This window comes from Zeus faber, assembly GCF_960531495.2.
Source record: "Zeus faber genome assembly, chromosome: 4".
In the NCBI taxonomy this organism is placed as follows: Eukaryota; Metazoa; Chordata; class Actinopteri; order Zeiformes; family Zeidae; genus Zeus; species Zeus faber.
The window spans coordinates 37,519,560-37,578,164 of record NC_137191.1 but is presented as its reverse complement, the minus strand read 5'-3'; the positions used below and the strand labels follow the sequence as shown (position 1 = coordinate 37,578,164).

The 58,605-nt window shown below is 43.8% G+C and overlaps 1 protein-coding gene across 1 annotated transcript; it reads left to right on the top strand.

Moving 5' to 3' along the window:
• Positions 1–8,802: 8,802 nt before the first annotated feature.
• ttbk1a (tau tubulin kinase 1a) lies at positions 8,803–52,240 on the top strand. The gene is made up of 15 exons (XM_079999601.1): positions 8,803–8,925; positions 12,749–12,896; positions 13,312–13,385; positions 15,560–15,700; positions 19,790–19,894; positions 26,527–26,592; positions 26,827–26,919; positions 27,207–27,332; positions 27,840–27,994; positions 29,438–29,657; positions 34,774–34,907; positions 37,811–38,154; positions 39,262–39,437; positions 49,887–51,334; positions 51,428–52,240. The coding sequence occupies exons 1-15, from the start codon at positions 8,818–8,820 to the stop codon at positions 51,774–51,776; spliced, it is 3,687 nt and encodes a 1,228-aa protein (XP_079855727.1). The 5' UTR covers positions 8,803–8,817; the 3' UTR covers positions 51,777–52,240.
• The last annotated feature ends 6,365 nt before the right edge of the window (positions 52,241–58,605 follow it).

Genomic DNA, 58,605 nt, shown 5'->3' with positions numbered 1-58,605 from the left:
ATCTTATCTCATATTACCTCATCTTAATTCATCTTATCTCATCTCATCTGATCTCATTTTTATCTCATCTGATCTCATTTTATCTCATCTGATCTCATCTGATCTCACCTTATCTAATCTTATCTCATCTGATCTCATCTTATCTCATCCTGATCTCATCTTATGTCATTTTATTTCATCTTATCTCATCTCATCTTATCTCGTCCTGATCTCATCTTATGTCATTTTATTTCATCTTCTCATGATCTTATCTCATCTTGTCTCATCCTGATCTCATCTTATCTCATCTCATCTCATGTTTATCTTATCCTGGTCTCATCTTATCTCACCTTGTCTCATCCTGATATCATATTATCTTATATTATCTCATCCTGGTCTTACTTTATCGTATCTCACCTTATCCTGATCTTATCTCATCTTTTCTCATCTTATTTCATCCTGATCTTATCTCATCTTATCTCATCCTGATCTTATCTTATCTCATCTTATCTCTGGCAGTAACCTGACTGACTTGTAGCTTCAGGAGGAACATGGTGAGCTGCTGGAAATCCACACCCTGAACATTTAACATGAAATAAACATGAAACTAAAACCAAGATTTGTGGCTTCACTGCAGAGAAAAGACAAATCATCTTTCAGATCCTTCCAAAAGTAACAGGAAGTGGAAGCACCTTCCACAGCACACTTCCTCTCTTCTTTCTGGAAGAACCTGATCCCAATCAAATACTCATCAGCCATTAATCCTTTATCCCTATTAAAGAGCGGGCGTAAACAACCCCCCGTTTAAATAACTATACTCTACCCTACTCTACCATACCTTACTATACTGTACTATACTGTACTATACCTTACTATACTGTACTATACAACACTATACTGTACCATACCGTACTATACGTACTATACCATACTATACTGTACTATACTTTACTATACCGTACTTTACATACTATACCATATTATACTGTACTATACCGTACTATACCCTACAATACTTACTATACCATATTATACCATAATATACATACTATACCATACTATACTGTACTAATCATGCTATACCGTACTATACTGTACTATATTTTACTAAACCGTACTTAATATACTACACCGTACTATACCGTACTATACGTACTATACCATACTATACCATAATATACATACTATACCATACTGTACTAATCGTGCTATTCCGTCAGGCTATACTGTACTATACTTTACTATACCGTAATTTATATACTATACCGTACTATACTGTACTATACCTTACAATACCGTACTATATCATGCTATACCGTATTATACTGTACTATGCCCCACTATACCATACTATACTGTACTATAACGTACTATACCATGCTATACTGTACTGTACTATACTGTACTATACCGTACTATGCTTTACTATAGTGTACTGTACTATACTGTGCTATAGTGTATGACACTGTAGTAGAATAAATACTATTCTATATTAGTCAATAATAAAACACGTGATCTATCGTTTTCTACAGATGAATTCAGCTTCTAAAGCTCGTTCAGCGTCTTTTTATCTTTTTTATCATCGAACGCTTTGAAATTAATTCAGAATATTCTATAGTCTTTCTGAAAAAAATACATAATTTACAAATGTATTATATATATATAATACCACATATGTACAGTATATGTACTGTATTATTAGTATTCTAGAAACAGAATGTTTTACTGGAACTTCAGAATGTTTTCCTTCTGAAAGTGAAAGAATATCAAAAGAAAGATTCAACCTCAAACAGGACAGTTTGCTACTAGTTAATAGGACAAGTATTAACTAATACTACTAGTCAATACTACTGGTATTGACTAGTAGTACTGGTACTACTAGCAATAGTAGCAGTAATAGTTAATACTACTAGTATGAGTTGATGCATAACAGTTCTTTCAGTACTAGACTGCTCAAGTGCTTTCGGACCTGACCTGAAAAAACATGAACAACCTGCTCTTTTCTAGTCCAGACTAAACAACCAGACTAAACAAGACTAAACTAGACTATCAACCTGCTCTTTACTAGTCCAGACTAAACAACCAGACTAAACCAGACTAAACTAGACTAAAACAGATGAAACTAGACTTAACTAGACTAAACTGGAATAAACCAGACTAAGCCAGACTAAACTAGACTAAACTAGACTAAACCAGACTAATCCAGACTAAACCAGACTAAGCCGGACTAAACAAGACTAAACTAGACCAAACTAGGTCAAACTAGAACAAACCAGACTAAGCCAGGCTAAACTAGACTAAACTAGACTAAACCAGACTAATCCAGACTAAACCAGACTAAGCCGGACTAAACCAGACTAAACCAGACTAACCCAGACTACATTAGACTAAACCAGACTACACTAGACCACACTAAACTAAACTAGACTCAACCAGACTCAACCAGACTAATCCACACAAAAAATAGACTAAACCAGACTAATCCACCCCAAACTAATAGTCCAGACTAAACAACCAGACTAAACCAGACTAAAACAGATGAAACTAGAATAAACTAGACTCAACTAGAATAAACCAGACTAAGCTAGACTAAACTAGACTAAACCAGACTAATTCACACTAAACTAGACTCAACGAGACTAAACTGGACTAAACCGGACTAAACTAGACTAAACTAAACTAGACTAAACCAGACTAAATTAGACTAAAATAGACTTGACTAGACTAAACCAGACTAAACTAGACTACACTATACCAAACGAGGTCAAACTAGAATAAACCAGACTAAGCCAGACTAAACTAGACTCAATCAGACTCAACCAGACTAATCCACACAAAAAAATAGACTAAACCAGACTAATCCACCCCAAACTCCTAGTCCAGACTAAACAACCAGACTAAACCAGACTACAATAGACTAAACCAGATGACACTAGACTACACTAGACCACACTAGACTAAATTAGACTCAACCAGACTCAACCAGACTAATCCACACAAAAAATAGACTAAACCAGACTAATCCACCCCAAACTAGACTTAACTAGACTAAACCAGGCTAACCGACACCTAACTAGACTGAACCAGACTAAACTAGACCAAACCAGATGAAACTAGACTAGATTAGACTAAACTAGAATAAATCAGATTCAACTAGACTAGATTTGACTAAACCCGACTAATCCATACTAAACTAGACTACACTAGACTAAACTAGACTCAACCAGACTCAACCAGACTAATCCACACAAAAAATAGACTAAACCAGACTAATCCACCCCAAACTACTAGTCCAGACTAAACAACCAGACTAAACCAGACTAAACTAGACTAAAACAGATGAAACCAGAATAAACTAGACTCAACTAGAATAAACCAGACTAAGCTAGACTAAACTAGACTAAACCAGACTAATTCACACTAAACTAGACTCAACGAGACTAAACAAGACTAAACTGGACTAACCGGACTAAACTAGACTAAACTAAACTAGATTAAATTAGACTAAAATAGATTTAACTAGACTAAACTGAAATAAACCAGACTAAGCCAGACTAAAACTAGAGTAAACCAGACAAATCCACACTAAACTAGATTAAACTAGACTAAACCAGACTAAACTAGACTACACTATACCAAACTAGGTCAAACTAGAATAACCCAGACTAAGCCAGACTAAACTAGACTAAACTAGACTCAACCAGACTCAACCAGACTAATTCACACAAAAAATAGACTAAACCAGACTAATCCACCCCAAACTACTAGTCCAGACTAAACAACCAGACTTAACCAGACTACATTAGACTAAACCAGACTACACTAGACTACACTAGGCCACACTAGACTAAACTAAACTAGACTCAACCAGACTCAACCAGACTAATCCACACAAAAAATAGACTAAACCAGACTAATCCACCCCAAACTAGACTTAACTAGACTAAACCAGGCTAACACACACCTAACTAGACTGAATCAGACTAAACTAGACTAAACCTGATTAAACTAAACTAAACCAGATTAAACTAGACTAGATTAGACTAAACTAGACTAAACTAGAATAAACCAGATTCAACTAGACTAGATTTGACTAAACCAGACGTAAACTAGACTACACTAGACTCAACAAGACTGCACTAGACTGCACTAGACTAAACCAGACTAAACAAGACTAAACAAGACTAAACGAGACTAAACTAGACTAAACCAGACTAAACCTGTCTAAATCAGACTAATCCACACAAAACTAAACTAAACTAGACTAAGCCAGACTAAACCAGACTGAACCAGACTACACTAGACTAAACCAGACTACACTAGACTAAACTAGACTCAACCATACTCAACCAGAATAATCCACACTAAACTAGACTAGACCAGACTAATCCACACTAAACTAGACTTAACTAGACTTAACCAGACTAAACTAAACTAAATCAGATTAGACTAGACTAGATTTGACTAAACTAGACTAAACTAGAATAAACCAGATTGAACTAGAATAGATTTGACTCAACCAGACTAATCCACACTAAATTAGACTAAACTAGCCTAAACCAGAGTACACCAGACTAAACCAGACCAAACAAGACTACACTAGATTAAACCAGACTAAACCAGACTAATCCATACTAAACTAGACTAAACTAAACTAAGCCAGACTAAACCAGACTGAACCAGACTACACTAGACTAAACCAGACTAAACCAGACTAATCCATACTAAACTAGACTAAACTAGACTAAACTAAACTAAACTAGACTAAACCAGACTAAACCAGACTAAACTAGACTACACCTAGACTAAACCAGACTAAACCAGGCTAAACTAGAGTAAGGATTGTTCCTCTGCAGTGAACAGAGACTTTACCTCCACTGGGTCCTGGCCTAGGCTGCAACCACCTGGTTGAACCAGGCGGAACCAGGCGGACCCGCGCAGATCCTTGTTGAACTGGGTGGAACTGTGTTGAACCTGGTGGGACCAGGTGGAACCGGTTGGAACCGCAACCGGGTTGAACCGCGTAGAGCTGGTGGAACCCGGTTGAACCGGGTAGGACCCGGATGAAGCGGGTTAAAGCCGCGGTCCCTCTGCCGGAGCTGTCGTCCACTTCCGTTGTCCTCGAGCTCCTTTCCCGCTGAAGCTGCACCCATTGGCTGCTGCACCGTCCCGGTCCGGACTGGTTTGGGGTGGGGGCATGACGGCACTTCCCGGTCCGCTGAGCTCTGCATGCACAGCACCACCTGCAGTCCTGCATGCGGCTGTGCATGCAGGACCTCCATGCACATTGATCTCAAGTCCATTGAATCATCGTTGTCAAGCTCCAGATTGATATTGATCCAAAAGATAAAGATGGCTCTTCAGTCCTGCCGGCGGCGTCTCTCTGCTCCTTGACGTGGATTGAAGCTCAGAAACGGGTGGAGCTCCCTGCATCGTCATACATTTATGATCTTTCATATTTCTATTTATTTAAGGATCAACTGGATAAAAATCTGATGAAATGCAATCAAACACGAGCTGAGAAGTGGGAGATCGATGGATGAAGCTTCCTGTTTGTGTCGCTATTCGCCCGTTTCATGATCAGACAGACAGTCGGGCCGACAGGCAGACAGAAAGACAGACAGGCGGGCATTCAGAACGAAAGGCAGGCAAACAGATGGACAGACAGAAAGACAGGCAGACAAAAAGAAAGACAAAAAGGATGGAGGTCAAACTCTATGTTACGCTGAAGCCCACCTGACCTCTGACCTCTGACCTCAGGTCATCAGGTCAACATTTAAAGCAGATTAGTCCCTGAGGTACAGTTTGGGAACCTCCATCCTTCTACACCCTCCCTCCTCACCGACCGGTTAATACTGACGGGTCAGTACTAACTAACTGACGGGTCAGTTTTTAATTTAACTGTTGAAAGAAGGAATTTGGATGGATGCAGGTCAGAGGTCAGAGGTCAGCTCTTCAGTGTCGTCCACTTTGACCTGCAGGAGGCACATTTCTGGTTCCTCTGAATCTGCTGCAGCCCTCGCTACCCCCCCCCCCCCCCGAGGCAGATTTCTATCCAAATATATACATAAAAACATGAAAATAAGATAAAACTAAATCCCCAAATATTTGTACATTTCCATTAAAACTGCCAAATTATATTCACAAATAAATGAAACAAATTAAAGATGAACCAAGAAAATACAGCCTTGGTTTCTCATGTTTCAATGGTAGAAATGATTGAAGGTGTTTCTATGTACTGGGAGTATCTGCTGGGAGAGTACTGTAGTACTGGGAGTATCTGCTGGGAGAGTACTGTAGTACTGTGAGCATCTGCTGGGAGAGTACTGTAGTACTGGGAGTATCTGCTGGGAGGGTACTGTAGTACTGGGAGTATCTGTTGGGATAGTACTGTAATACTGGGAGTGTCTGCTGGGATAGTACTGTAATACTGGGAGTATCTGCTGGGATAGTACTGTAGTACTAGGAGTATCTGTTGGGATAGTACTGTAGTAGTGGAAGTATCTGTTGGGATAATACTGTAGTAGTGGGAGTATCTGTTGGGATAATACTGTAGTAGTGGGAGTATCTGTTGGGCTAGTACTGTAGTAGTGGAAGTATCTGTTGGGCTAGTACTGTAGTAGTGGAAGTATCTGTTGAGATAATACTGTAGTAGTGGGAGTATCTGTTGGGATAGTACTGTCGGAGTGGAAATATCTGTTGGGCTAGTACTGTAGTAGTGGAAGTATCTGTTGGGCTAGTACTGGACTAGTGGAAGTATCTGTTGAGATAATACTGTAGTAGTGGGGAGTATCTGTCGGGCTAGTACTGTAGTAGTCAGAGTATCTGTTGGGCTAGTACTGTAGTAGTGGAAGTATTTGTTGGGCTAGTACTGTAGTAGTGGGAGAACAGGAGCAGAATTCACCTTTTAAGAGAAAACACCTTCATTAATTTCTAACGCTGAAGAGATTTATCTCAAATATTCATCTGTTGATGCCAGTTTGCATTGATTTCCATTGTGATTAACAAATCATAAGTTGAGGGGTTTATGTAATGTAAATCATATATATACATTACATATATATATATATATATATATATATATATATATATATATACGTATATGGTTCATGATGTTGTTTCTGATTTGATTGACAAGTTAAATATAGTTAAATTGATTTTGATAGAATTCTGCCTATATCTCCTTGGGGGCTCCCAGTGGACCCAGTAGCATACTGGTTTTACTGGGGGGCTCCCAGTGTTCCCAATAGCAAACTGGTTGTACCGGGGGGCTCCCAGTGTTTCCAGTAAAAGACTGGTTGTACTGGGGGGCTACCAGTGTTCCCAGTACAGACTGGTTGTACTGGGGGGCTCCCAGTGTTCCCGGTAATAGACTGGTTGTACTTGGAGGCTCCCAGTGTTCCTAATAGCAGACTGGTTGTACCGGGGTGCTCCCTGTGTTTCCAGTAACAGACTGGTCATACTGGGCGACTCCCAGTGTTCCCAGTAACAGACTGGTTGTACCGGGGGACTCCCAGTGTTCCCACAAGCAGACTGGTCGTACTGGGAGGCTCCCAGTGTTCCCAGTAAAAGACTGGTTGTACTGGGGGGCTCCCAGTGTTCGCAGTAACAGACTGGTTTTACTGGGAGGCTCCCATTGTTCCCAGTAGCAGACTGGTCGTACTGGGAGGCTTCCAGGATTCCCAGTCGCAGACTGGTTGTACTGGGTGGCTCCCAGTGTTCCCAGTAGCAGACTGGTTGTACCAGGGGGCTCCCAGTGTTCCCAGTAGCAGACTAGTTGTACCGGGGGCTCCCAGTGTTCCCAGTAGCACATTGGTTGTACTGGGAGGCTCCAAGTGTTCCCAGTAGCAGACTGGACGTACCGGGGGGCTCCCAGTGTTCCCAGTAGCAGACTGGTTTTACCAGGAGGCTCTTAGTGTTTCCAGTAGCACACTGGTTGTACTGGGAGGCTCTCAGTGTTCCCAGTAGCAGACTGGTTGTACAGGGGGGCTCCCAGTGTTCCAAGTAGCAGACTGGTTTTACTGGGAGGCTCCTAGTGTTCCCAGTAGCAGACTGGTTGTACTGGGGGGCTCCCAGTGTTCCCAGTACAGACAGGTTGTACTGGGAGGCTCCCAGTATTCCCAGTTGCAGACTGATCGCACTGGGGGGCTCCCAGTGTTCCCGGTAACAGACTGGTTGTACTGGGGGGCTCCCAGTGTTCCCAGTATGGACTGGTTGTACTGGGGGGCTCCCAGTGTTCCCAGTAGTAGACTGGTCGTACTGGGAGGCTCCCAGTGTTCCTGGTAACAGACTGGTTGTACTGGGAGGCTCCCAGTGTCCCCAGTAGCAGACTGGTTGAACTGGGGGGCTCCCAATATTCCAGTAGCAGACTGGTTGTACTGAGGGGCTCTCCGTTTTCCGAGTAGCAGACTGGTGTACTGGGGGGCTCCAAGTGTTCCAGGGGCTCCAAGTGTTCCAGGGGCTCCAAGTCTCCCAGTGTTCCCAGTAACAAATTGGTTGTACTGGGGGGCTCCCAGTGTTCCCAGTTGCAGACTGGTCATACACGGGGGCTTCCAGTGTTCCCAGTACAGACTGGTTGTACTGGGGGGCTCCCAGTGTTCCCACTACAGGCTGGTTGTACTGGGGGGCTCCCAGTGTCCCCAGTAGCAGACTGGTTGACCTGGGGGGCTCCTAGTATTCCAGTAGCAGACTGGTTGTACTGGGGGGCTCTCAGTGTTGCCAGTAGCAGACTGGTTGTACTGGGGGGATCCCAGTGTCCCAGTAGCTGACTGTGGTTTCTCTCTCCAGATAAATGGCTCCTTCAGACTGGGAGCTGCACGCGTGCTGTCCGGCTGGCAGATGCAGTGTCTAGTCCCTGGACTTCAGGATCAAGCCAACATGAACGGGGGCTCAGAGCAGGCGGACATCTTGCCCCCCAACTGCATGGTCAAGGACCGCTGGAAGGTGGTGAGTCTGGATGTATACTTTGAAACGAGAATGTTCTGAGTCTGGATGTGTACTATATAACTAGAAGGTTCTGAGTCTGGAATTGTACTTTGTAACTAGAAGGTTCTGAGTCTGGATGTGTACTTCGTAACTAGAATGTTCTGAGTCTGGATGTGTACTTGTAACTTGATGATTCTGAGTCTGGATGTGTAATTTGTAACTAGAAGGTTCTCAATCTGGATGTGTACTTTGTAACTTGATGATTCTGAGTCTGGATGTGTACTTTTAATAGAAGGTTCTGAGTCTGGATGTGTATTTTGTAACTAGAAGGTTCTGAGTTGGGATGGGTACTTTTTAACTAGAAGATTCTGTGTCTGGATGTGTAATTTGTAACTAGATGGTTCTGTGTCTGGATGTGTACTTTGTAACTAGAAGGTTCTCAATCTGGATGTGTACTTTGTAACTTGATGATTCTGAGTCTGGATGTGTACTTTTAATAGAAGGTTCTGAGTCTGGATCTGTACTTTGTAACTAGAAGGTTCTGAGTCTGGGTGTGTATTTTGTAACTAGAAGGTTCTGAGTCTAGGTGTGTACTTTGTAACCAAGAGGTTCTGAGTCTGGATGTGTATTTTGTAACTAGAAGGTTCTGAGTCTGGATGTGTACTTTGTAACTAGAAGGTTCTGAGTCTGGATGTGTACTTTGTAACTAGAAGGTTCTGAGTCTGGATGTGTACTTTGTAACTAGAATGTTCTGAGTCTGGATGTGTACTTTGCAACAAGAAGGTTCTGAGTCTGGATGTTTACTTTGTAACTAGAAGGTTCTGAGTCTGCATGTGTAATTTTTAACTAGAAGGTTCTCAATCTGGATGTGTACTTTGTAACTTGAGGATTCTGAGTCTGGATGTGTACTTTTAATAGAAGGTTCTGAGTCTGGCTCTGTACTTTGTAACTAGAAGGTTCTGAGTCTGCATGTGCACTTTGTAACTTGATGATTCTGAGTCTGGATGTGTAATTTATAACTAGAAGGTTCTGAGTCTGGATCTGTACTTTGTAACTAGAAGGTTCTCAGTCTGGATGTGTACTTTGTAACTTGAAGGTTCTGAGTCTGGATGTGTACTTTGTTACTTGAAGTTTCTGAGTCTGAATGTGTACTTTGTAACTAGAAGGTTCTGAGTCTGCATGTGCACTTTGTAACTTGATGATTCTGAGTCTGGATGTGTAATTTATAACTAGAAGGTTCTGAGTCTGGATCTGTACTTTGTAACTAGAAGGTTCTCAGTCTGGATGTGTACTTTGTAACTTGAAGGTTCTGAGTCTGGATGTGTACTTTGTTACTTGAAGTTTCTGAGTCTGAATGTGTACTTTGTAACTAGAAGGTTCTGAGTCTGGATGTGTACTTTGTAACTAGAAGGTTCTGAGTCTGGATGTGTATTTTGTAATTAGAAGGTTCTCGGTCTGGATAGGTACTTTTTAACTAGAAGATTCTGTGTCTGGATGTGTAATTTGTAACTAGAAGGTTCTGAGTCTGGATGTGTACTTTGTAACTAGAATGTTCTGAGTCTGGATGTGTACTTTGCAACAAGAAGGTTCTGAGTCTGGATGTTTACTTTGTAACTAGAAGGTTCTGAGTCTGCATGTGTAATTTTTAACTAGAAGGTTCTCAATCTGGATGTGTACTTTGTAACTTGACGATTCTGAGTATGGATGTGTACTTTTAATAGAAGGTTCTGAGTCTGGATCTGTACTTTGTAACTAGAAGGTTCTGATTCTGGATGTGTACTTTGTAACTAGAAGTTTCTGAGTCTGGCTCTGTACTTTGTAACTAGAAGGTTCTGAGTCTGCATGTGCACTTTGTAACTTTATGATTCTGAGTCTGGATGTGTAATTTATAACTAGAAGGTTCTGAGTCTGGATCTGTACTTTGTAACTAGAAGGTTCTCAGTCTGGATGTGTACTTTGTAACTTGAAGGTTCTGAGTCTGGATGTGTAGTTTGTTACTTGAAGTTTCTGAGTCTGAATGTGTACTTTGTAACTAGAAGGTTCTGAGTCTGGATGTGTACTTTGTAACTAGAAGGTTCTGAGTCTGGATGTGTATTTTGTAATTAGAAGGTTCTCGGTCTGGATGGGTACTTTTTAACTAGAAGATTCTGTGTCTGGATGTGTAATTTGTAACTAGAAGGTTCTGTGTCTGGATGTGTACTTTGAGACTAGAATGTTTCTAGTTTGGATGTGTAATTTGTAACTAGAATGTTCTGAGTCTTGATGTGTATTTTGTAACTAGAAGGTGCTGAGTCTGGATGTGTACTTTGTAACTAGAAGGTTCTGAGTCTGCATGTGTATTTTGTAATTAGAAGGTTCTGAGTCTGGATGTGTACTTTGTAACTGGAAGGTTTTGAGTCTGGATCTGTACCTTGTTACTAGAATGTTCTGAGTCTGCATGTGTCCTTTGTCACTGAAAGGTCCTGGGTTTTGATGTGCACTTTTTACCTTGAAGGTTCTGAGTCTGGGTGTGTACTTTGTAACTAGATGGTTCTGAGTCTGGATGTGTAATTTGTAACTAGAAGGTTCTGTGTCTGGATGTATACTTTGTAACTAGAAGGTTCTGTGTCTGGATGTGTTCTTTGAGACTAGAATGTTTCTAGTTTGGATGTGTAATTTGTAACTAGAATGTTCTGATCTTGACGTGTATTTTGTAACTAGAAGGTTCTGAGTCTGGATGTGTATTTTGTAATTAGAAGGTTCTGAGTCTGGATGTGTACTTTGTAACTGGAAGGTTTTGAGTCTGGATCTGTACCTTGTTACTAGAATGTTCTGAGTCTGGATGTGTCCTTTGTCACTGAAAGGTCCTGGGTTTTGAAGTGTACTTTGTAACTAGATGGTTCTGAGTCTGGATGTGTACTTTGTAACTAGAAGGTTCTGGGTCTGGATGTGTACTTTGTAACTAGAAGGTTCTGAATCTGGATATGTACATTGTCACTGAAAGGTCCTGGGTTTTGAAGTGTACTTTTTACCTAGAAGGTTTTGAGTCTGGATGCGTACTTTGTATCTAGATGGTTCTGGGTCTGGATGTGTACTTTGTAACTAGAAGGTCCTCGGTCTGGATGTGTACTTTTAACTAGAAGGTTCTGAGTCTGGATGTGTACTTTGTAACTAGAATCAGGTGATTAGACTTCTTCTCTGTCCGGTGATCAGACTTCTTGGTGGTGGATGAACATGGTAGAAGTTACGGTGGTAGAACACGGTAGAAAACTCTTGGAACATGGTAGAAGTTATGGTGGTAGAACATGGTGGAACTCATGGTGGTAGAACATGGTGGACGTTATGGTGGTAGAACATGGTAGAAATTAAGGTGGTAGAACATGGTAGAAGTTATGTTGGTAGTACATGGTGGAACGTATGGTGGTAGAACATGGTGGACGTTATGGTGGTAGAACATAGTAGAAGTTATGGTGGTAGAACATGGTAAAGGTTATGGTGGTAGAACATGGTGGAACTTATTGTGGTAGAAGTAATGGTGGGAGAACATGGTGGACGTTATGGTGGTAGAACATGGTAAAAAATGAAGGTGGTTGAACATGGTGGAACTCATGGTGGTAGAACATGGTGGAAGTTATGGTGGTAGAACATGGTAGAAACTAAGGTGGTAGAACATGGTGGAAATCATGGTGCTAGAACATGGTAGAACAGACTGGAAGTCTAAAACTAATATTAAAAACTCATGAATTGCACAGAGCAGTCCAGACATTTTGTGGTGGACTCCACCCCCTCTACCTGATTGGTCCACCAACCCCTGGCCTTGTTGGGCATGTCCTCACTAACTGCTCTTTCTGATTTTCTCCACCAGCTGAAGAAGATTGGGGGGGGGGGGTTCGGGGAGATCTACGAGGCTCTGGACCTGATGACCAGGGAGAATGTGGCGCTGAAGGTGGAGTCGGCCCAGCAGCCCAAGCAGGTGCTCAAGATGGAGGTGGCGGTCCTTAAAAAGCTACAGGGTCAGTTTGTCCGTTGGTCTGAACTCACAATACTAGATAAACTGTTACAGTACTGACAAACCAACACTACTAGTTAGTCTGTTACAGTACTGACACATCAGCACTACTAGTTAGACTTTTACAGTACTGACACACCAACACTACTAGTTAGTCTGTTACAGTACTGACACATCAACACTACTAGTTAGACTTTTACAGTACTGACACAGCAACACTACTAGTTAGTCTGTTACAGTACTGACACATCAGCAATACTAGTTAAACTTTTACAGTACTGACACACCAACAATACTTGTTAGACCATTACATTACTGATACATCAACACTACTAGTTAGACTGTTACAGTACTGACACATCAACACTACTACTTAGTGGCAGTACTTGTGTTCACTCAAATCATTTGCATCTTTTCAGGCAAGAACCATGTCTGTAAGTTCATCGGCTGTGGTAGAAACGACAAGTTCAACTATGTTGTCATGCAGCTCCAGGTAAGAACCCTAACTAATCCTAACCTAACCTACTTAACCTAACACTAACCTACCTAACTCGAAGAACCCTTTTGATTGGATCAGAGTCTCTGTAAAACCCTCATGTCAGGCTCAGACCACATGACTTCTGCCTCGATCTGGATTACAAACACATTGTTGAGGTCGGACAAAAAGCCTTGTACATTCTGACTTGTTCGGTCTGAGTCATTCTGTTTGAGTCATTCAGCATCGTTTGGTCTGAGTCTTTCAGTCTGAGCTGTTCAGTCTGAGTCATTCAGTCTGTGTGGTTCTGTCTGAGTCATTTAGGGTCGTTTGGTCTGAGTTGTTCAAACTGAGTCATTCACTCTGAATCGTTCAGTCTGACTCATTCAATCAGAGTCGTTCGGTCGGAGTCGTTCTGTCTGAGTCTTTCGTCTGAGTCGTTCAGGGTCGTTCAGTCGGACTTGTTCAGTCTATGTTGTTTGGTCTGACTCATTCCGTTTGACTCATTCAGGGTTGTTTGGTCTGAGTCATTCTGTCTGAGTCGGTGGGCTGAGTTGTTCAATGTGAATCGTTCAATCTGACTTGTCTAGTCAGAATCGTTTGTCTGAGTCATTCAGGGTCATTCATTCTAAATAGTTCCGTCTGAGTTGTTCTGTTTGGGTCGTTCGGTCTGAGTCATTCAGGGTTGTTCGATCTGAGTCATTTGTTTATTCAGGGTCATTCATCTGAGTCGTTTGGTCTGAGTAATTCAGGGTCGTTCAATCAGAGTCGTTCAGGGTCATTCCGTTTCGTTCGGTCTGAACTGTTTGGTTTGAGTTGTCCGGTCTTAGTCGTTCGGTCTGAGTCGTTCGGTCTGAGTCGTTCGGTCTGAGTCGTTCGGTCTGAGTCGTTCGGTCTGAGTCTTTTGGTCTGAGTTGTTTGGTCTGAGTTGTTCGGTCTTAGTTGTTCATCTGACTTGTTCAGTCTGAGTCGTTCAGTCGAAGTCGTTCAGGGTCGTTTGGTCTGAGTGGTTCGCTCTGTGTCGTTGGGTCTGCATCGATTTATCTGAGTACTTCAGGGTCGTTCGGTCTGAGTCATTCAGGGTCATTCCATCTGAGTCGTTCGGTCTGAACTGTTCGGTCTGAACTGTTTGGTTTGAGTTGTCCGGTCTTAGTAGTTCAGTCTGACTTGTTCAGTCTGACTCGTTCAGTCTGACTCGTTCAGTCTGAATTGTTCAGTCTGAGTCGTTCAGTCTGAGTCTTTCAATCTGAGTCTTCCGGTCTGAGTCGTTCAGTCTGACTTTTCCAGTCTGAGTCGTTCAGTCTGTGTCATTCAGGGTCGTTCAATCTGAATTGTTTGGTCTGAGTCGTTTGGTTTCAGTCATTCAGTCTGAGTCAGAGTTGTTCAGGGCTGTTTGGTCTGAGTTGGTCCTTCTGAGTTGCTCGGTCTGCGTTGTTCGGTCTGCGCTGTTCTGTCTGAGTCCTTCAGGGTGGTTCAGTCTGAGTCGTTTGGTCTGCGTCCGTAAGGGTCATTCAGTCTGAATCCTACTGTTTGAGTCATTCGGTGTGAGCCATTGGGTTTGAGTGGTTCAGTCTGAGTTGTTCAATTTGAGTCATTTAGGGTTGTTCAGTCTGAGTCGTTCAGCCTGAGTCCTTTAGTCTGAGTCACTCAGGGTCGTTCGGCCTGATTTTTTTTTTTTTGTTCGGTCCGAATCAGTTCTGTCTGAGTCGTTTGGTCTGAGTTGTTCAGTCTTAGTCATTGAGGGTCGTTTGGTCTTAGTCGTTCAGTCTGATTGAACTGTTAATTTGGTCATTCATGTATTGCTGAGTACATGTGTCTCGAAGTAAATATAATTAGAAATTCCCCAAATCTTTGTTAAGCCTAGATCCATTTTCCATCAACTTGGTGACAATTTCTTCAGAAAACTCTACCAAGGGAAGCAAATGGAATGGATCATTTAGTTGAGAACAGTCCAGCCTAACGTCATCAATTATGCGTTTGATTTTCAGGCTTCTGTGGCTTCTTTAATATTTAGAGTATTTTTTTAAAGCAATAAATTGTTGAAAATCGTAATAATTCATTAGCATAATGTGACTTCAATTAGTCAGAATGAATGAATCCAAGCAACATTGCTGGAACCCATCCTGGATGCTCGCTGCTCATGTCGATCTGGACCAATGTGGTACCAGAAGTGACCTGCTCTTCGTATCCAGGGGCGGAACCTGGCAGACCTGAGACGGAGCCAGCCAAGAGGGACCTTTACCATGAGCACTACCCTGCGCCTGGGGAAGCAGATCCTGGAGTCCATAGAAGCCATTCACTCCGTGGGCTTCCTACACCGGGACATCAAACCGGTAACCTCAAACACCTTCACCCAGTGGGACACGAGGGTGTCAGGTTCAGGGTTTTCCTGTAGTGAGTACAGTACTGTATATGAACCCATCTTTTAAATGACTCAGGAGTTTGGAGCCACTCAGGGGGGAGAGAGAGGGGGGAGAGAGAGAGGAAGGGGGGGAGAGAGAGGGAGAGAAAGGGGAGAGGGCAGAGGGGGAGGGAGAGAGAGAGCGAAAGGGGGGGTGAGAGAGGGTGGGCAGGGGGAGAGAGAAGAGGGGAGGGAGAGAGAGAGATGGAGGGATGGGGGAGAGAGAGCGAGGGGGAGAGGGAGGGGGAGAGAGAGAGAAGAAGGGGGGGGAGAGGGAGATAAGGGGGGGAGAGAGGGAGAGAAAGGGGAGAGGGGGGGGGAGAGAAGAAGGGGGGGAGAGAGAGAGAGAGAGAGAGAGAGAGAGAGAGAGAGAGAGAGAGAGAGAGAGAGAGAGAGAGAGAGAGAGAATCTTCTACTCGGAAACAGAAAAGGATCAGTTAGTATCAAATAGACCCTCAGAGCAGCTTCAAAGGAGACTTCTAATGAAAAAGTGCTTGTTCGAAGCTTGTGCACATCTGGGTCTCGGATGGTTCTACTAACACACACTGTGGAATAAGATAACCCAGTCAGTTTGCTGTGAGCATGTGATTCAAGGGGCATCATGTAGGTTCATCATTTCATTCTCACTGACCACCAGCAGCAGTGTTTCACACTGGACTTATCCAACTTGCGCATGCGCAGTCGAGAATTTTATATGAACAAAGTCACATGTGACCCCCGGTGCCCAGGTGCGGCCCCTATTTAACCACAATGGACCTGGAACTCTCTCCGTTCAGATCTACTCGCATAGCACGAAGAAACGCAGGTTGAAAAAAAATTCTGATCAAGTCACTCCTCCTCTCGCTCCAGCCAGGGGACATCCCAGCTGGACCGGTGGGTTATACCGTTATACCACCACAGTCCAGGGGGTTCCAGGAGGAGCATGCGGTTTCCATCGCTGCCTCCGGCAACCTGTTTGGTGAGGTGGGGGGGGATCCTTAATCCACACCCTTGCATTGAACTTAGGATCTGACCGTGGCTCAGAGGCTGGTTCCGAGAGTGATCAGAAGGGCCTGAAGTCAGCCATTCGGATGGTGTTTGCACACCTAGGGCTGGACGAAGCCGCGGTTGTATCCACCACCACCAGTACATTCTTCAGGCATTCCCTTCAGACGGCCACTTGTAGTGTTCCCTCATCTCCAGACTACATTGGGGAGCTACAAAGATGTTGGGCAGACCCCAGGTCCCTTTCCCACCATTCTAGTGGTAGCAGGGCCTTGGCAGACATGTAGGATGACAGCGCCTATGGCCTGGTTCACATGCCGACGGTAGAGCCCACCGTAGCCCCACTGATTGTCTCCGCTGACGGCATTGAGGCCTAAAGCCCATCGCCTTTGGGCACAGTGCCGCATCACTGATGAACTTATCACCAGGTCATATGACCCAGCTGCCTGCATGGGCCGCATTGGGAACTCCCTGTCTCACCTCATGTTTGCCATGTCCCAGATGCTACAGACGTCAGGCGAGGATGCCGCAGCAATGAGCCTCAGTAATGCATCACTGCAGGTCTTTGCCTTCATGTGGAGGGAGCTTGGCAGGCTCACGTCTACACTAACCCTGGCTTGCCGACAGGTCCGGCTCACTCAATCCCCTCTTTCGGAGGGTTGTAGGCAAACACTCCGCACACTCCCAGTGGTCCCGGGCCAGCTGTTTGGGCAGGCAGCACAGCAGGCCCTGGAACGTACTGTGCAGGCGAGCCGGACCAGATATCAGTTTGCAGGCTAGAGGGGCCTGCCGCAAGGTGGCATAGAACTCCCAGGGGGCGTGACCCCAGCCACCCCAAGCCAGTAGCTTGCCCTGGTGACTACCAAGGTGTCCAACCGCGCCTGTCTGAGTGGCCTGACAAGAGTCCCAACACCCCGGAGCACCAATCCTTTCAGGCTCCTAGGAGCCAGGGAACTGGTCGACCCCACAGAGGCTCTAGAGGCTGAGGGAACAGGGCCTAAGGGCCTGGGTCCGACCATTGGTAGACTATCTTAGTACTGCATCAATTACTGGAGGGATTATACGATGGAAATGTAAGTGGCACGGTGGTGCAGTGCATTGCACTGCTGCCTCACAGCAAGAAGGTCCTGGGTTCGATTCCCGCCTGGGGCGCTGTTGGCACGGTGCTCCGGCGGGTTGTCTCCCAAATAGGAGCCTTTCTGTGTGGAGTTTGCATGTTCTCCCCGTGCTCACATGGGGTTTCCTCCACCTCACGTCAGTAAGGACCCCCACCAAAAACATGCACCCATCATGGTCTGACCAGCGATGGACACTTATCACCTGGTCCCCGGGCACGTCCACGTACGCTGCCCACTGCTCCTGGCTGTGCCCCTGGAGGAAGGACAAGCCAGGATGGGTCAAAAGCAGAGAATCCATTTCACCGGCCACCATCAAAGCATGTGCATGTGTGTGTGTGTGTGCAAGCATGTGTTGTAGTGTGGTGTGTTGCGTGACTAATAAAGACTGTTTAAGTTTAAAGGAATTTTAAAAATAATTCTGCTGTGTGTTTCTTTTGCCGTTTAGTACAAGCTAGCGCTAATAGCTGAGGTATACCTGTCAGCCCTCCCCTTTTTCTCGGGATTCTCCCGTATTTTACCTATCCCTCCCATTGTCCTCCCGTTGAAATATTTTCCCCTAAATCTCCTCCGCAGGGTTCCTCCACATCGTTCCTACACAGGATTCCTATGCAAGGCTCCTTCGCAGGGTTCTTACGGAGGGTTCCTCCGCAGGGTTCCTCCGCAGGGTTCCTACGCAGTTCCTCCGCAGGGTTCCTCCGCAGGGTTCCTCTGTAGGGTTCCTACTCAGGGTTCCTCTGCAGGGTTCCTACACAGGGTTCCTTCCTCTGCAGGGTTCCTACACAGGGTTCCGTCTGATGCAGGATTCCTTCCTCCACAGGGTTCCTATGCAGGGTTCCTTCCTCTGCAGGGTTCAGACGCAGGATTCCTCCGTAGGGTTCCTCTGCAGGGTTCCTATGCATCGTTCCACTGCAAGTTCCTCCGCAGGTTTCCTACGCAGGGTTTACATTTACATTTACATTACATTTAGTCATTTAGCAGACGCTTTTATCCAAAGCAACTTACAAGGGGGAATAACATTCAAGCTACATTGCGACAGAGACATTAGTATAACAATAAATACTGCTAGGTAGTGCTAAGTAATTGTAGGTTAGGAGAGGAGGTACTCACTGAAGAGCTGGGTCTTCAGGTGCTTCTTAAAGACAGAGAGGGAGGTCCCTGCTCTGGTCATTTTTTGCAGCTCGTTCCACCAACGTGGAACTACAAATGAGAATAGCCTGGATTGCCGTGGCTGTACGGCCGGCAGAGCCAGGCAACGCTCATTTGACGAGCGCAGCATCCGGGGGGCAACATGTGCTCTTACAAGAGCATTTAAGTAGGCGGGAGCATTCCCAGAAATCACTTTGTAGGCCAGCATAAGAGACTTGAACTTGATGCGAGCGGCTACAGGTAACCAGTGGAGCTCGATGAGCAGCGGAGGGACATGTGCCCTCTTTGGCTGGTTGAACACCAGACGCGCCGCCGCATTCTGTATCATCTGCAGTGGCCTCACCGCACAGGCCGGCAAGCCTGTTAAGAGGGCGTTGCAGTAGTCGAGACGGGACATCACCAAGGTTTGTACCAGCAGTTGAGTGGCATATTGGGTCAGGTACGGCCTGACTTTTCGGATGTTGAATAGTGCGAAGCGGCAGGACCGGGAGACGGCGGCAACATGGTCCGAGAATGTCAGTTGGTCATCAATAATGACACCAAGATTCCTTGCAGCCTTGCAGAGTTTCTACGCATGGTTCCTCTGCAGGATTCCTACACACGGTTCCTCTGCAGGGTTCCTTCGCAGGGTTCTTATGCAGGGTTCCTTCCTCTGCAGGGTTCCTATGCAGGGTTCATTCAATCACAGGGTTCCTTCCTCTGCAGGGTTCCTAGACAGGGTTCCTAAATCATCTCACTTCTTTTAACTGTTTGTTTTGCTGTTCTTCCTACAGTCTAACTTTGCAATGGGGCGACTTCCTTCGACCTACAGGAAGTGCTTCATGCTGGACTTCGGCCTTGCTCGTCAGTACACCAACACTTCTGGAGACGTTCGACCGGTTAGTCGCCATAGAAACTGACTGGAAAGATCAAGCTGAGCCACTCTTGTTCTCCTTCTCTTCTCCTCTCTTCCCCTCTCCTCTCCTTCCTTCTAGTTTCCTCTCCTGCCCTCTCCTTTCCCCTCTCTCATCCCCTACTCTACTCTTTTACTCTCCCCTCCCTGAGTTTCTTTCTGGCTGTAGATCTGGGTCCAAAAATAAAAAGCTCAACATGAAACATCATCAGCTCTAAGAAACTTGAAAAGCTGTTTGCTTGGCAATTGGACCAGCTGTTCTCACAGAGGAAAAAGTCTCTAGAAAGTCATTAAAAAACAGAGGTTCTTCAAAATGACACATACATGGTGTCTGTGTACACCAGGTACACGGATGGCCTTGAGGATCTGCCACGCCCGTTACAGGGATTCATTAAAAAGTGTTTCCTCAGTCCACTCACTCACTCTACTTCCTGGATGAAAGGCAGCTCTGATCGTGTGCTCACCAGACCAGAACTCCACTAGTGCCCTCTGCAGGACATGGAGTTTATGCCACAAACCTCAACAGAACTCATTCCTTGTATATGTAAATGTACCTGGAGAATGAAACCGATTCTGATTTTGAGGCAACCGGATGATTCGCAACTAGGACCCTTTCCCTAGATCAGTGGTTCTCAAACATTTTTTAGTTGTGGACCCCCTCTAAGATATTCTTTCAGCTGAGTACCCCCTTCACTGGCATTGGGAGAAAAAAAAGAAAATTTACATAAATCATGTACTGTATGTGCGTTGTATGTGTTTTAAAAAATATATATATAACCAATATTTTTTAAATTTCAGTGTACCCCCTGCAGTACCCCTCGGGGTACAAGTACCCCCATTTGAGAATTGCTCCCCAATAGAATGAGAATCAGAATCGTCTTTATTGCCAAGTAAGTTGACACGTACAAGGAATTTGTCTCGGTGTTTGGTGCGTACAGGAAACATAAATGTAAAATAGAAAATAGGACAACTGAAGTAGCAGCCATTTCCATTTTGACATTCTGGCACACATGTTCTCCGCTACACCTTCCCAGTTCTTCTTCTGGAAATCATGGAACCTAAAAACACCCTTAAAACCTTGAATCCATCCCTCCCCCACCTGACAGCCCCTGGTAGACTAAGTCTCCTCGTCAAGTTTATTTATACATCCCTTTATCACAGTAGAGCCTCAAAGGGCTTCACACGCTTCACAATTCGTAAAGAAATCAACAGTGCGCCCTAGTCCAAACCCCCACCCGGACAAGGAAAAACTCCCAGAAACCACTGGGGGGCAAAAAGGAAGGAACCTTGAAAAGGGGCCACAGAAGGAGGAATCCCTCTTCCAGGATGACCAGGATGTGCTACATTGTGTATATACAGTATACAGTATATGTATATATACAGTATGTGTATATATAAATATGTGTGTGTGTGTGTGTGTGTGTGTATATATATATATGTGTGTGTGTGTGTGTGTGTGTGTATATGTGTATATATATATATGTGTGTGTCTGTGTGTGTGTGTGTGTATATATGTATGTATGTATGTGTATATATATATATATATATATGTGTGTGTGTGTGTGTGTGTGTGTGTGTGTGTGTGTGTGTGTGTGTGTGTGTGTGTGTGTGTGTGTGTGTGTGTGTGTGTGTGTGTGTGTGTGTGTGTGTGTGTGTGTGTGTATATATATATATGTGTGTGTATATGTGTATGTATATGTGTATGTATATGTGTGTGAGCATGGTGAAGTAGCCGATGGAGCAGTAGAGGAGGATGGACTCTATGACCCTCGTGTACAGGAGGAGCAGGAGGTTAGGTTTGACTTGGAGTGCCCTGAGTTTGCGGATGGTGAAGAGCTTATGTTGGCAGGGTTTTTGGGTGTTGGTGGTGTGCTGGTCGAAGTTGATTTTATTGTCAAGCATGATTCCAAGCATTTTGAAGATCTCCACCATCTCAACCGTTTCATGGTTGATGAAGATGGAACAGTGGGGTGGTGTGTTTATTGGTTGTGTCAATTTTGAGTTCCTTAGTCTTAGAGAAATTCAGGAGTAAATAACTGTCCATGCACCACTGCTTGAAATGTGAGATGGAGTGCTGATAGGCTGTGACTGAGTCCCTGTCTTTGAATAGGGCGATTATGGTCGTGTCGTGTGAGAAATTGTAGTATTTTGTGAAAGGGGAGGTTGGTATGGAAGGTGTATAGAAACTCAGAACACAGCCTTGGGGGGGCTCCAGTGTTGATGGGGATGTTGGATGTTGTAGTGGAACCCATCCTGACGGCTTGGGATATAATGCTGAGGAAACTATGAATCCAGCGGATGAGGAGAGGGGCTACCCGGAGATGATAGGGTTTACTGATCATCAGATGCCATTGAATAGTTTTGCACACGGAGCTAAAGTCAGAAAAAAAGACCCTGGCATAGTGGCCAGGGGAGTCCAGGTAGGAGAGTGTGGAGGATGCATGCCACAGCATACTTGTCCCTCTTTTGGCTTTGTAAGCAGACTGGTGGGAGTCCAGTTGTGGGCAGACATCAGGCAGGATGGAATTTGGAACACCAGTTTCTCAAAGCATTTGATAATGATGGAGATGAGTGCTATAGTGTTTTGGCTCGGAGGGGCGTTTTTTTGGGGGGGACAGTAATGATGGTGGATGTTTCCCATAGAGTAGGGACAGTTGCAGTCTGAAGGGACTCACAGAAGATGGAATAGAGGACAGGGGGGAGCTCCATAGCACAGTTCTTAAGCAGCCTGCCTGGGATGCCATCTAGACCTGGGTCCTTGCTCGGCTTTCACCTTGTCACCTGCCGACGATGTAAAGGGGACATCATGTGTCTGGCCAGGTGAAGGTAGGCTCCCTAGCAGTTTTACACATTACTCAGAGAAGTCCTTAAAGTCAAACAAGCATAAAAAGTGTTTTCTGGTTAACGAGGCGGGGTCTGAGGGTGTTCATGTGGTGGATTTGGTGCAGTTCCCTGTAAGTGTTGACACTTTCTGAAAAGTAATTGTCTAATGTCTAATGTTCATGCTGTTGAGATTCCATTCCAGTTTGTCCTGTATTTCAACTTGGCTTTCTTGATGTCATTTCCATCAAAGTTGACATCCCATGGTCACCTTGTTAGTCCTCTATGGTGACCTTCTTAGTCCTCCATGGTGACCTTCTCAGTCCTCCATGGTGACCTTCTTAGTCTTTCATGGTGTCCTTGTTAGTCTTCCATGGTGTCCTAGTTAGTCCTCTATGGTAACCTTGTTAGTCCTCCATGGTGACCTTCATAGACCACGATGGTGACTTGTTAGTCCTCCATGGTGACTTGTTAGTCCTCCATGGTGACTTGTTAGTCCTCCATGGTGTCCTTGTTAGTCCTCCATGGTGTCCTTGTTAGACCTCCATGGTGACCTTGTTAGACCTCCATGGTGACTTGTTAGTCCGCCATGGTGACCCTGTTAGTCCTCCATTGTGTCCTTGTTAGTCTTCCATGGTGACTTGTTAGTCCTCCATGGTGACTTGTTAGTCCTCCATGGTGACTTGTTAGTCCTCCATGGTGACTTGTTTTTCTTCCATGGTAACTTTGTTAATCCTCCATAGTGACCTTGTTGGTCCTCCATGGTGACTTGTTAGACCTCTATGGTGTCCTTGTTAGACCTCTATGGTGTCCTTGTTAGTCCTCCATGGTGACCATGCTAGTCCTCCATGGTGACTTGTTAGTCCTCTATGGTATCCTTGTTAGTCATCTATGGTGACCTGGTTAGTCCTCCATGGTGATTTGTTTTTCCTCTATGGTACCCTGTTAATCCTCCATAGTGACCTTGTTAGTCCTCCATGGTGACTTGATAATCCTCCATGGTGGCCTTGTTAGTCTTTCATGGTGACCCAGTTAGTCCTCCATAGTGACTTGTTAGTCCTCCATGGTGACTTGATAATCCTCCATGGTGGCCTTGTTAGTCCTTCATGGTGACCCAGTTAGTCCTCCATGGTGACTTGTTAGTCTTCCATGGTGACCTTGTAAGTCCTCCATGGTGACCTTGTTAGTCCTCCATGGTGACCCTGTTAGTCTTCCATGGTGAGCAGAGGTGGTGACTCCCATAGAGTAGGGACAGTTGCAGTCTGTAGGGACTCACTGAAGATGGAATAGAGGTCAGTGGGGAGCTCCATGGCACAGTTCTTATGCAGCCTCCCTGGGATGCCATCTAGACCTGGGTCCTTGCCCGGCTTGCACCTTGTCAGCTGCTGACGGACATCCTCCTCTGTAAACGGGAGATCGTGTGTCTGGCCAGGGGAAAGTGGGCTCCCTAGCAGTTTTAGACATTCCTCAGAGAAGTCCCTTGAGTAAAATAGCCATAAAAAGTGTTCTCTGGCTAATGGGGCTGGGTCTGTGGGTGTGGATGTGCTGGATTTGGTTCAGTTCCCTGTGAATGTTCACTTTCTAAAAAGCCTGTCTGATGTTCATGCTGCTGGAATCCTGTTCCAGTTTGTCTTGCATTTCAGCTTGGCTTTCTTGATGTCATTTCCATCAAGAATTGACATCCCATGGTGACCTTGTAAGTTCTCTATGGTGACCTTGTTAGTCCACCATGGTGACCTTTTTAGTCCTCCATGGGAACCTTGTCAGTCCTCCATGATGACCTTGTTAGTCCTCCATGGTGACTTTGTTTGTCCTCCATGGTAACCTTGTTAGTTTTCCATCATGACCTTGTTAGTCCTCCATGGTGATCTTGTTAGTCTGCCATGGTGACCCTGTCAGACCTCCATGGTGACTTGTTAGTCTTCCATGGTAACTTTGTTAGGCCTACATGGTGACCTTGTTAGTCCTCCATGGGAACCTTGTAAGTCCTCCATGATGACATTGTTAATCCTCCATGGTGTCCTTGTTCATCCTCCGTTGTTACGTTGTTAGTCCTCCATGGTGACTTTGTAGTCCTCCATGGTAACCTTGTTAGTCCTCCATGGTAACCTTGTTAGTCCTACATGGTGACCTTGTTAGTCCTTCATGGGAACCTTGTAAGTCCTCCATGATGACCTTGTTAGTCCTCCATGATGACTTTGTTTGTCTTCCATGGTGACCTTGTTAATCCTCCATGGTAACCTTGTTAGTCCTCCATAATGACATTGTAAATCCTTAATGGTGTCCTTGTTCATCCTCCATTGTTACATTGTTAGTCCTCCATGGTAACCTTGTTAGTCCTCCACGGTGTCCTTGTTCATCCTCCATTGTTACGTTGTTAGTCCTCGATGGTGACGTTGTTAGTCCTCCATGGTAACCTTGTTAGTTCTCAGTCCTCCATGTAACCTTGTAGGTCTTCCATGGTGACATTGTTAATCCTCCACGGTGTCCTTTTTCATCCTCTATTGTTACGTTGTTAGTCCTCCATGGTTACGTTGTTAGTCCTCCATGGTAACCTTGTTAGTCCTCCATGATGACTTTGTTAATCCTCCATGGTAACCTTGTAAGTCATCCATGGTAACCGTGTAAGTCCTTGTAAATCCTCCATTGTGAACTTGTTAGTCCTCCATGGTGACCTTGTTAGTCCTCCATTGTGACTGTTAGTCCTCCATGGGGACCCTGTCAGTCCTCCATGGTGACCTTGTAAGTCCTCCATGGGGACCTTGTTATGCTGTAGTCCTCATAGCAGCTCTGCAGTGCTCTGGTCTTCCCAGGTTTCTGCTATGTAGAGGCTTTCCAAGATAAATGAGGCAGGAGCGTTACCTTCACCTCTCCTGAAGAAAGCTCAGCTCTACTCCACCTATTTCCACCACTGACTGATAGAATCAAATCAGTGCTTCCTGAGTAGAAATCCCTAGAAACTTTTGAAACAAAAGTCCACACAATCACTCTATTGGGACAAGATGGTGGTCAGTAAAACCTACATCATAAATGCAACTAAATTATAATTTATAGAATATAATTATGAATATAATTATAAAATATAATTATAAAACTATCCTGTACTGGAGTCTCTTTCTGTCTCTCTCTTTCTCTCAGCTTCTATTCTCTCCTAACCCTCACCCTTGACGTCAGAATTCTGCAGTACTTCCGTCCCCACAAAGCATCATGTGAAGTACAACATGTTAAGTTGTGTTAAATGTGTTTTTCATAAACCTTTAGTCCGTATTGGGGTCTTTTTGTAATCACCATTCATCAGTTTGTTGTCTTTTTAATTTGTTTAAGTGTTTTTGTTTTTCTTCCAGTTCCTTTGGATTTTATGATTTTTGACGTGCATGCATCTCCATCAGCTCTGCTCCCATGGTAACGGCTTGTGCCATGGTAACCGCCTGGTGCCGTGGTAATGGTGGGATGTGAGTGTCCCGGTCCTCTTCAGTAACAGCAGTGTGTTCACCGCACCACCAGGGGGCAGTATGCTACTACACTAGGACATGACATCATCATTGTGCAAGATTTCTTCTGGCTAGAAGCAAAACAATATTTTCTAATATTTATATAATGGTGTGATTGAAAGATTCAAACTTAACTGGAATTTTATTTCCAGTTATAAAGTACTGTGTTGCCTCTCCGCTTTAACTTTCTAAGTAAAGATACAACTCTGTGTCTCCTGTCTTATTGATAATATGATAAGCACTTTCTAAACATATTTAATTAGCTGTTTTAAATATGACCTGATCTAAGTGGTTCTTATTGCCACAGCCCAGAACCGTGGCAGGATTCAGAGGAACCGTCCGCTATGCCTCGGTCAACGCTCACAAGAACAAGGTGAGTCGCACTAATGGTGTCTTATTCCATATTTATATTTCTTATTCCGTATTTATATTTCATATTCCATATTTATTTTTCATATTCCATGTGAATATTTCTTATTTCATATTTATATTTCACATTCCACATTTATATTTCATATTCCACATTTATATTGCATTTTCCTTATGTATGTATATAATTGTATTGACTTTATTTTATTGACTGTCTTTGTGCTATCTCAATTTCTAGGAAATGGGTCGTCATGACGACCTGTGGTCCCTGTTTTACATGTTGGTGGAGTTTGCTGTTGGCCAGCTTCCTTGGCGAAAGATCAAGGACAAGGTAACATCACCATAACATCAATGTTGTTTCAAATAATACCTTGTTTACCAATTCAGAAATTTAAGACATATGTTAAGGAATTAAGCTTTTACATTGTTCTCTAAACAATAAGCCTGCTCAGATATAACAGGGAGCCATTATGATGATAATAATGACTTCATTATATTGAAATAATTTTATTTTTACATATCTAGTATGTAATTATCTAGTAATATTTAGTCCGATTCAGTGATTCATTTTCATTTTTTGATGAGATTTGAGCTGACGTAGAGTTTGTTTTTGTCCAGGAACAAGTGGGTCAGATCAAGGAGCGTTATGACCACCGCATGCTGCTCAAGCACATGCCCTCCGAGTTTAATGTCTTCCTGGACCATGTCCTGGCACTGGACTACTACACCAAACCAGACTACCAGGTGAGTGGTGAGCTAGTCATCTACTCCTGAGATGCCGGTCGCCCTCGCCGACCTCTGGCCACTGCTTTACCATCAAGCATGACAAAGAAGTCCTTCGTCCTGAAGAATGTTTTTATGGATTAATCAACATATTGACACCAATCTTGGACAATAAGGTTTATCTTTTTAATGTCTTTAAACCTTGCCTCACCATATTTGTAGGCCCAGATAATAATAATAATAATAATAATAATAATAATAACAATAATTCAAATAATAAATAATCATATAATTAAATAATAATAATAATATAATTAAATAATAATAATAATCATAATAAAATGATTAATTAATAATAATCCAATTCAATAATAATAATAACATGATAAAATACTAATAATATGAAATAATAATAATGATAATAATAATAATAATAATAATATGATAAAATTATAATAATAATAAAAATAATAATAATAATAATAATAATAATAATAATTAATAATAATCGAATTGTGTGCTGTACAGCTGCTGATGTCGGTGTTTGAGAACAGCATGAAGGAGCGAATCATCACGGAGAACGAGCCGTTCGACTGGGAGAAAGCAGGAAGTGATATCACGCTGTCCACCAGCACCCCCTGCCAGCCACAGCACAACACACGACCCACCGCCGCCATGTTGGGGTAAAACTCCACCCCTCCTCCTTCCTGATTCCTAGATTTCAGATCACTGCCATACCACACAGGGCCATACCACTATTAATCCCCTGGGTGAAATTCGGTAAATACTTGTTCTATAAATACTATAATATGTACAATATAGACAAATATGAATATACTTCAGCTCCCACTGAGGTTAATGTTTAATGTTGAAAAATATTTATTTAGAAAACTAGTCAGCTGATTTCCCTTAGCAACGCTTCCTGTGATTGAATAAATTGACATCAATATAGTTCATTGTTGTTGGGCAGAACAGCAGTTCAACCAGTGAGTTAAAAGAAGTAAACAGAACAAAATAAAACATCATGCTGCTCCCAAGTTCAGTCCAGTTCAGTTCAGTGTCGTCCAGTTCAGTTTTCCGGTCCAGTTCAGTCCAGTCCAGTTCAGTCCTTCTGTCAAGTCCAGTTTATTCCAGTTCAGTCCTTCTGTCTAGTCCAATACAATTCTTCTGTTCAGTTCAGTTCAGCTCTGGACTTCTGTCCAGTTCAGTCCAGTTCAGTTCAGCTCAGTTCAGTCCTTCAGTCCAGTCGAGTCAAGTTCAGTTCAGTCCTTCTGTCCAGTTCAGTTCAGTCCTTCAGTCCAGTTGAGTTCAGTCCAGTTCAGTTCAGTCCTTCTGTCCAGTTCAGTCCAGTTCGGTTCAGTCCAGTTCAGTTCACTCCTTCTGTCCAGTTCAGTCCAGTCCAGTTCAGTCATTCTGTCCTGTTCAGTCCATTTCAGTCCAGTCCACCTCAGTCCGATTCAGTTCAGTCCGGTTCAGTTCAGTCATTCTGTCCTGTTGAGTCCAGTTCTGTCCAGTTCAGTCCAGTTCAGTTCAGTCCTTCAGTCCAGTCGAGTTCAGTCCAGTTCAGTTCAGTCCTTCTGTCCAGTTCAGTCCAGTTCAGTTCAGTCCTTCAGTCCAGTCGAGTTCAGTCCAGTTCAGTTCAGTCCTTCTGTCCAGTTCAGTCCAGTTCAGTTCAGTCCTTCAGTCCAGTTGAGTTCAGTCCAGTTTAGTTCAGTCCTTCTGTCCAGTTCAGTCCAGTTCGGTTCGGTTCAGTCCAGTTCAGTTCAGTCCTTCTGTCCAGTCCAGTCTAGTTTAGTCCAGTTCAGTCATTCTGTCCTGTTCAGTCCATTTCAGTCGAGTCCAGTTTAGTCCAATTCAGTTTAGTCAGGTTCAGTTCAGTCCTTCAGTCCAGTCGAGTTCAGTCCAGTCGAGTTCAGTCATTCTGTCAAATTCAGTCCGGTTCAGTTCAGTCCAGTTCAGTCCAGTTCAGTCCAGTTCAGTCCAGATCAGTCCAGATCAGTCCAGTTCAGTCCAGTTCAGTCCAGATCAGTCCAGTTCAGTCCAGATCAGTCCAGTTCAGTCATTCTGTCCTGTTCAGTTCAGTCCAGTTCAGTCCTTCTGTTCCAATGACGCTCCATGTCTTGCAGAGCTGTGGTCTCTCCACTTCCTGGAGACGTCCAGAGGGAAAACACGGATGATGTTCTTCAGGACGAACATCTGAGTGACCAGGAGAACGCTCCCCCACCCCCCCCAGCCCCGCCCGGACGCCTGGCAGCCAATCAGGACGCAGCGCCCCCTGTGGAGGGCGGAGAGACCTGGGAGGACACCGACTTCAACCGCAACAAGCTCAGGATCAGCCTCAGTAAGGTGAGACAGGTTGAGAGACAAGGAGAGTGAGGTGAGACAGGTTGAGAGACAAGGAGAGTGAGGTGAGACAGGAAGAGTTAGGTGAGACGGTAGAGAGACAGGAAGAGTGAGGTGAGACAGTAGAGACACAGGAAGAGTGAGGTGAGAATGGTAGAGAGCCAGGGAGAGTGAGGTGAGAGGGTAGAGAGCCAGGGAGAGTGAGGTGAGACTGAAGTGAGATACGGAGGGTGAGGTGAGACAGTAGAGAACCAGGGAGAGTGAGGTGAGACCTCGAGAGACAGGGAAAGTGAGGTGAGACCTAGAGAGACAGGGAGAGTGAGGTGAGACAGGGAGAGTGAGGTGAGACAGAGAGAGTGAGGAGAGAGAGAAAGAGAGAGACAGAGAGAGTGAGGTGAGACCGAGAGAGAGAGACAGAGAGAGTGAGGTGAGACCTAGAGAGAGAGACAGAGAGAGTGAGGTAAGACCTACAGAGAGAGAGACAGTTGGAGTGAGGTAAGACCTAGAGAGAGAGAGAGAGGTAAGACCTAGAGAGAGAGAGGTGAGACCTAGAGAGAGAGGATGAAGTGAGACCGAGAGAGAGAGTGAAGTGAGACCGAGAGAGAGAGAGTGAGGTGAGACCTAGAGAGAGAGATAATGAGATGAGACCTAGAGAGAGAGAGAGAGAGAGAGAGAATGAGGTGAGACCTAGAGAGAGAGAGAGAGAGAGAATGAGGTGAGACCTAGAGAGAGAGAGAGAGAGAGAGAATGAGGTGAGACCTAGAGAGAGAGAGAGAGAGAGAATGAGGTGAGACCTAGAGAGAGAGAGAGAGAGAGAGAATGAGGTGAGACCTAGAGAGAGAGAGAGAGAGAGAATGAGGTGAGACCTAGAGAGAGAGAGAGAGAGAGTGAGGTAAGACCTAGAGAGAGAGATAATGAAGTGAGACCTAAAGAGAGAGAGAGAGAGAGAGAGAATGAGGTGAGACCTAGAGAGAGAGAGAGAGTGAGGTAAGACCTCGAGAGAGCTAGAGAGATGAAGAGGGTGAGGTGAGACCTAGAGAGACAGAGAGAATGAGGTGAGACCTAGAGAGACAGAGAGAATGAGGTGAGACCGAGAGAGAGTGAGTGAGGTAAGACCTAGAGAGAGAGAGAGAGAATGAGGTGAGACCTAGAGAGAGAGAGAGAGAGTGAGGTGAGACCTAGAGAGACAGAGAGAATGAGGTGAGACCTAGAGAGAGAGAGAGAGTGAGGTAAGACCTAGAGAGAGAGTGAGGTGAGACCTAGAGAGACAGAGAGTGAGGTGAGACCTAGAGAGAGAGTGAGGTGAGCCCTAGAGAGAGAGCGAGGTGAGACCTAGAGAGAGAGTGAGGGTGAGGTGAGACCTAAAGAGAGAGAGAGTGAGGTGAGACCTAGAGAGAGAGTGAGAGTGAGGTGAGACCTAAAGAGAGAGAGAATGAGGTGAGACCTAGAGAGAGAGAGAGAATGAGGTGAGACCTAGAGAGAGAGAGAGAATGAGGTGAGACCTAGAGAGAGAGAGAGAGAATGAGGTGAGACCTAGAGAGAGAGAGAGAGAGTGAGGTGAGACCTAGAGAGACAGAGAGAATGAGGTGAGACCTAGAGAGAGAGAGAGAGTGAGGTAAGACCTAGAGAGAGAGTGAGGTGAGACCTAGAGAGACAGAGAGTGAGGTGAGACCTAGAGAGAGAGTGAGGTGAGCCCTAGAGAGAGAGCGAGGTGAGACCTAGAGAGAGAGTGAGGTGAGACCTAGAGAGACAGAGTGAGGTGAGACCTAGAGAGAGAGTGAGATGAGACCTAAAGAGACAGAGAGTGAGGTGAGACCTAGAGAGAGAGAGTGAGGTGAGACCTAGAGAGACAGAGAGAGTGAGGTGAGACCTAAAGAGACAGAGAAAGTTAGGTGAGACCTAGAGAGAGAGGGAGAGTGAGGTGAGACCTAGAGAGACAGAGACAGAGAGAGTGAGGTGAGACTGGTGGGACAGGACAAACAGAAAAATAGAGATAACAGATCTGTGATCAAAGTGGATTTTTTAAACACAACTCTTTGTCAAAATACTTTTTTTAGCATGAGCAGAACATTTAGCTGAAGGCGGAGATTAAAGAGGCGGAGACTAAAGAGACTAAACAGGCGGAGACGAAAGAAATGGCGACTAAACAGGCGGAAACGAAGGAGACGGAGATTAAACATGCGGAGACTAAAGAGGCGGAGACGAAAGAAATGGAGACTAAACAGGCGGAGACGAAGGAGACGGAGACTAAAGAGGCGGAGATTAAAGAGACTAAAGAGGCTGAGACTAAAGAGGCGGAGACTAAAGAGGCGGAGACTAAAGAGGCAGAGACTAAAGAGGCGGAGACTAAAGAGGCGGAGACTAAAGAAACTAAACAGGCGGAGACGAAAGAAATGGAGACGAAAGAGGCGGAGACGAAAGAGGCGGAGACGAAAGAGGCGGAGACTAAAGAGGCGGAGACTAAAGAAACTAAACAGGCGGAGACGAAAGAAATGGAGACGAAAGAGGCGGAGACGAAAGAGGCGGAGACACAAGAGACGGAGACTTAACAGGCGGAGACTAAACAGGCAGAGACGAAAGAGACTAAACAGGCGGAGACGAAAGAAATGGTGACTAAAGGGGCGGAGAAGAAAGAGGCGGAGACTAAACAGTCGGAGACTTAAGAGATTGAGACGAAAGAGACTAAACAGGCGGAGACTAAACAGGCGGAGACTAAACAGGCGGAGACTAAAGAGACGGAGACGAAAGAGACTAAACAGGCGCAGACGAAAGAAATGGAGAATAAACAGGCGGAGACGAAAGAAATGGAGAATAAACAGGCGGAGACTAAACAGGCGGAGACTAAACAGGCGGAGACGAAAGAGGTGGAGACTAAACAGGTGGAGACGAAAGAGACGGAGATTAAACAGGCGGAGACGAAAGAGGCGGAGACGAAAGAGGCGGAGACGGAAGAGATGGAGACGAAAGACTAGAAATACAGATTTCCCAGTTCCACTGAACGCAGCATCACTTCCTGATGTTGATGATGAAGGACTGTAGCAACAGGTACTGAGTGGAAGTAAAAAGGAGTAAAAGAAAAGTAGGAACAGGGGTGTCCATGCCCATGCACCGCCTTCCAAATGATTATGCAAATTGGAATGAAGTGTCCTAAACATTTAATGTTTTGTTTTTCAATTCAACTCATGGATGGTATTGTGTCTCAGGGCTCCTTGGATCATTGAAATCAATCTCAAACACCTGTGATAATTAGTTTGCCAGGTGAGCCCAATTCAAGGAAAACTACTTAAGAAGGACGTTCCACATTATTAAGCAGCCACAGGTTTCAACAATATGGGAAAGAGAAAGGATCTCTGCTGCCGAAAAGCCTCAAATAGTGCAATGCCTTGGACAAGGTATGAAAACATTAGATATTTCACAAAAACTTAAGCGTGATCATCGTACTGTGAAGAGTTTTGTGGCTGATTCACAGCACAGACGGGTTGGTGCAGATAAAGGCAGAATGAGGAAGGTTTCTGCCACAAGTTCATGGGATGAAGAGAGCAGCTGCTAGAATGCTGTTACAAAGCAGCAAACAGGTATTTGAAGCCGCTGGTGCCTCTGGAGTCCAGCCAACCTCAAGGTGTAGGATCCTCCACAGGCTTGCAATTGTGCATAAAGCTACTATTGGGCCCCCCTAAGCAATGCTCACAAGCAGAAAGGGTTGCAGGGGGCCCAGAAATACATGAAGACTCATTTTCAAACAGTCTTGTTTACTGATGACTGCCGTGCAACCCTGGATGGTGCAAATGGATGGAGTAGTGGATGGTTGGTGGATGGCCACCATGTCCCAACAAGGCTGCGGCGTCAGCAAGGAGGTGGCGGAGTCATGATTTGGGCCGGAATCACAGGGAGAGAGCTGGTGGGCCCCTTTAGGGTCCCTGAAGGTGTGAAAATGACCTCAGCAAAGTATATAGAGTTTGTGACTGAGCACTTTCTTCCATGGTACAAAAAGAAGAACCGGGCCTTGCGTGGCAAAACCATCTTCATGCCTGACAATGCACCATCTCATGCTGCAAAGAATACCTCTGTGTCATTGGCTGCTATGGGCATAAAAGGAGAGAAACTCATGGTGTGGCCCCCATCCTCCCCTGACCTCCACCCTATTGAGAACCTTTGGAGCATCCTCAAGCAAAAGATCTGAGGGTGGAGGCAGTTGGCATCAAAACTGCAGCTCTGGGAGGCTGTTCTGACATCCTGCAAAGATATTCAACAGAAACTCTCCAAAAACTCACAAGTTCAATGGAGGCAAGAACAGTGAAGGTGATATCAAAGAAGGGTTCTATGTTGACATGGAACTTGGCCTCTTAAGATGTTTTTATTGAAATAGCTTTTGATTTCAGTAAATATGACTCTAATGCTGCACATTGAACAAATGACCATTTTCACTTCTTTACAACCTATAAGATGTTTTGAAACTCTGCATTTAGAGTTTTTTATTTTTGAAAACATACTGTTATCATTGGGAGGTTTGTTCAATAACATTTGAATTATATCTTAACGGTTGATGACTTGAAAATTATACTGTCATTTGCATCGACTATTTAGGAAAATCAGAGAAAAATATTATTTGTATAATAATTTGGAACGCGGTGTATATGGTCAGTGATGTCACAGAACATACTGTGCTCTCTGATAAAGTTGCTAGTATCTACTACATAGAATTCTAGTAAGTACTATGCTAGTATGTACTTTGTATTATGCTAGTATGTACTAAGTAGTATGCTAATGTGCTATACCGTATTCTAGTATAGTTTGTACTAAATTGTATTCTAGTATACACTAAAAAGTATGTACTATAGAGTATTCCAGTATGTACTGTACAGTATTCTAGTATGTCCTAAATAGTATTCTGGTATGTACTATACAGTATTCTAGTATGTGCTATACAGTATTCTAGTATGTACAAAATAGTATTTGGCTTTGTACTAAATTGTATTCTGGTATGTACTATACATTATTCTAGTTTGTACCAAATAGTATTCCAGCATGTACTATACAGTATTCTAGTATGTACTAAGTAAAATGCTGGTATCCAAGTAAAGAAGCTGTTGCTATAGCAGCGTATGCCTTCCTGTCACAGGGCGCTGCAGAGGAAGAGGCGGCTCGTGGCGCTCCAGAGTCCCCTAGTGGCCGAACCCTGCATTACCGAAGAGTCAACAGCCCTGAATCAGAGCGCTGCTCTGCGGCTGAGGGACGGATAGACTATGGACAGAGGTAAGATAGACCAACATCAGTGTACTACCTCAGGAGGTGGACTACTACCTCAGGAGGTGGACTACTACCTCAGGAGGTGGACTACTACCTCAGGAGGTGGACTACTACCTCAGAAGGTGGACTGCTATCTCAGAAGGTGGACTGCTATCTCAGGAGGTGGACTACTACCTCAGAAGGTGGACTACCTCAGAAGGTGGACTACCTCAGAAGGTGGACACCTACCTCAGAAGGTGGACTACTACCTCAGAAGGTGAACTACTACCTAAGAAAAGGTGGTCTACTACCTAAGAAAAGGTGGTCTACCACCTCAGGAGGTGGACTACTACCTCAGGAGGTGAACTACTACCTCAAAAGGTGGACTAACACCTCAGAAGGTGGACTACCTCAGAAGGTGGACAGTATACTCCCTCAGAAGGTGGACTACCTCAGAAGGTGGACACCTACCTCAGAAGGTGGACTACTACCTCAGAAGGTGAACTACTACCTAAGAAAAGGTGGTCTACTACCTAAGAAAAGGTGGTCTACCACCTCAGGAGGTGGACTACTACCTCAGGAGGTGAACTACTACCTCAAAAGGTGGACTAACACCTCAGAAGGTGGACTACCTCAGAAGGTGGACAGTATACTCCCTCAGAAGGTGTACTAACTTAGAAGATGGACAACCTCAAAAGGTGAACTACTACTTCAGAAGGTGGACAACCTCAGAAGTTGGACTACTACCTCATAAGGTGGATGTGGTGTGGGGATGGTCCAGTTGAGCAGCCACACCTGATCTGGATCTAGGTGATTGGGTCAGAGTGCTGCATACCTGTTGGTTGGTCCAATGAGCAGCAGGTAAAACTGCCATCCCCACATTCACTGAGGATAGGAGACCTGTCATGACATGTTCTCTCTGCTCCTGGCCAATTCCACCTAGCCTTCTCTCTATAATAAACAGGTGTTTACAACCCATCGTCTTCTGTTCCGGAGGGCTTTGAAAATGCCACTTGGGTGGGGTGTGGTAGGAGAAACTGCCACAGTGGACCACTACCTCAGAAGGTGGACTACTACCTCAGAAGGTTGTCTACTACCTCAGAAGGTGGACTACGACCTCAGAAGGTGGTCTACGACCTCAGAAGGTGGTCTACGACCTCAAAAGGTGGACTACCACCTCAGAAGGTGGACAGGGTACTCTCTCAGAAGGTGGACTACTACCTCAAAAGGTGGACTACTACCTCAAAAGGTTGACAGTAAACTCCCTCAGAAGGTGGACTACCTCAGAAGGGGACTACTACCTTTGAAGGTGGACTATCAACACTTTAATGAGTATCTACGTACTCTACACCAGCATTTCAACCCGTTTTCATATATAATAATAATAATCCCTTTGTCCTGTGGAGGAGCAGTGGCAACATGTGAAATTTGCTGCGTCCTGAAGCAAGACGAGAAAATGAGTCGGAAAAACAGAATCATTGAGCGAGACTTCTATTTGCACCAAAATATATAAATAATAAATAAATAAATAAAGATCCTCAACTTAGAGTGACTCGTCTTGTTCTCCATCCTTCAGGAAGACCTCCCTCTCTTCTTGTCCTCCATCCTTCAGGAAGTCCTTCCTCTCTTCTTGTCCTTCATCCTCCAGGAATTCTTCTCTTTTCTTGTTCAAACTGAAGGACTCTTTCTACCGAGTGTCTCGCCAGGAACGCCTCTCAAAAGAACCTTCCACCTCTACATGTCGCTCTGACTCTGAGTGAAACTTGTTCTGATAGAACTGATGGATTTGATCAATTAAAGAAGCTTTGCAGTTTGAATCTTGCAACACCAGAGCTAGTTTCCATCCATTGACTCTTAGCCTTTTTGGGTAAGGGTTAGGGTTAGGCAAGTTCATTTTAATTATTCTATTTAAAACATGTATTTTAGGTTTAAAATCAAATGATGTTTTTTAAAACTCAATCACTATTCACACTTGGATTATGTGGAGAATATTATAAAATGTACTTTTATCATCAATTAAAATGATCATGGAAATTACAGTTGTACAAATTTAAGCTTGTAAAAATATTGCCACATGATATTGATGGTCATGGATTGGTGGTCATTGTTGTGTTCCTCTTGGTGTTCCTCGTAGTGTTCCTCGTGGTGTTCCTCATGATGTTCCTCAAGGTGTTTTCTGCAGGTTCCTTGTGGTGTTCCTTGTGGTGTTCCTCTTGTTCCTCGTGGTGTTCCTTGTGGTGTTCCTCGTGGTGTTCCTCTTGATGTTGCCTGGGTGTTTCCCGTGGTGTTCCTCGTGGTGTTTATTGCAGGTTCCTTGTGGTGTTCCTCGTGGTTTTCCTCGTGATGTTCCTCATGTTCCTTGTGATGTTGCTATTAGTGTTCCTCATGGTGTTCCTGGTGATTTTCCTCGTGATGTTCCTCAGGGTGTTTTCTGCAGGTTCCTCATGGTGTTCCTCATGATGTTCATCGTGATGTTCCTCGTGATGTTTCTTGTGATGTCCCTTGTGGTGTGTTCTGCAGTTTTCTCGTGGTGTTCCTTGTGATGTTCCTCATGGTGTTCCTTGTGGTGTTTTCTGCAGGTTCCTTATGGTGTTCATCATGATGTTCCTCGTGATGTTTCTTGTGATGTTCCTTGTGGTGTTTTCCGCAGTTTTCTCGTGGTGTTTCTTGTGATGTTCCTCATGGTGTTCCTTGTGGTGTTCCTCTTAATGTTCCTCATGGTGTTCCTCATGGTGTTCCTCATGACATTCCTAGTGGTGTTTCTCATGATGTTCCTTGTGATGTTTAGAGTGGTGTTCCTCGTGGTTTGTTCTGCAGGTTCCTCAGGGTGTTCCTCATAATGTTCCTTGTGGTGTTCCTTGTGGTGTTTTATGCAGGTTCCTTATGGTTCCTCATGGTGTTTCTCTATTTGTTTCTCATGGTTTCTTTAGGTCCAGGATGGACGTGCTGGGATCTCCCTCCCGTCTCCTCTATTCTTCTCAACCGGCTCAGATGCTTTCAGTTGATGGTGGTTGCCGGGGTGACCGTCAGATTGGCAGCGGTCGCCATGATGGCTCTGTGGCCTCAGCAGAACAGGAAGCACATAGCAACGCCTTCATCCGCTCCGTCCCATTGGCCGAAGAGGAGGACTTCGACAGCAAGGAATGGGTGATGATCGACAAGGAGGCGGAGCTTAGAGACTTTCAGCCAACCACCTCTGGCACCACGGATGAAGAACCAGAGGAACTGAGACCTCTGGAGGATCAGGAGGAGAGAAGAAGAATGAGAGCAGCAGGTCAACATGTATCTTAATAATGCAATTATATCATGAATAATAATCGTATTATTAAAGAAGAACATTTGAAATATACAATATATTTTGGGTTAAGGGTTAGGCTTAACCCTCGGGCTTACCCTAACCCTATACAGTCAAAAGTACTGTATGTTGTAGAAAGTTCTCCAGTAGCATTAGAGAGTCATAGCCACTGTAGACTACTAGGTTAGTAGTAGTGTGGACTGAATAAACCAATGTAGACTAGTATGTTAGTAGTCACTGTAGGTTGAATAAACCACTGTAGACTGGTAGGTTATTACTAGTATAGACTGAATAAACCACTGTAGACTAGCAGGTTAGTAGTAGTGTGGACTGAATAAATTACTGTAGCTTGTATGTTAGTAGTCAGTGTAGGTTGAATAAACCACTGTAGACTAGTAGGTTAGTAATCGGTGTAGGTTGAATAAACCACTGTAGACTAGTAGGTTAGTAGTAGTGTAGACTGACTAAACCACTATAGACATTGGTTAGTAGTCAGTGTAGACTGAGTACACCACTGTAGACTGGTAGGTTAGTAGTAGTGTACACTGAGTAAACCACTGTAGACCAGTTGGTTAGTAGTAGTGTACACTGAATATACCAATGTAGACTAGTAGGTTAGTAGTAGTGTACACTGAATATGCCAATGTAGACTAGTAGGTTAGTAGTAGTGTTGACTGAATAAACCACTGTAGACTAGTAGGTTAGTAGAAGTGTACACTGAATATACCAATGTAGACTAGTAGGTTAGTAGTAGTGTACACTGAATATGCCAATGTAGACTAGTAGGTTAGTAGTAGTGTAGACTGAATAAACCACTGTAGACTAGTAGGTTAGTAGTATTGTAGACTGAATAAACCACTGTACACTAGTAGGTTAGTAGTAGTGTAGACTAAATAAACCACTGTAGACTAGTAGGTTAGTAGTATTGTAGACTGAATAAACCACTGTACACTAGTAGGTTAGTAGTAGTGTAGACTAAATAAACCACTGTAGACTAGTAGGTTAGTAGTAGTGTAGACTGAATAAACCACTGTAGACTAGTAGGTAAGTGGATTGGTTAGTAGGTTCATGGTGTGTTTCTTCCAGGCGGTGAGCTGGTTGTCCGACCGAAGATGAGGGATGGCAGTCGAGCAATGCTAACACTCACGGAGGAAGAAGCCTCTAGAAGGAGCGGTGGAAGCCCCGCCCACTCACCTTGTCATTCGCTCCCATCCGGCCGACCGCGTAGGAGGGAGTCCGAGCCCATTGGACCTCAGAGAGCGGTAAGAGACCCAGCCAGCCAATCAGTGGAGGGCAGGGGAGCACAGCTGCTTCTCCATAAGCATGCAGCTAAACTGTTAGCAGCTAATCCAAAGCAGACGTTAATGATGAAGTGATTTAGTAAGCTTCCTGATACTAGCTCCCTGATAGCCTGCTGTACAACTCCACCCTGGTCCTCATCTGTTCAACAGAAAAACCTTCCTCCCTCTTGACTACCCTGTTGGCAGTAGGAGTCTCCAACCATGTGCTGCAGATGGTGTAACTCCACCTGCTGGTGGTGGTGTAACCCAAACTAGTGCCTCCACCTGCTGGTGGTGTTGTGGAACTCATTGGCTCCTGCTTTATGTGATATCTCTTCATCTACTGTTGTATTTCCTCCAAGCCTCCAAGCTTCTTTTGTATTATATATAATAATAATACTATATTTATCCAATTATTATATTTAATATTTTAATATATAATAATAACAGTATATATATAATATTATTATATATAATAATATATATATTAATAACATTATAAACTGTATATAATATTTTAATATATAATAATATTATATTATGTTATTATACAGTATATAATAATATTATTATATATAATAATAACAACCTGTCTATATATATATATATATATATATATATATGTATATATATATAAAATCTCTTCTATACTTAATATCTCTTAATTACACATGTACACATGTCCTGTCCCAATGTTTTGTAAAGGATTGGTCTAAACACAGAGCTCGGGAATTATTCAATATTTTAGCATATCTTATATTTAAATAATTTTAATTGATATTCACCGTTTAGCTGGTTTCACTATGGTTTGTGGTTCCTAATTTTCATAAACCTACAACACATTTCCCGTTTCCACATTCAATTCCAAATTTTTGATGATCTGTGGATGGAGTGTGTAGTATTATATACAGTGGTATCTCGACTTACGACTGTAATTCGTTCTGTAAGAACGGTCGTATGTTTAAACAGTCGTATGTTGAAGAAATTTTTTCCATATAAATGATGAAATCATGAAGGGTGAAAATAACAAAATACACAGAACAACAAAATATTGATAAGCCACCAACTACGTGCACACATCATGTAGGTCTCCCACTGACTGACTGCTTACTGACTGACTGCTTACTGACTGGCCGCTGACTGGCCGCTGACTGGCTGCTGATAGACTGCTGACTGACTGCTGACTGACTGCTGACTGACTGCCGATGCGCCAACTGCAAATTTCCACGCTCGTGTCTTGGAACAGTCGGTCACAAGTCGATACAAATTTTCATTTTCACTATCGCTACTGGTATCTTGGATAAGTAGGGTAGATGCAGTTGTAAGTTGAGGTACCACTGTGTATGATTATATATATTTGTTATAAAACCAGGTATTACTCTCTGCCCGCTTGATGTTGTGTATGATCACAGAATTAAGGTTTTAAAATTCAGACCATGTGGTGAGGAAGCTTCAAAAGATCTCCTGGTCCAAGAGACAGCTACGGTGACAGGTATTTTAGTGAAAGATTTAATGGAGTTAACAAAAACAGTGTGAGTTAATATTATAATATTAACTCACATATATAATAATATTAGTGTGAGTTAATGGACTAAAACTCCATCTGACTCCAATTTTAACAGATGAAGAATATTATCATAACCTGCAACACAAATGAGTAACTTTCTAATGTGTAGTAATTAGATGAGAAAAAAATATTACAAACACATGAACCATTCCCTGAACATTGTGTGAAATTAAAGTAAATAAATTACACTGACTCCATCGATCTAAAAAAAACGAACCCTTAATGCGGGTTTGAGTAAATAGTGATGAGTTAAAAGCACTTTTTCTCTAATTATTAAGACGAACAGAACAACATGTTTTTTTAATGCATGATGTGAATCATTTATATTGGAAGTATTCATTTGTGAAAGGAAGACCGATTTTCTAATTTGATTGAAAAGGGGAAGATGGAATCTGTGAGAGCGAAGGATCGTGGGAAGGGACTCACTCGACTAGGTCTGAATTTGCTGAAGTGAAATAACACTTTCAATCTATAACAATTTCTAAATGATGAATGTTCTTTCAAAACTAAATTTTAATGACTCACCACAGAATCACCAGGTTTTATGTTGTAATTTACACTACACCGAAAATTATATTTCACCCTGTATTCAGGACTCGAGAAGATTCACCAGTTGAATCTTCTCGAGTCCTGAATGGATGGGGATGGATAGATGGATGGATAGATGGATAGATGGATCAATGATCAATAGATGCAAAGATAGATAGATGGATGATAGATATGTGGGTAGAAAGATGGACACGTAGATAGATCGATGACGGATACATGGAAATATGGATAGGAGGATGGATACATAAATGATAAATAGATGTACAAAAGTATTTAGATCGACAAATGGATGGATAGTACACTGGACCGAATATCTAGACTCTTAGAGTGATGGTTAGCATGGAAGTATGGCATTACCTTGGGCATAAGATGTTAGTGTGTAACAAGGTGTTAGGGTGGTTAGGGTAGTAACAAGGTGTCGGCGTGGTAACACTGTTGGCGTGGTAACAAGGTGTTGTGTGGTAACAAGTGGTTGGTGTGATAACAAGGTATTAGGGTGGTAACAGGGTGTTGGTGTGGTAACAAGGTGTTGCATGGTAACAAGGTGTTGGTGTGGTAACAAGGTGTTGGTGTGGTAACAAGGTGTTGCATGGTAAAAAGGTGTTGGTATGGTAACAATGTGTTGCATGGTAAGATGTTGCATGGCAACAAGGTGTTGCGTTGTAACAATGTGTTGCATGGTAAGATGTTGCATGGTAACAAGGTGTTGCGTGGTAAAAAGGTGTTGCGTGGTAAAAAGGTGTTGCATGGCAACATAGTGTTGCATGGCAACAAGGTGTTGGTGTGGTAACAAGGTGTTGGTGTGGTAACAAGGTGTTGGTGTGGTAACAAGGTGTTGGCGTGGTAACAAGGTGTTGGCGTGGTCACAAGGTGTTGTGTGGTAACAAGGTGTTGCATGGAAACAAGGTATTGTGTGGTAACAAGGTGCTGCGTTGTAATGTGTTGCATAGTAAGATGTTGCATGGTAACAAGGTGTTGCGTGGTAACAAGGTGTTGCGTGGTAACAAGGTGTTGCGTGGTAACAAGGTGTTGCATGGAAACAAGGTATTGTGTGGTAACAAGGTGTTGCGTGGTCACAAGGTGTTGTGTGGTAACAAGGTGTTGCATGGTAACAAGGTGTAACAAGGTGTTGCATGCTTACAAGGTGTTGCGTGGTAACAATGTGTTGCATGGTAAGATGTTGCATGGTAACAAGGTGTTGCGTGGTAAAAAGGTGTTGCATGGTAACAAGGTGTTGCATGGTAACAAGGTGTTGCATGGTAACAAGGTGTTGGTTCATAACAAGGTGTTGCGTGGTAACAAGGTGTTGGCATGGTAACAAGGTATTAGGGTGGTAACTACGTGTCACGTGGTAACAAGGAGTTGGCATGGTAACAAGGTATTAGGGTGGTAACAAGTTTTTGAATGGTAACAAGGTGTTAGGGTGAGAATAAGGTGACACATGGTAACAAGGAGTTGGCATGGTAACAAGATATTAGGGTGGTAACAAGGTGTTTATTGGTAACAAGGTGTTGGCATAGTAACAAGGTGTTATGTTGGCAACAAGGTGTTGGCGTGGTGACGAGGTGTTGGCGTGGTAACGAGGTATTAGGGTGGGAACAAGGTGTTGCATGGTAACAAGTGTTGGCATGGTAACTAGGTGATGCATGGTAACAAGTATTAGAGTGGTAACAAGGTGTTGGCTTGGTAACAAGGTGTTGGCTTGGTAACAAGGTGTTAATGTAGTAACAAGGTGATGGCTTGGTAACAAGGTATTAGGGGGGTGACAAGGTGTTGTGTGGTAACAAGGTATTGGCATGTTAACAAGGTATTATGGTGGTAACAAGGTGTTGGCATGGTAACAGCGTTTTAGGGTGGCAACAAGGTGTTAGGGTGGTAACAAGGTGTTAGGGTGGTAATAAGGTGTTAGGGTGGTAATAAGGTGTTGACATGGTAACAAGGTTTTAGGGTAGTAACAAGGTATAAATGTGGTAAAAAGGTGTTGGTGTAATAACGAGGTATTAGGGCGGTAACAAGGTGTTAGGGTGGTAACTAGGTAATAGAATGGTAATAAGGTGTTGGCATAGTAACAAGGTGTTATGTTGACAACAAGGTGTTGGCGTGGTGACAAGGTGTTTGTGTGGTAACGAGGTATTAGGGTGGTAACAAGGTGTTGCATGGTAACAAGGTGTTGGCATGGTAACAAGGTATTAGAGTGGTAGCAAGGTGTTGGCTTGGTAACAAGGTATTGACATGGTAACAACATGTTCGGTTGGTAACAAGGTGTTGGTGTGGTAACAAGGTGTTGGCATGGTAACAAGGTTTTAGGGTGGTAACACGGTATTAGGGTGGTAAGAAGGTGTTAAGGTTGTTACAAGGTGTTAGGGTGGTAACAAGGTGTTGGCATTGTAACAAGGTGTTGGCGTGGTAACAAGGTGTTGGCGTGGTAACAAGGTGTTTGCATGGTAACAACGTGTTCGGTTGGTAACAAGGTGTTGGTGTGGTAACAAGGTGTTGGCATGGTAACGTTTTAGGGTGGTAACAAGGTGTTAGGGTGGTAATAAGGTGTTGGCATGGTAACATGGTGTTGGCATGGTAACAAGGAATAAGGGTGGTAACAAGGTGTTGACATGGTAACAAGGTATTAGGGTGGTAACAAGGTGTTGACATGGTAACAAGCCTGAACTGAACTTTTCAAGGTCCTGGTGTCTCTACTGCTGTCTTACAGCAACTCTAAGATGTTCCTCAGCTTCTATGAAATGTCTGTCTACTTGGAGGAGCGCAGGACTTACAACACAACAATCTTTACCACGAGAGGGCGTACGTCACCTCAATATGGTTTGGTTTGAGTATTGACTATTCGAATATTCTGCATTGTGACAAGTAGCTCTTTGATTATATTCTCACTGTTTCACTTAATTTACACTTCAATACCTTGAAAAGATGTTTACATTTTCAAGGCCTTGTAAGTGCAATGTACTTGTGTAAATATCCCAGCCCACCTCCAGTTTTACAAAGTCTAACTTCCAGTTGAACCAATCCTTTTAGCGACAACTCCCTGGTGGTTTTCTTCTACTTGTGCCTTATTTCACAAGAAACAGAAAGTTGTGGCCAGTCCTCACGGAGTACTGTCTTCTCCTCGACAATTCTTTTCCCATTGACAAAAGCGCTTACTTAAAAGTACAGTATGTGGAGTTTGACTCAGCTGTGGAGACAGAGGGTGCCAGTGGAAGAACCCAAGAAGAAGTAAAGTGGTGTTTTGGGGTAAGCACAGTTTAGGATAGTCATCTACCTCTGTTCTGAATCTCTCAATCCTCTGTTCTGTTCAGCCATGTTCCCTCCCCTTCTCCTCCGTGCTGTCTGTTCTGTGCCTGATGACTCCATCTCTCTTTGTGTTATTTTACTTTCCAATGCTAATGTTCTAGCAGCTATCTGCAGGTACAAGGTCTTCTGTAGAATAATGCTTATGATGGCGACTTGTGTTCTTGAAGTGCATTGTGGGGAAATGTTTGTGTGCAAGAGGGACGCTAGTCTAAGACAAACATCTGTAAAGAAATATCTCAATTGTGTCACTTTAGCTTCTGCTACAAAGGCACATGTCTGTAACAGTAGAACTTGAAGGAACTCTGCTCCTAGAACAGTTCATAGCTCAGAAATATCTGGACCCCCCCCCCCTCGCTTGTGTCCATAGCCTCCTTTCCTTCCTGCTCTGAGTTGAGACTCTGAAGGACTTGGAATGTTCTGATCCTTTGGAAGCAGTAGGAAGGGAAGGAGACAAGGATAGATAGTGTTGAAAGATAATGTTTAGGCATTTCGACGTAGGAAAGCTACCTCTATCGTAACGTCATGCCCTCCCTTTTCTGATTGGTCTCTTTACAGTTGGAGGAAGACAGGCACCACCCACGGCCCAATCAGCTGAGAAGACTTGCCTCCTACGTCTTCTCCTCCTCCACTCTAGAGACAGAGCAATATCCTCACGGCACTGGAAGCTTCATCCAGCGAAGCCGCTCAGCTGAGAGTAGCCCAGCGCACATCAACAGTTCAGCCAGGCGGCGCCACCTGCAGGCCCCCGGGAGTCCGCGCAGTAGACACTCTGTTTTAAATGCCTCCCGTTCACAGCTCCAACAGATGCTAGCTAAGCTGATGAACAAGAACACGAGCTAAAGGCCACTTGCATGCTGAACTCCACAACAGCACATGGACTCACACTGACTCCCACCACACCACAAGCCATATTACTGACAAGGTACCCCCCCCCTCCACACACACACACACACACACACACACACACACACACACACACACACACACCCACACACACACACACACACACACACACACACACATGTAGCTTTACAGGTTGGAGTCCATGAGGTTGGAGTCTAACAAGGAACATGCTAACTAAGGGAAATGTTTCTCATGCAATAAACTCTTGAAGCAGATTTAATGTTGCACATGCCAGAAAGCTGGCGCAATGCTTTGAAGAAACTTGTTTCAAAGTGAACCTTGATATTACCGGATGGAGAAGATTGAAACAGGTTTAGTCGGTCTCCATGCCATCTGAAGTCACCTTTTCCTTGAGTCCATCTTCCATTGAGCAATATCACCCTGCTGCTTCTTTTCGGACTTGTCCAGAGGACACCTTTTGGCTAAAGAGCCCATCAGTGAGACAGGGAGTGTGAATGGCTTTTGTAGTCTTCTACCAAAGGCAATGGAAAGAGATTATCTGAGGAGTTTAGTGATGGTTCTATCTCCATGGAGGAGGAGTGTTGAGTGTGTCTCTGTGCTGAATCTATTCCTATCTTAAGGTCTTCCAGAGGACATCTGATGTTTTGTACATGTAGTTTGTCACAGAAGACATCTGAATTAAAAAAAGGAACTAGAAGCAAAGTTTTGGTTATTTAGTTTGGGTTTCATCCATTGTTTGAAGTTTTGTAGATGTAGATGTTTTGTTGCAGAAGCAGCAGGCTGCTTTGTCAGATTCAACACAAGATGTGAAGGAACTGCTGTCAAAACATATTTTTCTTATCTTCAGGAATGTGGACATTTGCAGTGTTGCTTTCATCTGTTTGCAAAGAGAGCTGGCTTAAACCAAGAGGCTGGACTGGCCTCCCAATGTTTCTCCTGGTCTGTTCTTCACTGGTGTGTGTGACCTTTTCTAGATGTTGGTTGTAGCTTGCTTGGCTCATGATCATCATGGACCATCATGTTCTTCACCGTCTCCCCTGGCTACTGAAGCTGTTGCACTTTATCATTGAATAGGAAAGGTCTGCTTGGATATGGCTGCAGAACACATATGCAATAAGTATGTTGACCATGGAAAGTGAAGGTTGTGAGCAGAGGGCACCATGATCACCGCAGTCTGAGCAAAACTAAAGGAACTTTACAGTTAAGGTAATCTAGTGCAGACAGCGCCTCCTTGAAAATAAGTAACCACAGTCAGTCATTTTGTTTGAGATAACAAGGAATATGCCTGTGATTATTTTCTGGTTCCGACATTGATCTGACAGTTCCTGGAGTGTATTTGCTGTACAGAATCAAAGGTTAATGCTAATAAATCTTTTTTCCTGAGAGGTTTCCCTGTGGGCACGCATGGGACTCAGCTGATGAAGCTGAAGGAAAGCTCTCTGAGTGCTTTTCTGATTGCTTTCTCTAGACAGTAAAGGGCTACATGATCTAAATATGAAGCAATTCTTGTTTGATTAGACTTTTATTTCTGACATATTTGGATAAGTCGATCCGAGTGTAGAGGCCGGTTATCCAACAGGAAGAAGGGATCCATGTTTCTGCTGCTTTGTGTCTGAGTTGAAGATGTTTTAAGGACAGCGCTCTAACCACTTAGGAGAGAATGTACCTAGTGGACTAGCTGCTAACACTGTTTTTATTTTGCACAGGTGTAAAATGATCAGTATAATTGATTGTTCTGCAACTTCTACATATTGTTTTGGTAGAAATACAACTCCACACTGGGTGAAAGGTGGAAGATGTTACAGTAATGGCTGACGACGCCTGATGACAAGGGATTAGAGGCAGAAATAAAAGTGAATTTAACCCATAGACTGTTGACCGACCGCGGACACTGCATGTAAACTATTGTACGTACCACACACAACTGAAATGGTAAATATAATAATGTACTGTAATTAACACAAACCTCTGTAAGATTGTAAAACATCTGTGATTTTTGTATATAATTCACACTGTAGAGACTCACGGATCAAATTACAGCCGGGATATGTTTTAGTGAAATTTTAAATTTCATGATGACTAGCAAAAAGAAAATGTGCCAGTTAGAATGAAGCTGCTGGATTCTTTGAGCTGCATGGCTGCTCTCCTATTCACCGTCCATCAACATCAGGAAGAAAAACATTGTTAATATTCTAATGAAACCCTCACAGGCAGTTCTCATCTCCCCAGAGCCTCATGGAGTACTAGATAATGATGCCTGGCAAAAGGTTTTGTGGCATTAAGTAGCTGAACCACATTCTGCTCCAAATCCTATTATTATAGATCATTATAATATTTATGTTACATAGTGACTTCCTGGTGGTCTGCATGTTCTCCTGTGTATTCTTACATGAAATACCACCATCCTCCCTAACCTAATCTAACCTAACATACAGTATCCTAACCCTAACCTAAACTGCAGTAACCTAACCCTAACCTTACCTAAAGTAACCTAACCCTAACCTAACCCTCACCTAACCTAACCTACAGTATCCTAACCCTAACCTAACTTAAAGTAACCTAACCTAACACTAACCTTGCCTAACCCCAACCCAACCTAACATACAGTAACCTAACCCTAACCTAAAGTAACGTAACATAATGTAACCTAACATACAGTAACCTAACCCTAACCTCTAGTAACCGACCCCTAACCTAACCTACAGTAACCAAACCCTAACCTAACCCTAACCTAACCTCCAGGAACCTAACCCTAACATAACTTACAGTAACCTAACCCTACAGTAACCTAACCTAACCAATAGTAACCTAACCTAAGCCAACCTAACATACAGTAACCTAACCCTAACCTAACCTACAGTAACCTAACCTAGACACCGTAACCTAATCCTAACATAACCTAACCATTACCCGAACTTAACCTACAGTAACCTAACCTACAGTAACCTAACCTTAACCCTAACCTACAGTAACCTAACCATAACCTAACCTACAGTAACCTAACCCTAACCTAACCTACAGTAACCTAACCATAACCTAACCTACAGTAACCTAACCCTAACCTAACCTACAGTAACCTAACCTAACCCACAGTAACCTAACCTATCTAACTCTAACCTTCAGTAACCTAACCTAACCCTAACCTATAGTAACTTAACCTAACCTAACCCTAACCTACAGCTACCTAACCTAACCTACAGTAACCTAACCTCACCCTAACCTACAGTAATCTAACCTAACTTAACCTAACCTAACCCTAACCTACAGTTACCTAACCTAACCTAACTTAACCTAACCCTAACCTACAGTTACCTAACCTAACCTAACTTAACCTAACCCTAACCTACAGTAACCTAACCTAACTTAACCTAACCTAGCCCTAACCTCCAGTAACTTAACCTAACTTAACCCTAACCTGCAGTAACCTAACCTAACCCTAACCTCACTGGCAGCTGAGTGGAGCTCACTTACAGTGCAGGAAGCAGTTTGAGACCCTTAGAGGGTTGGTGGGATCCGTGAGTATCTTTCACATGTATAATATATAGTGTTTTTTTCTACCACTATAGAATTGTACAGTACTGCTTGTATAAGTTCCAGTTCCAGCATGTATTTTAAACCTTTTGTATGTGTACATATATAATGAAATGTAGATTGTGGTCATCTCTAATAGCATGCATGCTAATGGCTATAGAGTGTACAGGTTGTATGTTAAATCTTTCTAAAGGGAAACACTTGAAAATCACCAGGTATCAGACTGACTCAACGGAGAAACTCTGCGATGCATTTTTGTGCCTTTTATATCAATGTATGTAATCTAGACAATCTTGAAAAGCTTGTGTACAACCAAATTAACATTAAATGGTTTTGGCGGTCAACTGGATGGTTGTTATCATTCTTGCTTGAAATATGAATTCATTACATGCATTAAATACTTACACGCACACACAGACACACACACACACACACGTGAAGAGACAATGAACAACTGTCTCTTAATGAGTGTAAAATACAGATTGCTTTGTACTAAAACTGTAAGACTTGAGTTTTCAGAATGTGAAACAAATGAACATGTTCTCCTGTTTCCTGTTGAGTTCCCTTTTATGTGTTAAGTTACTCCACTTATGGAAATTTTCTTGTGTCTATTTCAGGTGATGTCCCCGACAGAAGCCATTGTCTGTGCTCTGCCGTCTCCAGACTATCGGACCAAAGGCCAGAGTGATGACAAGGAGCATTTCCACATCCTGCCCCAACTCCATGCCAAGAGAGCCGACTTTCTCACCGTCATCTTGACTGGGACTCTGCCTCAGCGACGAAGCTTCGCTGCTATGCCGACAGTCAGCGACATCCCAGAGCCCCATGGGCCCAGGGACGATGATGTCACAAAGAGTGAGTCCAACAGTGAGGCCAGTCAGAAAAGCAGCGAGCGCAGCCAGGAAGCAGCGCCGTCCACCCTAATGGCCGAAGACCAGCGAGGTGTGAAAGAGCCGGTTTCTGCTGGTGACGCGGACCCTGACCTGGAGGACGCCTCTAAGACCCTGGTCCTCTTCTCACCTGGAGACACCCGAAAGTCTCCTGGAGGAGAACATGCACTGGATGGTGAGCTGGCCATTCCCTTTTCCATGACGCCTCGTAATGACAGGCCTCCGCTGGGTGAAGCCATCCAGCCAGAAGCCTGTGAGAGCGGCAGATTGTCACCTGTTCTCAGGTCTGATCTGAGGCCATCGACTCCGATTGCTCCTGCATCACCACCCTTCACCAAAGTTGAACGCACTTTTATCCACATTGCAGAGACTTCACACCTCAATGTCATGTCTTCCAGCACTCAGTCTGCTAAGGAATGTGACCAGGAAGTCATTCCTCTCACCAAGAAATCCTCAGTCGATATTGACACCCAGAAGAAGACAGACATAACACAGCACCAAAACATGTTACCAAGCCTAGCAGCAAAGGTTGTAGAGGAGCCTGCACCAGAACATAACAAAAGCCCTCAAACTGAGCAAGCTCCTTCTACTATTCCCAATCCATCTTTGCAGTCTTTAGAACTTTGGTCTGTTCCGGAAGTCATGTTGCATGTGTCTAACAAACCCAAAATGGAGCTTTTACCCAGCAAGGAAGAAGTTTCCTTTCCAGGAATAACGGCAGCTGTCAGGCCCAGAAGTAGGAGCCGCATCCCTGTGCTGATCTCTGGAGAAGACTCGGAGCAGTCCTCCTCTCTCTCTGCCAGATTCCAGCTTCACAAGCGAGCCAGGCAGCTGGACTTGGCCCGCTTGCTGCTGCAGAGGCAGCAGGGCCGCTGGATGAGGAAGAGGATGGTGTCTGGGACTTCATCTTCCCTCTCCTCAGGAGAGGAAGAACGACGGGGGCCTTCAGAGACTCTGTCTACCGCTGGCTCAGAGGAGGACACTCATACATCAGAGGAGTCATTGGCCAGGAGGAGCTGTTGTCTCCAAGCCACAGAGGAGCGAGGCTCCAAGGAGTGGAGGAGCAGAATCCCAAGACCGCTGAGGCCCCCTGGGGAGCTGCCTGCACCAGGACCCTCTCCCCTCGCACTGCCAGGAGCAGTCGCCAAGAAGGGAGGAGCAGCCACCATCAACGGGTATGTTTTAGCACAGTTTAGAACGCTAACTTTATCATTTACTCAATTTAGTTACCATTATAATAATTAAACTAACTTTGTTTGTGTTGGCAGGATTCAGAAAGTTGGAGTAAGGAAGTCTAAGCCTCTTTCTGTTAGGCCTGTGCCCCCCGAGCCTTGTAGTAGCCCCCGCCAGCCCCTGCGTTCCGTGTATGGAACACGCCGAAGCCTTAGCTCCTCCCACAGTCGGACAGATAGCCCCTCCCCCCAACGCCTCTATTCCACCAAACAGACGCTATCGGTCCGAGCGCCCGTCGCACCCCCCCTGCTTCCTAGAACTACCGCAGCCTTCCAGCGCAGCAGGTCGCAGGACGTCTCCGGTCTCGGCCGAACACGAGCCAAAGCGGCAGCTCCTGTCAAAGGAAAAGCCGGCTCAGGGGAGAAGGCGGGAGGCCCTAGATAATACAAAGACACCTCTAAGACTCATGATACCGTCCCTCTAACATATATTATGATGATATCCCTCCTTTCCAAGGACAGCATAGTTCTATTCTATTGTTTCCATGGGCTTCCAGGTACTCGAGGGTCAAGGGTCAGGGCTAGTGATGCTGCCGTGGTGTGAGGTAGTCATGGTGATGGAACGCTCATCATCACCAAGTTCATCCTGTCCACAGATCAATTATTATTGCATCAACAATATCCTGCTTGGTTCACATTGCATGGTGAATTATGCCACAACCACTATGGCTTGGAAACACTGAGATGAAAATATGGACCTTTTAACACTAAAACCTTTTATTCCTTCAAACCACACAGACCAAAAAAGGAAATGTAAAGTGAAGTGTTTTATGAATGCCTTAGCTATGCTAACATGGGAAAAGATTCCAAATGATATCCTCCTTGTAATGCTGTGACAATGGGCATGCGGTCATGTTTTATTGCTGTCATTTAATGGAATAATTGTATATAATAGAATCATTTCTCATAAAGACATCTTTATTTTTAACTTGCGGATCAAAGTGTACATTTGAAGTCTTGAAGCCTCTGTTCCGTTGTGTTGGCTCTGCCTGTTTTCATACGCATGAGAAAAACCGGGTCCTCCCATCGAGAGGAAGTCGGATGGATGGATGGATGGAGTAAAGTATTGATCATGTGGATAAATCATGTGTCTTCTGTTCACCCTAAAATCACTCACAAACGATCTATAGAAACAATTCAAAACACTTAAATGCTGTAAATTCCAGTGAGGAATGCAGTGACTGACACTGATTAAATGTAATATTGAAGAACCTTTTAGAAAAATGTAATGGGATGTTTCACATTCACTCACCTCTGTAGGAACTCAAGAGAAACATAGAATCACACTGAAAATATTCTCTGATTGGTCAAGGTCAGGTACAACATACTATTAATTTACTGCAGTATACAGCACTATAAACTATACACTATATACACATTTATAATGGAGTTAAAGGTGCAGAATGTGTTGCCAATTTTAGTATTAATTGCATTGCTTAGAAGCCCGACAGAGTAATAAATCGAATAAACTCAACTTTATCGTCCTGTTTGCAGAAAAGATAAAATATAATAATAGTAATAATGTTTATTTGCATCTCAAAGTGCTTTACAGACATTTGTGAATTAATAATTTACAATAATTAATTATCTAAAGTACTATCTTACATTTGAGGATGAAACAAAAAAATGAAAACAAATAAAAGCAAATTTAAAACCAGAACCCCGTCGTACGAGTTCAAAATGCATGTTGTGTTGCTTACCTGAGCTTCTCAGTGGCACCGTGTTCCAGTGCGTAAAGCTCCCCACCGTTCTTCTGGACGACATTAAAAAGAGCTCAGGGCTCGTCGTGCTACATGGAAACACAAGACTGAGACACAGGGAGGTGCTGCTCCATGAAGAGCTTCATCGACAAGCAGAAGGACCTTGCAGTCAGATCTAAAAGATGCGGGAGCTGATGCGGCGCAGCTGAAACAGGAGTTATGTTCTTTCCTTCTGGTTTTCGTTAAAAGTCTAGCGGCAGAGTTCTGAATATGTTGTGATCTGTCTCCGGATATTTTGGCAAGACCCGTAAAAAGAGCATAACAATAGTCTACTTGAAATAGAAGTATGAATTCCTCAGTATCCTGCTGCTTTAGGACAGTCCGTACTGTACTTTGGTATCATTGCTCAGGTGAGAAAAAGACGTCTTGGGGACAACATTATTGTGACTTTTAAAACTTAAATCAGAATCTAGAATTATGCCTTGACGGCTTTTTACTTCTGCTTTTGTCTGAGTAGTGCTATTAAACAGCATACCTTTTGGGTAAGTATTTATCAAAAACGATCTGGAACACCAACCAAACATAACACATAAACACAATTGACGTCTTGTTTGAACGGCGCTGTCTAAACAACCTCGTGGTTGAACTTTTTATCCACATCGATCCACATACGGAGCAGATATGAGGGAAAAACCAAACAACTTTGACCTGAAATATTCACTTTGTCTTGGTTCAACTGACACATTGCCAACTTGTTCTAAAATGAAGGAAATTATATTTACAGTAAGACACTTTATTACATCATATTATTTACTATAAATGATATATATAGTAAGACGCTTTATGACGTCATCATATTATTTACTATAAATTATATTTACAGTAAGATGCTTGACAATGTCATATTATTTACTATAAATAATATTTACAGTAAGACGCTTTATGATGTCATATTATTTACTATAAATTATATTTACAGTAAGACGCTTTATTACATCATATTATTTAACTATGAATTTACAGATTCAAATTGAGAATGTTTAGTTGGACCGTGTCCAGTGTACAGTGTGGACGGTCACTCTGTAGTGTTTAGACATTACCAAACTATGGATTTACGTGTATATTTATAAAGCTTCCTACCTGGTAGATGTCTGATCTGTTATATTGATATTTTTAATCCGTGGTCCATATTACGTTGCCGGATTCATGGAAAATACCATAAAAAGTAATCCACAAAAACTTGTTAAAGCATCAACTCGAAACTAGTGAAATGTGGGACTGAGTGATGCGTTCAAGATCCAGCGAGTCGTCGGAAAAATAGAAGCTGTGTAATGGTAATTACTTATTGAAATACCACAACGTTTTTCGTATTTCATAGAAACGTAATTTACTGAAAATGTATCCAAGGAAAAAACAACTAAACTTTACAAATAAATTACGTAAATTTGACTTATCGTAAATCAACATGAATACGTCATAATTGACGTATAAGAGACACAACGCCATCGACCGTCACTGATACTCAACACAGATGTACTTCAATGCAACAAGGTAAGTTATAACAACGACAAGATGCAGTTTAAGGTAAAATAGAAAATACCCCTTTTGTAAGAAAAGAAACAGAAAGAAGAAACAGTCTTTATTTATCACGCAACACTACAACACATGCTTGCACACACACACACATGCACATGCTTGATGGTGCCGGTGAAATGGATTCTCTGCTTTTGACCCATCCTGGCTTGTCCTTCCTCCGGGGCCACAGCCAGGAGCAGGGGGCAGCGTACGTGGACGCGCCCGGGGACCAGATGATAAATGTCCATCGCTGGTCAGACGATGATGGGGCATGTTTTTAGTGGGGGTCCTTACTGATGTGAGGTGGAGGAAACCCCATGTGAGCACGGGGAGAACATGCAAACTCCACACAGAAAGGCTCCTATTTGGGAGATACCCCACCTGGAGCACGGTGCCAAGGTGGGGTATCTCCCAAATAGGAGCCTTTAAACGTCATGTACAAACACCATGTCAACACCACTCTTGGTTCCTTCCTGTCGGGTACGGCCCTGGAATCTGTTCTGTTGTCCTGGTTTCTACTTGGCCGTTTACAACAGGAGCAGAACACTCGGCTCCACGTCGCAGAGGAGGGTGTCTGGACAGCTCAGATGGAACTCTGTCCTTCTTCTGCGTTTCCTCCACACACCTCCACACCTTCTACACCACGTTCACTCCACCTCTCCACCCTGGGTTTAGGGTGCAGGGGTCCGGGTTGGAGAAGGTACCGTATGAGACGGAGGAAGATGTTCTAGTTTTACGATGATCTGTATTTCTGGGTTAGGCTTGGTGACGGGGTTTATGGACATTCAAGGTAATATTATTATTCATTATTATTATTATGTGAAAATGCATTTTTAACCTTTTTATCATATATTTTGAAAACACATCAAATGATTGTCTTTCCATGCCGCCATGCATTTATAATCAAATAGCATCTTTTTAAATCGTGTGTTGTGCATGTTGATGTCACTGTGGAGGCGCTGGTGGGTTGAAACTCGAGTGGGATCCAGTAGAAATGCAGGGTTTCAAGCTTCAGTTTCCTCTCAAGCTTTCGTCTCCGTCTCCTTTTCAAGGGGTTCGTATCTGATGTCCCTAAAACATGTCCTCAAAAATTCTGCTGAAAATACCACTCTGATCCTGACCCTGCATTCTAGCCATTATTACATGCCTCTGCATCTACGTTTCTGGGCGTGCTGTTTCAGGCCACACCCCACTCTGGAGGGCTCGGACCCGACGGAGCTGGTGGCGCTTGAGGCTTGACGCTGTCCTTCTCGGTGTCATTATTTGTGTTGTGGTTTCCATGTCGGTTCAATGTGAAGTTTCATTATGTGAATTCCACCTACAGCCACTGAGATCTTCTGATCATAGGATGACAGCGTAAGCAGTAATTTAGATCATATTTACATTACATTTACATTTAGTCATTTAGAGGACGCTTTTATCCAAAGCGACTTACAAGGGAGAATAACATTCAAGCTACATTGCGACAGAGACATTAGTGTAACAATAAATACTGCAAGGTGGTGCTAAGTAATTGTAGGTTAGGACAGGAGGTACTCACTGAAGAGCTGGGTCTTCAGGTGCTTCTTAAAGACAGAGAGGGAGGTCCCTGCTCTGGTCATTTTTGGCAGCTCGTTCCACCAACGTGGAACTACAAATGAGAATAGCCTGGATTGCCGTGGCTGTATGGCCGGCAGAGCCAGGCCACGCTCATTTGACGAGCGCAGCAACCGGGGGACAACATGTGTTCTTACAAGAGCATTTAAGTAGGTGGGAGCATTCCCAACAATCACTCTGTAGGCCAGCATAAGAGACTTGAACTTGATGCGAGCAGCTACAGGTAACCAGTGGAGCTCGATGAGCAGCGGAGTGACATGTGCCGCCGCATTCTGTATCATCTGCAGTGGCTTCACCGCACAGGCCGGCAAGCCTGTTAAGAGAGCGTTGCAGTAGTCGAGACGGGACATCACCAAGGTTTGTATCAGCAGTTGAGTGGTACAAACCTTGGTGACCAGTGGATTAACGACAAAGTCCACGAATTCCCACTGTATTAACATTTAACAACAGTTACTTTGAAGGTGTCGCCGTTGCTCTGTCAAAGTGAGTTTTCCCTCAGTTTATCTGCAGGACTTTAGCTGGTTGATTTTGGGGCAGTGCAAGTCTGAGAACGCTGGCTGTTGAAGCATTTTGCACCTTAAATTATATGTTTTTGTAGGACAAACAAATTGTCAAATTGTGTTTGTCAGAAAAATGGGCCATGAAGTGGAAAGAATTCTAGGATTTGAGCCCATCACTAGTATCACCAGCTATAAAGGCCCTGCGCGCCCCGCCCGGGAGACAGGTTAACTAGGGCTTGAGGTGGAGCAGGGGCCCAACAGCTGTTGGCAGGGGAACAGGTTCGGAGGCAGAGTCTGTGGAATGTCGCAGCACGAATGGTTTAATGCTAAAATGAAATAAAAACAATAATCAGACAATAACGACCACTTGTGAAAGGTCTTTGTTGTGAAATCATCCGGACCACGGCATCTTTTTAAGCAAAGCCGATTTGTTGTTGTAAAAGTGGCTTGTCACTTCAACTGCAGCCGTATGATTCTGTTCCTGCTTTTTACTCTTGTGAATCGTACAGAACAGTTATGACGTGATGTTTATCTCCATTGACACATTGCCACTAGAATCAGAATAGTCTTTATTGCCAAGTCAGTTTATACGTACTAGGAATTTGTCTTGGTAGGGCCGCTTCGCTGGACTCGTCTTGACGGTTCTCGTGGCGGACGGCGTGTAGTAGAGAAAGTGGAAAAGAAAATAACATTAAAGAGTCTGTTGTGAACAAACGACGTCTGTTGCCGACACGTTTGACTGGTAGGCCGTGGAGATGTGGCTCCTCGTGCACTATTTAGTGACTTTTGTACTAATTGTCGTTTGTTTGGGTTTAGGTCAGCGTAGACACAGAACTGTGGCTGTGAATGAGGAGCTCGCTACGACGTGCCCTTCACGCTTGTGATCATGGTGTTGCAGAAGGAACAGCCCTCGTCTCATCCTTTCGTCCAGACTCTTCTCGTCTCATGTCGACTTGCCTCGCCTCGTCTCATCTTGACTCATCTCATCTCGATTCACCTCATCTCATCTCGCCTTGTCTCATCCTGACTCTCTTGGCCTTCCTCGTCTCATCTCTCATCTCGCCTCAACTAATCTGATGTTGATTCTTCTCGTCTCATCTCAACTCGTCTCCTCCCGACTCGTCTGGTCTCATCTCCTCATCTAGACTCTTCTCATCTTGACTGTTCTCATCACGACTCTTCTCGTCTAGCCTAGTCTCATATTGACTCGCCTCGTTTCTACCCGCCTCATCTCAACTCGCCTCATCTCATCTTGACTCATCTCATCTCACATCATCTCGCCTTGTCTCATCTTGGCTCAACTCATCTCATGTCGCCTCATCATCTCGACTTATCTGATCTAATCTCGACTCCTCATTTCATCACGACTCTTCTCGCCTTGTCTGATCTTGCATCATTAAATCTTGACTCTTCTCATCTAGACCAATCAGATCTAATCTTGACTCTTCTCATCTGGACTCTTCTCATTTTGGCTCTTCTTATCTCGACTCGCCTCATCTAATCTTGACTCGCCTCGTCTAATCTCAACTCTTCTCATCTTATCTCACCTTGTCTCATCTCACCTCATCTCGACTCCTCATCTACTCTTCTCATCGCAACGTGCCTCCTCCCTCGTCTTGACTCTTCTCATCTTACCTCATCTTATTTTCTAATCTTTTCTCATCTCATCTCGACTTGCCTTCTCATCTTGCCTCATCTCATCTCGACTAGTCTCATCTGATGTCATCTCACATTTTGTTTTTCCTTTTTCTTCTGTTTTTTTTAATTACAGGTACTCCTCACTCCTCAATGATCTACCTGTTTCACGACCGTTCTGAGTTATGACCAGCTCTCCGACCAGTCG

Coding starts and splice junctions, on each gene's coding strand:
- ttbk1a (XM_079999601.1), top strand. CDS start 8,818: ATGCAGTGTCTAGTCCCTGGACTTCAGGATCAAGCCAACATGAACGGG. Junction 27,995..29,437: donor CCCACCGCCGCCATGTTGGG/GTAAAACTCCAC, acceptor CATGTCTTGCAG/AGCTGTGGTCTCTCCACTTC. Junction 39,438..49,886: donor CCATTGGACCTCAGAGAGCG/GTAAGAGACCCA, acceptor TGTCTATTTCAG/GTGATGTCCCCGACAGAAGC.